General features: G+C 45.1%; 1 protein-coding gene and 1 long non-coding RNA gene across 2 annotated transcripts; both read left to right on the forward strand.

Annotated features, from left to right (window-relative positions):
- Nucleotides 1–8,899: 8,899 nt before the first annotated feature.
- Nucleotides 8,900–38,715, forward strand: TMEM154 (transmembrane protein 154). Its single transcript, XM_041738736.1, has 7 exons — nt 8,900–9,075; nt 15,853–15,906; nt 30,457–30,714; nt 30,804–30,842; nt 36,567–36,594; nt 37,820–37,871; nt 38,707–38,715. Exons 1-7 carry the CDS (start codon nt 8,988–8,990, stop codon nt 38,713–38,715), a joined length of 528 nt encoding a protein of 175 aa, XP_041594670.1. The 5' UTR covers nt 8,900–8,987.
- Nucleotides 38,716–58,137: 19,422 nt separating this feature from the next.
- On the forward strand, nt 58,138–71,440 carry LOC121481304. Its single transcript, XR_005985254.1, has 3 exons — nt 58,138–58,340; nt 58,865–59,187; nt 70,745–71,440. It is a non-coding gene; the product is annotated as an uncharacterized LOC121481304 (long non-coding RNA).
- The last annotated feature ends 148 nt before the right edge of the window (nt 71,441–71,588 follow it).

A 71,588-nucleotide genomic window follows, 5' to 3' on the forward strand; every position in this document is an offset into this window, starting at 1 on the left:
ACTGACTGGCTGTATTTGCAAGTGACTATATTCCTCTTACCACCACCAGAATTGAAATTCAGAACTGATATTATAATGGAAAAATGGAGTAACTTACTGTTTTTCCAGACCTGAGTTTGTGACTGTGCATTTGAACACCTACAGTCTGTTGGCAGGATACTAGTAGCTGCTGGTACTGGCAATGAAAGTAGGAGTAACCCTGTTAGCTAATATGTATGGAAAAAGATCTGCAACAATTTAAACATGGAATGATTTTGTTTTGCTTATATGCATTTAAACTTTTCCACAATAAACATTGTACTACTTTTGTAATAAGAAAAATATTTTATTTTATTTTTTTAAAGAAAAATATTTTAATTAAAAAACAAACACCTCCTGTCCTCCACTACTCATTCCTACCTGATACAAATCCTCTCCATTTTTACTTATTTTTGGCACTACCCACATACTTCGGCATGGGAGTTGCTTCTCTTTACATCTTTCTTATTCTAATTTGCAATTTCCCCCTGAAAGCTTTGCGCCTTTGTATTTTCTAGTTTCGTTGGTGTTGAGGATTTAGTTGGCCAGGCCATCAGCTGAATCTCAGAAGTCAAATTAAATAGAAAAATCAATAAAAGAAAAACCATTGAGAGCACTAATCTGCATTTATCATTCTGAAGTGGATTTTGGAACAGATACTATGGATTTAATAATGTTGTATGTCCTGCTTAAAAACTACTTGAAGACTTAGGGGAAAAAAAAGTTATCAAGATAAGATTTGATCAAAAACGAAACAGCAGTGGAAGAAAATTGAGTTTCTTTTAACATGCGTGGGAAGGCCCGATGAGTAAGAGGGGCAGTCAGATGGGGAAGACTTGCCGGTTCTCCTCTGCCCAGCTATGCGGGGGCGGAGATGAGGAAGGGCAAGAGGCAAGGGGAGGCTTCTGGGAGGGCTTCATGGTGGAGGTGTGTCTCGAACTAGGTCCTGAAAGATAAGTTGAATTAGGTGAGGAAAGAAATGTTCCTAGAAGTGGTAAGGGAACTGAGGCTAAGGAGAGGTATACAACCAAGCTTTACCCTTGGTCCCAGGCTTCCTGGAAAATAAGGCAAAAGGGGAAATATAATGTACTCCTTATCTCTTACTATTTGAGAGAACAGTACGAGAAATAGTAAGGGAAATAGTAAGAGAATAGTAAGGGAAATACCTTTCTAGGGGCTAAAAATGAAACTCCAGATCAGTGATTCTCAAGTGTTAGCACGAATAAAAATCCCCTGGAACATCATGAAACATGCAGATTTCTGGACCCCAGCTCCAGAGATTTTGACTCAGTAGTTCTGGGGTGGGGTTCAGGACTCTGAGATAAACAAGCTCACCCAAATGATTCCAACGTAGGTTCCTCTTTCCACCCACTTAAAAAAACACCATTATAAAGGCATTTAAAAAAAATCCACTTTGCATTCATTTGTTCATTCAAAAAAATATATATTAAGTGCTGTCCTCAGTGCTGGGGATAGAGCAGCAGAGAACAAGACAGAGTGGCCCTCTGCCCTCAGGGAGACTGGGGGGCAGAGGAGGGCCACAGGGTTTCTGGGCCAGCCAGCCTCTTCCCCTCATGCTCACCACAGGCCCCTCCAGCCAGACACTTGCACCTTATCCCGTGTGCTAATTGCAACTTCTGCCCCGACCACAATCTTTCTCACTTTCAGTTTTGGTGATGAGGCCGTCCACCAGGGCCCTGGAGACTCTGTCATGGAGGAGGTGCTCGTGGAAGCCCCCTAGATCCTTCAAATGCTGCAGCAGCTTCTTTGAGTGATCAGTTGAAGAGCGTGGCCCCGGAGTTGGCGGGGATGCAGAGGCAGAGACCACTGAGCGTCCGAACAAGTGCAGAGGGGCCCATTAGGATGGGCCTAGATGCATAGCTCCAGCTTCAAAGACGGTGTGCCGTAGACTGTCCCATTCCCCAATTCAGATGTTAGGGCCCTAACCCTCAGTATGAAGGTATTTGGAGATGGGGACCTTGGAAGGTGTTAGGGTTTGATGGGCTCCATAGGGCGAGGCCCTCGCAGTGAGAATCGTGCTCTTCTAAGATGAGACACCAAAGAGCTTGCTCTGTTCGGGCCCGGTGAGGACACAGCGGGAAGGCAGTGATCCATAAACCAGGAAGTTGCTCTCCTGAGAACATGAGCAGTGGACTTCCTGATCTTAGAATTCTAGTTTCCAGAACTGTAAGAAAATACAGTTGACCCTTTGACAACATGGGTTTGAATTGAGGAGTCCACATAGACACAGATTTTCTTTGATACAGTACAGTACGGTCAATGTATTCTCTCTTCCTTAGGATTTTTTTCTTGATTGATTTAAAAATTTTTTAATTTAAATTCAATTTAGTTAACATAAAATGTATTCTTAGTTTCAGGGGTAGAATTTAGTGATTCTTCAGTTGCACACAACACCCAGTGCTCATTCCAGCAAGTACCCTCCTTAATGCCCACACCCAATTGCCCCATCCTCCTGACCCCACCCCTCCAGCAACCCTCAGTTTGTTTCCTATAGTTAAGAGTTTCTATGGTTTGCCTTCCTCCCTGTTTTTATCTTATTTTCTTTTTCCTTCCCTTCCCCTATGTTCCTGTTTTGTTTCTTAAATTCCACATATATGTGAAACCATATGATGACTGTCTTTCTCTGACTGACTTATTTTGCTTAGCATAACACCCTCTAGTTCCGTCCATGTTGTTGCAAATGGCAAGATTTCATTCTTTTTTTGTGGCTGAGTAATATTCCATTATTTATCTATCAATCATCTATCTATCTATCTATCTATCTATCTATCTATCTATCTATCTCACATATTTTATCCATTCATCTGTTGACGGATATCTGGGCTTCTTAATAGTTTGGCTATTGGGGACATTGCTGCTATAAACTTTGGGGTGCATGTGCCTCTTGGAATCACTATGTTTGTATCCTTTGGATAAATACTTAGAAGTGCCATTGCTGGGCCATAGGGTAGTTTTTTGAGAAACTTTTGAGGAACCTCCATGCTGTTTCCCAGAGTGGCTGTACCAGCTTGCATTCTTACCACCAGTGTAAGGGGGTTCCCCTTTCTCCACATCCTTGCCAACATCCATTATTTCCTGACTTGTTAATTTTAGCCATTCTGACAGATGTGAGGTGATATCTCAATGTGGTTTCGAATTGTATCTCCCTGATGCCGAGTGATGTTGAGCATTTTTTCATGTGTCAGCTATTTATATGTCTCCTTTGGAGAAATGTCTGTTGATGTCTTCTGCCCATTTCTTGACTGGATTTTTTGTTTTCTGGCTATTGGCTTTGGTTAAATTCTTTTATCTGATGTGTCATTTGAAAATATCTACTCCTGTTCCGTAGGTTGCCTTTTAGTTTTATTAACTGTTTCTTTCCTGTGCAGAAGCTTTTTATCCAGGTGAAGTCTCAATAATTCATTTTTGCCTTTGTTTCCCTTGCCTTTGGAGGTGTGTCTAGGAAGAAGTTGCTGCCTGTGTTCTCCTCTAGGATTCTGATGGATTCCTGTTTCACATTTAGGTCTTTCATCCATTTTGAGTTTATTTTTGTGTATGGTGTAAGGAAGCGGTTCCGTTTTATTCTGCATGTGGCTGTCCAATTTTCCTAACACAATTTGTTGAAAAGACTGTCTTTTTTCCAGTGGATAGTCTTTTCTGCTTCGTCGAAGATTAGTTGACCATAGAGTTGAGGGTCCATTTCTGGGTTCTCTATTCTGTTCCATTGATCTCTGTGTCTGTTCTGGTGCCAGTACCACACTGTCTTGATGAGCACAGCTTTGTAATATAGTGTGAAGTCTGGAATTATGATGCCTCCCGCTTTGGTTTTCTTTTTCAGTATTACTTTGGCTATTCAGGGTCTTTTCTGGTTTCATACTTCCTCATGATTTTCTTAATAATATTTTTCTTTTCTCCAGCTTACTTTAGTGTAAGAATATGCTATATAGTATACATACAAAATTTATCTTAATGGATTATTTGTGTTATCCATAAGGCAGGCTATTAGTAGTCACTTTTGGGGGGAGCCAAAAATTATATATGGATTTTTGATTGGGGGAGTCGATGCCCCTAAGCCCTGCATTGCACAAAGGTCAACTGTAAAAGTCTGTTGTTTCAGCCACACAATCTAAGGCATTTTGTATGGCAGCCCGAGCTAACCAAGACACAGCAGGATTCCTGTTAGTCCCTCACCTGGTTGTAGTCTCTCTGCACATTCTGGGGTTCAGTTGAATCCTTTTGTCCCAGCCTTGCCCTGCCCACTTATCTATATGGGCACTCCTTTCAGAGCTTGGGACCTTAACCTTCTCCCTACACCCTCTCAATTAGCTTCAGAATGATGTACAGACCCCCTCCCATACCTCCCCCCCCCCCCTTGCTACTACCATGTCTGCGGGTTGGCCTTCTTATTAAGCAAGCACTGCAGACCATCAGCTACCACCACCTAGCATATGGACAAAGAAAGAAGCCCCAGAAAGTATGTGCATGTGTCTCAGTGTGGGTGGAGTTTTTGTGTGAGCATGCATGTGGGTGTGTGTTGAGAGACGATATATAAACAAAGGCCAGACCATATAGATAATAATAAAACTGTAACCCATGGTCTGTAGCAGACAACTCAGGAACTATGAGCCCTACTCTCATAACTGGTCCAGGAAGCCAAATAATCCCTGTGACAATGGCCCCTACTTTTATTCCTTTTTTACAAATTGAGAGAAGCCAAATACACACCCTCAACCAGTCACTAGAAGCAATAATTAGAACTTGCTTCTAGTTCCTCATGCCAACAGCCTCCTATCAGAGCATACTTGAAACCTTCTCTTTTTTTCCACTGTAAAGTTTTTCGCACTCCTCTGCTTGCCTTTGGGTCTCTGCCAAAATGCAAGTGATGGTGGTTGACTCCTTTGCTATAGAAAGCTTGGAACCGACAGTCTTTGCTTGTTCTCATTTGGATGATCTTCATGTATTTCCACACTGTGCAGGAGTGTAGAAGCATGTGTACCGGAGTATGTGCATGTGTGAGGGAGCTGTGTGTGTGTGTGTGTGTGTGTGTGTGTGTGTCTTGCATGTGTTGGGAATGAAAGGTCGTGGGGTAAGGGAAAGCCTGCACTCACTGTGAGATCTCATCACTTTTGGGTTGGTTCCCTTGATATCTCTCTTTCTTTAGGGCTGATACGAAGGAGGGTTGGGCAGGGAGGAAGCAGGAGGGGAGGGAGGAGGATTTGGATGAGAGTCACTTCTGTGATACAGATAGCTGATTATAAATGCCAGACTTTTGTGTGAAGTAACAGAGTCCCTAGAACCTGTAACCAGAGCGTCTCCCAGCCACCATACTTCATTACCTCCCTTTCCTCCTTTCATTGTTGAAAGCCAATGGCAGGCACCAGGACCAGGTTACACCCCCCACCCCCCTACTCCCCAACCCCCACCTCCCCACCCCCTGGCCTTTGTGCCTGCCTTTCCCTCCAGGGCCTCCCCTCCCTCCCCGGTGTCTCATGGTCTGTGACTGGCCGGTACAGGTGTATCAGGATTTAATCCGAGGCCAGGCAGCCACTTGCCAAAATTAATGGTTGGTAAAAGGAGAACAAACAGAGGTAAACAGCCCTTACCTAGCACAGAGTCTCCCTGTGAGTTTTCACTGCAGCAAAGAGACCAGTGAGGTGCTACACTTTTCTGATTACAGGACTCAAAAGAAAATTGCGTGGTCATGCAGGATTTCTCCAAGACCTCCGTTTAGGATGCACACCGTGCTAGCTGCTGTGGTGCTGTGCTGCTCGGGCCAAGGCGTGCACACCTGGGGAACCTGGGAGCCGCGGGGCTCCACCGAGGCCTGCAGAAGAGTGTGTGGTGGGCCACAGGTACCAGGTCCCCGACTCTGCAAAGCCCACCCCCCCAGCCCAGCTAGAGTTTTAAGATTGAAGAAACTGAGGCTGGCACCCCGCCCTCGCGAAACAGGCCCCTGGAGCCTGGCATCAGCCATAGTCCTATTGGGGTGCGAGTGGCAGCATGACAGCTCCCCAGGCTGGGCCTGGTCTCCCACATGCGGGGGTCCCAGCTGGGGTGCCCGCTAGGCGGGGAGGCCAGGGTCCCACCAGGCCGTCCCCCCGCTTCTCCTCGGGGACAGTTCTTTCCCTGCTGTTTTCAAATCCAGCAGCCAGTTTTGAGTTCATCTAGTTTCTTCAGCTGTTTGCTTTGTATTGTCACCTAAGCTGCAAAGCGTGTTTTATCAGTTGACTTAAGCTGGTTTAAAACATTAAAATGCATATTGCAGATCCATTATCAAACTGAACATTTCATGAATCACCAACCTGTTTCTTGTGCATAAGAACAGAGATAAACAATGACTAATGGGGGTGCTGGATGGCTCAGTGGTTGAGCGTCCGTCTTTGGCTCAGGTTGTGATCCCAGGGTCCTGGGATTGAGTCCCGCATGGGGCTGATTATAAATGCCAGACTTTTGTGTGAAGTAACAGAGTCCCGCATGGGGCTCCCTGCTCAGTGGGGAGCCTATTTCTCCCTCTGCCTATGTCTCTGCCTCTCTCTGTGTGTCTCTCATGAATGAGTAAATAAAATCTTTTAAAAAAGCAAAACTCAAAACATAAGAGACACCTAACTCTGGGAAACAAACATGGGGTAGTGGAAAGGGGAGTGTGCTTGGGGTTGGGGTGACTGGGTGATGGGCACTGAGGGGAGCACTTGACGGTATGAGCGCTGGGCGTTATGCTATATGTTGGCAAATTGAACTCCAATAAAAAAATTTAAAAAAAAAAAAGCAAAAAACAAAACAGTGACTAATGTCACTGAAAAGCAACAATGCACTAACTTCAAAACTGATGGCCGTGTCAGGGCTGAGGAATTCCAGTTGCCTCCAGTGTTCACACCAACCAGAGCACCAGAGATGAACTGACTGGAGGGGGTGACTCATTGTCCCTGCAGGCAGGGAGCTGGAGACAGGGTGGGTGTCTGATGCCTCTCTCTCTCTCTCTCTGCCTTTCTTGGCACTACCACAAACATGATTATGAAATGTTATCCTGTGGTGCTTAGGCCCTAGACCTGAACAAGAGGAAGGACTTTGACTAGAACACAAAACCTAACACACTTTACTCTCCCCTGCTTGCTGGTCTAAACAGACACCTCTTTCCTGCATTGTTTCCACTGGGCAGGACTTCCACCCCCAATCAAAACCAAGTCAGTCCTATTTTGTTAGTTAACAACCTCTGAGAAATGTATTCCTCTGTAAGAAGGAAGGAAAGTGAGATGCAGATCCCCCCACCCCGGGGACATATTCTACTTCAGAAATGGGCCCTTTAAAAGATCACCTCTCTCTTTACCATAGATCCAGCAATCAAGCCCTTTGGTATTTTCCCAAAGGAGTTGAACACTTATGTCTGCACAAATGCTTGCACGCAGATGTTTCTGGCAGCTTTATTTATAATTGCCAAAACTTGGAAGCAACCAAGACGTCTTTGAATTAATAACTGAGATACACTCAGACAATGGAATGTTATTTAGCACCAAAAAGAAATGAGCTACCGTGCCATGAAAAGACACTGAGGAATCTTAAATGCGCATTACTAAGTGAAGGAAGCCTACACAGTAATCTGAAAGACTCCACGCTGCATAATTCTAACTATATGCCATTTGGGGAAAGGTAAAACTAGGGAGGCAGTAAAAAGATCAGTGAGTGCCTGGAGTTAGGGTGGAAGGAGGGATGAATGGGTGGAGCATGCTGTATTTTTAGGGCCGAGATATTATTCAGGAGGATACTATCACGGTGGATTTATGTCATTATACATTTTCCAACTCATAGAATGTGCAACACATGAGAGAATCCTAATGTAAACTATGGACTTGGGTGATTACGATGTATCCGTGTGCATTCCTCCATTGTAACAGTTGTACCACTTTTGGAGGATGTTTTTTTTTTAATTTTTTAAAATTTATTTATGATAGTCACAGAGAGAGAGAGAGAGAGAGAGAGGCAGAGACACAGGCAGAGGGAGAAGCAGGCTCCATGCACCAGGAGCCCGAAGTGGGATTCCATCCCCGGGCCTCCAGGATCGCGCCCTGGGCCAAAGGCAGGCCCTAAACCGCTGCACCACCCAGGGATCCCTGGAGGATGTTAATGGGAGGCTGTGCATGTGTGGGGAGGGGGAGTATATGGGAACTCTGTGGACCTTCCTCTTATACTGTGAGCCTAAAACCGCTCTAAAAAAAACAAAGGCTTTATAAGGAAAAAATAAAAGTAAAAATAATAGAAATCATTTCTCTGTGGGGAAGCAAAGCACATTTGGGCATGTGTATAGCATGTCCCATACCTTCCCATGAGGGAGGTGGCATTTAGGGCCTGGGGACAGTGATGAGCCTGGCCGGGGAGAACTGGCCTGGCATTTTCTGATGGTACAGGTGCCCCTGCTCTCTAGGCCTCAGCTGTCCAACACAGCAGCTGCGAGCCACACGGGGCTATTTTAATTTACGTTAATAAAAATACAGCTACAAATTCATTTTGAACTGGTCTCCCTTCGAGGGCCCAGTGGCCTACGCAGCTAAGGGTATTGTACTGGACAGATTCCGGACATTTCCATCATCTCGGAAAGTTCTAGTGGAGAGCGCCGCTCTGGTCCCTGGGCAGCCCCAGAGACTCACCTGGGGTTGAGCAACATCACGAATGGAGGATGCCTGCGGTCCAGGATCCTCAGTCCCCTGGATCCCGGGTCCCGAAGCACAAGGGGGCCCTGGGCGCCGGTTCCAGGAGACAGTTTCCGCAGCAAAGGGCTGGAGAGACCTTGCTCCCTGCATCCGCGCTTGCAGAGCCACTTCTCTTTTGCAATCCTTGCTGGTCTGACAGGCTCCTGCAGAATTACATCACTTCCTAAAAAACAGGCAAACACTTCTCCTTCAAGTTAGCACCGACCCAAACAAGCAGGAAACAGGAAATGTTGGGGTTTCAGGGAGGCTGAAGCCCGGCGCCGCACGATGCCGGGGCGCGCGGAGCGGAGGGCTCGGGGGGCCGCCCTCGTGTGCGCGCTGCTGACCGCGCTGCTGCCCCGCAGCCCGGCCCAGGGTAAGCCGCGGCCCGGGGGGCGGGGGGGGCCGGGGGGCCGGGGAGGGGGACCAGGGGGGCGGAGGGCAGGGGCGGGATGCGCAGCTCGGCCGGGAGGGACACAGCCCGCGCCCGCACCCCCGGCCCTTCTGCAAAAGAAGGGGAGGAAATTGGAATTGCGGTGGGGGGTGCGGGGGGCGGGGGCGGGGGGCTGCCCCCAGCAGCTGTCACCCCCGTAACTCCCCGCAGTATCGCTCTCCCAGCAAGCTGGGGTCCCTGCAGCTGACCGGCTTTAGCAGGCGCCTTTAGAGAACCACAAACTTGTTGGCAGTCGGTGTAAAAAGAACATTTCAATCACAAGCGAGGAGTTTACGTTTAAGAATGCGGGCTGGGACATCAGCGAGTTCCAAAGCCTCCTGGAAAAACTGGGGTATGGAAATGTACTGCTGGAAAGTGTACTAAAAACTGTTAAAAAAAAAAAAAAAAAAACAACCCAGTAAACAGGAAATTATCGGAGGAGTTGCCCGGCATCCCTTCTAACTTATCAAGAGACGTCTTTCATCTGTTTTTCTTTGATCTTGTTACTTCGGGGCATATGTTCTTTGCATGGATTGTTGTTGCTAATGAACCTTTATTTCAGAAAGTGATGCGATTGTGGCAAATCAAAGGTATTGGGGAAGACAAAATATTAGATATCATGGTTTTGAGCTAAGAGCAGCAATTGACTTTTACCCCCCGGGCAGTTGCTACAAGCAGCACAATCACCCTCGAAGGCCTGATTGCCTCCTGTAGCCTTGTTGACATGCCCTTGGGTAAATAAACTCGTTGCCCATGATTTCGGGCAACAGTTTCTGCCTGCTTCTAGCCCAGGTCAGTATTTCAAGCAAAAGGAAAGTTCTCAAGCTACAGTTCTTTAAGGAGGACCAGGGAGGGGGGCTTGCGGGCACCCACACTGACCCAGCCACAGTGTGGCAATTTCCTGGAGATTCACTGTGAGTGCCCAACCCACATTGCCCCACCGATCTCTTGCCCTGGGTGCTCTCCACATGGCCTTGCCAGGCATCAGAGGTGGAAAATGAAAAGTGAAAGGCGAACCATTCCATCTGGAAGGATGTCTGATTGAAATGGGAGGTGGTGATGAAGACAAGCAGGGGGGTGGGGGGGGCAATGTGTAGTCTTAGGCACAGTTTGGGGCTGGGAGAGAGCATGAAGACGACGCAGCTCAAGCTGCCCTGTGGCACAGGTGTAGAAGCTGGGGCAGGGGGAGATCAGATGTCCAAGCCCCAGGACCGGTCAGCTGGCCTGCCTGGGACCCCGGGGTTCCCTCCTCTGCCCCAGTGAGAGGGCCACACTCCTTTCCCTGCAGGGTGTCCTTGGCATCTCAGGAAGCAGAGCCCAGCCATCCCACTTCCACCTCTTGTGAGTCTCAAGGCTACCACAGGTGCCTCAAACAGGTCCTGAAAGTAATGTGTGAGCTTGCCTGAGTATTTTCTTGAGCTTCTGACTATTTTCTTGACGTTTCTGAGTCGAAGTGTCTGCCATCTGGGAGATGCAAAAGGATCATCTGAAGACTCAGTAAAAATTTTCTTTATAATACCGATATCTGATCAGTGGCTCTTCCCCAATAAGACCTTTGGCTCTGCCTCATTTATGCCCCTTAGACTCTGGTCAACCTCCTTCCCATGGCATCTCCTCCATGTGCCCTCCCGCTCCCAGCCAGTCATACCGAATGGAGCGTGTGCTCCAGGCCTCTGTGGTTCTTGTCAAAAGTGAACAAGTTCTCTTTTTTAGAACCCTGAAGCCCCAGACCCCTACCTCCTTCTTGACGTCTCTTCTCATCTCTCCTTGGCTGGTCACTTTACCTGTGTCATATCCACATCAAACTAGGCTTCTGTAAACACAGCTGATCATGTTGAATCCTAATTGTGCGTGTCTCCCTGTCTCCCACCAGGCTGTAAGCGCTGCCAGGAAGGTTCCTCAGTAGCTCATCCTTGACTTCCCAAAACCCAGTTGGGATCAGCATAAATAAAGACCTCCATAATTCCTGATAAATGCTAAAATCATTCTAGAATGGATTTGAGGCCGATCGCTAAAAATCAATGAGCTCCTGAAAGCAGATAGTGCTAGAATGGCAGAGAAGTCAGAGATGAGAAGCTGGGTTTATCTAGACAATCCAGCACACTTATTGGGCCCTGTCTGGATTTCTAATGTCAGAAAGTGCTCCCCAAATGCCCATTCATAAAAAGCTATAGAATCAAAGCTAAGGGGTGATCTCTTATAAATGAAAGATTATGTATTTTTATTTTAAAAATAATTTTATTTATTTATTCATGAGAGACAGAGAGAGGCAGAGACACAGGCAGAGGGAGAAGCAGGCTCCCTGCGGGGACCCCGATGTGGGACTCGTTCCTGGGACTCCAGGATCACACTCTGAGCCGGCAGCAGACGCTCAACCACTGAGCCACCCAGGCGTCCCTGATTATATATTTTTAAATTAATTTAAAATTTAATTTAAATTAAAATTAATTTAAAATGAGCTAATGATGTCTAAGACTTCAGGATATGAGTTAGTTGATAGGTGTCAAACTCCTATTTCCTTGAATTTTTAAAAAAATATCTTGGAGATGTTTGGTAGTAGAATCCATCCTACTGACTGTATGAAAAAATGGAGGCACAGACTTACTCAGGTCACAGTGCTAACTAGTAGATCTAAGTAAGATTCAGCCGCAGGAATCCATGCTCCAGCATATACTATAATGCCTCTGGGTTTCTGGGCTCTGCTGAAATATGTGTCTAGTTTCAGGTTTAGAAAAATATGTCTCAGGCAGCCCCGGTGGCTCAGTGGTTTAGCGCCGCCTTCGGCCCAGGGCCTGATCCTGGAGTCCTGGGATCGAGTCCCACGTCGGGCTCCCTGCATGGAGCCTGCTTCTCCCTCTGCCTGTGTCTCTGCCTCTCTCTCTCTCTCTCTCTCTCTCTCTCATGAAGAAATAAATAAAATCTTAAAAAAAAAGAAAAGAAAAATATGTCTCTGGTACCCTTCCAACTATAGATGTATCCCATGCATTCTTAGTTGGGGTCTAAGGTCTAAGGTTATTGCATATTAATAAAGGAGCTGTATCTGGTCGGGTCAGAGACTGGCCTACAGGAAAAGGGTTGGAGAGAGCTGGGGTTAACTCTGGCCTTTAGGGGGAAAGGGAAGGGCTGCAAGGTGCAGAGTGAGCAACAGGGCATCTGGGGATTAGCACAGTTAAGACCAGAAGCAGGAAAAGCGGAATGATGAAGTCACAGGTAAGAGGCTTCAGGGTGTGGGAACCAGGGAGAGAAAGCACAGCCTTGTGTCATTCTTTATGGGAGAGTCCTGCGGAGAACTGACCCCAAGGACCAAATAGCCTTCAGAAACCAAACAACAACAACAACAAAAACAGGCAGAAAGGGATTTATTGGGGTTTAAAGTCCCTCCACGTCTGAAAGCCTGATCCAAGAAACCAGAAGACGGCTGGGTCTTGGCTGGGATGGGCCCAACTGGGCAAAGAAACAATACGACGTGCAATTTGCCTACCTGTGTATAGTTTGCACCGCCCTCAGATGTTGGCAAGGATGTGGAGAAACAGGAACTCTGCACCACTGGTGGGAGGGTTGGTGCAGTCCCTAGCCCATCCTGCTGCTTAACCCATTCATTGGGCTTTTAACTTCAGTCATATTTTTCACTCTAGAAAATTTTTTTCATTTCCAGAATAAAAAATGTAGTGTCTTGCTTTTATTTTTTCTTGTTAGTTATTCCTTCTTTTATGTTTTTCTTTTACACATAGTATTTTCTGATAACTTTGATCGGCCATGTAGGTAGATCTAATCTTGTTGCTCATTGTATCTGTTGATTCCCATTTGTGAAAGAAATCTTGGGGGCTCTGAGGACCCAATTTGGCACCCAGAAGGTGACTTCACTCCATTTGACCGAAACCCAGATTCTCTGATTACAGCACCAGGTTACTGTAAACACTTTCCAAATACGATCTAGTCCTGTAACCACAGAATAGTATTTGAAGATATGGAGGCAGGGATGGGCCAGGCTCGAGGAAAGCCAGTGCTTGGACCTCAGGCTTACAGCCCTGCCTTGGGATGGAGAGGGGACAGGCTGAGCAGGCCTCAGGGGTCAGACTGCAAGAGTTGTATAAGCAGGTGCCAAAACCTCATGAAAGGTACAAGCCAACAAAGCGGAGTCTGCTGTGGGGGCATCAGCACCAGCAGCAGGTCAACAAGAAAGCCAAAGTTATTGCCAAGGAGAAAGAAGTAGAGAAAATCAAGTTGAAAATCAGAAGGGGGGGCCAGGGTCCATGGCATCAGGATGCTGGTGAGATCAGCCTGGGGGTGGCACACCTGACTCTGACTAAAACTTTGCCAAAATCATTGCTCCCTCCTTTCCTTCCCCTCTTCCTTCCTTCTTCTTCCTCCTTTCTTCTTTTTTTTCTCTTCTTTTCTTTTCTTTCCTTCCTCTCTTTTCTTTTTTCTTTTCTTCTCTCTCTCTTCTTTCCTTCCTTCTTTTCTCCCTTCCTTCCTTCCTTCCTTCCTTCCTTCCTTCTCTTTCTCCCATGGCCTAGTGTTTTTTTTTTAAATTTATTTTTTACTGGTGTTCAATTTACCAACATATAGAATAACACCCAGTGCTCATCCCATCAAGTGCCCCCCTCAGTGCCCATCACCCAGTCACCCCTACCCCCCGCCCACCTCCCTTTCTACCACCCATAGTTCGTTTCCCAGAGTTGGAGTCTCTCATGTTCTGTCTCCCTTTCTGATATTTCCCATTCATTTTTTTTCCTTTCCCCTTTATTCCCTTTCACTATTTTTTATATTCCCCAAATGAATGAGACCATATAATGTTTGTCCTTCTCCGATTGACTTACTTCACTCCACGTAATACCCTCCAGTTCCATCCACATCGAAGCAAATGGTGGGTATTTGTCATTTCTAAAGGCTGAGTAATATTCCATTGTATACATAAACCACATCTTCTTTATCCATTCATCTTTTGATGGACACCGAGGCTCCTTCCACAGTTTGGCTATTGTGGACATTGCTGCTATAAACATTGGGGTGCAGGTGTCCCAGCGTTTCACTGCATCTGTGTCTTTGGGGTAAATCCCCAGCAGTGCAATTGCTGGGTCGTAGGGCAGGTCTATTTTTAACTCTTTGAGGAGCCTCCACACAGTTTTCCAGAGTGGCTGCACCAGTTCACATTCCCACCAACAGTGTAAGAGGGTTCCCCTTTCTCCGCATCCTCTCCAACATTTGTCGTTTCCTGCCTTGTTAATTTTCCCCATTCTCACTGGTGTGAGGTGGTATCTCATTGTGGTTTTGATTTGTATTTCCCTGATGGCAAGTGATGCGGAGCATTTTCTCACGTGCATGTTGGCCATGTCTAGGTCTTCCTCTGTGAGATTTCTCTTCATGTCTTTTGCCCATTTCATGATTGGATTGTTTGTTTCTTTGCTGTTGAGTTTAAGAAGTTCTTTATAGATCTTGGATACTAGTCCTTTATCTGATACGTCATTTGCAAATATCTTCTCCCATCCTGTAGGTTGTCCTTTAGTTTTGTTGACTGTATCCTTTGCTGTGCAGAAGCTTCTTATCTTGATGAAGTCCCAATAGTTCATTTTTGCTTTTGTTTCTCTTGCCTTCCCATGGCCTAGTGTTTTAGCTTTAACATTTAGCCTAAGAAAAAAAAAAAAACATTTAGCCTAAGAGATGGACAGGAGCCCCCTGAGAGCATTATATAGCCTCCTATGTCCCTACAGGCCCAAACCTCTGTTCTAGGAAATCCGCATAGGTAAATTTATCTCTGAGTTTAAATTTCTTGTACCATCTTTTTCTTTCCTTTCTTATTTATTTATTTATTTATTTATTTATTTATTTATTTATTTATTTTATGATAGTCACACAGAGAGAGAGAGAGAGAGGCAGAGACACAGGCAGAGGGAGAAGAAGGCTCCATGCACCGGGAGCCCGACGTGGGATTCCATCCCAGGTCTCCAGGATTGCGCCCCGGGCCAAAGGCAGGCACCAAACCGCTGCACCACCCAGGGATCCCTCTTCTTTTTTTAAATAAACATTTTCTGTCCTTGGGATTTCCTTGCTTTTTTGAGATTTCTTTATCAATGTAAAAAGTTGCCTCTTACACTTCATTCAGTAGCTCTAGGTGTTGCATATTGGGAGAATTTTTCAGGTTACCAACTATACCAGATTACTTGAAAAGGAAATTTTTCTATATAATCAGTCTGGAGAACAATTTGGAAATACTTAGTCAGCTGGATATGTTTATACCCTACAATCCCAATAATTTAATCCTAGGTATATACCCCAGATCAAAAACAAGTGTGCAGCAGAGTCATGGCCAAGGATGTTAATTTTAGCAGTGTTTGTAAAGATGGAAAAAATAGACGCAACTTAAATGAGCAGAAGAAAAATACATGAATTTTAACACAGTCCCAAGATGAGATATCATACAACAGGTAAAATTAAGGAACTAGATAGACCCAAATGTATGAAGATGACTCAATCTCAAATGTAGTGTTGGCCAAGAGAGCCAATTGAAGATTATCCACGGAATGATTGCATTTATTTGAAGTTTTTAAAAACATTCCAAATTATGCTTGTATTGCTTACGGATATAGGCGTATTTGAAAAGTTGCGACTGATACAAGTTAACTTTAGGATACCAGTTACCTTTAGAGAGGGAGGGAGGGGAATGAGACTGGGAGGAGTACAAGGAGGGCTTTAACTGCATCTGTGATGTGTTTCTTTCAGAAGAAAACATGCTGGTCCTGGAATCAACAAATGAAGACCTACTGGCCCAATTCTGTGAGTGTCTTTTTTTTTTTTTTTTTTCTGATCTGTGAGCTTGGAATGGTTTTTATATATATCAGTGGTTAAATAAATGCTTGTATAATAGCCTGTGTTTTGCCTTTTGGATCTAAAATATTTATTCTCTGCTCTTTAAGAAAAAGTTTACCAACCCATCTTCTGGCCAATATGGAAAAGTGTAAGATAATTGGTAGATATTCAGTTATCTGCTACGTTACTCTATTCTTTTAGGTATTAGACATTCATGATGAAAAATTATGAGAGTGCCTCTGAGTTCTCAAGCTTTCCTCCATATTTCCCTTCTATAATTCCCAATCTCTTTGAAAGACAGTCGAGATGCCTTCATCTCAACCCACTGAGATCAAGCACAGGACTCAAATGGCTCCATCCGGGCCACCAGTGCCTTCTAATAGCTAAGCCCAAGGGACCCATTTCTGTCTGTATGACATGTTTTCCTCTGCATTACTTAACATAATTAATCAATTATAGAAACACTTTTCTTCCTCGAGTCTTTTAGTGCCATTTCCTCGTTGATCTCCTACGACACCAATTATTCCCTTTCCGTCTTTGATGAGGAGTCTTTCTCTTCCACCTGCTCATTTCACAGTAACATCCATCTGTTATTTCTTATTCCTTGCACCATTCCTGGGCCATGGGATCCATGCTGATTCCCAAAAAACCACCTCCCTCCAGGCCCAGCTGCCCAGCTCTAGACCCGTATTCTCACCGCCAGCTCTCCTTGGCCATGCAGGAGGGGGCCTTAGGCTCAGCATGTCCAGGGGGGGAGCTCCTCAGCCCCCACGAGTGTAGGCCCTTGTTAGTTCTCACCTAGTTACTTCATTGACTTCTTGACCCATCTCCCTGCCTTTAGTCTCCTCTCCAACCCAATTTCATGTAACATCCAGAGCACTAGCCCTATAACCAAAAGTAATCATTTCCCCCTGCACTTCCCCCTTCAGTGGGATTTTATTTCCTTGAGGTAGATGGACAAACCCCTTGACATCATTACAAGGCCCCCTGTGAGGAGATGGTACAACCGCCTGAATGTGCCAAGCTCTGAGGCTTTCTATGTGCTTTGACTATAATGTCTTTCCCTGATACCTTTGCTTGATGAACTCCTGAGATTCAATTTAAAAATCTCCTCCTCTATGAAAATTTCCTGAATCTTCCACCCCCAGGTAAATGAATGCCTTCTTCTCCCATATCATGTCCTTGTACACAAACAAATGGCTCCTAGTAAACTCTATTATAGTTTCTGATTTATGTGCCATCGTCCCTACTTGCCAGTGTCTTCCCAGGGAGACATACACCTGGTCTCGTTCACCTGTATATCCCAGGAAAAAAAGACCAGAATAGTGCCTAGAATAGTGCCTGGTACATAATAAGCACACGACTCAATGACTGAAGAATGACATGAAATTTATCCAAGATTTACATGTATTTGTGACAAAATCATAATCATTCAAATAATAAAATGAAACTGTGGTAATACTTGGATAATATGATTTTTTTTAGTTAACGCTGTTTTATCTTATTCCAAAATGTTAACTATCTTGAATCTTTTTTATGTATAAATAGTTTATTTCTGTCTTCTGGAACTAAAACAGGCAACAGTTATTGCTTCCCTTCCTGTGGAGAATACTATGTAGCCACATCTATGAGTAGTATTGAGAAAGTATTCTTTTTTTTTTTTTAAGCTTTTCTTTATTTATTCATGAGAGACACTCAGAGAGAGACAGAGATATAGGCAGAGGGAGAAGCAGGCTTCCTGGGGGGAGCCTGATGCTCACATGATCCCAGGATCCCAGGATCATGACCTGGGCCAAAGGCAGACACTCAACCATTGAGCCACCCAGGTGCCCCACTGAGAAAGTATTCTTATCTATCTTCCTCTCAAACTAGGGATGGAGTTCAGACCCAGAAATTATGCATTGAGCAGCATGACAATTTGCAGAAAGTCCAGGTGGTCACAAACATTTTAGGGAGAATTTTGAAAGGAAGACAAAAGGAATACAAGTTCCATAGAAGATAAATTTCAAGCCAGTAAGAGCGCATTTGAAAACTCAAAAAAGAAATAAAATTTCTGTAACATGAAGTGAATAGAAAAATCTGCCTGGGGGGTGGGAGTGGGGAGGACAACACAGAAGCCTTTCCTGACTAATTAAAGATGGTTTGAAAGGAGAGTTATCTACTGGAGCAGGGTCCAGTTGGTGGTGGTGTTTTGGTTTCTTTTCCTTGAACAAAACCATCCAATCTAGTTTGTTTTTGAAATTTGAATTTTTCTTCTATGTGTCTTTGTTGTATATGAATAAAACCACCTTTATTGTTTCCTGCCTCCCTACTCCATTGTAGTTTTCAGAAATAGGAGCCCCAGTGGTTACTCGGGTTTCCTGACATATGTTTTTGTCTTCCAATGACAAAAATATTAATTTAAAAATTCATGTATTTTTTTAAGCATTATGTTTATTTCTGGTTAAGATGACTAGATTTAGCAGATAAAAATATCCAGTTAAATGTAAGTTTCAAACAAACACTTTTTTTTTTTTTTTTTAGTGTAAGTACCTCTCATACAATTCAATGTAAATAGAGGCCACACAAATATTGCATGGGACACATTTATACTAAAAAATTATTTGTTGTTTATCTGGTATTCAAATTTAACTGGGCATCCTGGATTTTAGTAACTGTGTGAATGTGATTATCTCTTATCAAGCAAAGATCATCCCTATGTTGGTGTATCACTAAGACCACAGGCATATTGGCTATGTAGCCAGTTAACAGATATTAGAAAAAAATTTAGGCTGAGTCCTAGACCAAACATTCAAATAACAAGGAAATAAATTGTGCTGGGGGAAAAAAAAAAAACACGAGATAAACAAAACAAAACCAAAAACACTCCAATGCTTACATAGATTGAAACCAGGTATCCAAGAGTGGATCAACTTTAGAGAATCTACTAATGTAATCCATCACGTTAAAAACTAGATAAGAAAAAAAGTGCAGGATTATATTAATAAGGGCAGAAGGGAGGTTGGCAAGAGGTTGGGACTGCCCAGGATCAGCAGCTCAAGCGGCAACACTCAATTCTCAGTGCCCGAACCCTGTTAGATTGTCCAGGATGGAGGGGGCAGGATTGAGTCTCTTTCAAGGTAAAATAAGATCAGGAGCAAGCAGGGCTTAGGAGACCTAGTAAGGGACTTTGCTGACCCCAGAAAATCCAACCCACAATTTGTTCCCCTCAGACACCACTTCAGAGACCTCAGGAGATTACCTCCTTCCTTGGCCTCCTGTCATAAGAACACTTCCCCAAAATAAAACAAATTCTTGCTCTCTGCTCCCCCATAGGCTGGTGATGGTAACTTCTGATTACACCCCCTCCCCCTTCCTCCTGCTGCTCACAGTGAAGGTACATTAGCCCCTGGGATACCAGCCCACATCTCCTTCCCCTGCTCTCTGCCCTCTAATTTATCACAAACATACATCTCCACTCATGTTTTGGCTTGTCCCTGTCTTTTTCAGGGGCCTTCTCTGGCAGCTCTGAGCCTGTGCTGACCTGAGGGCCCACATGCCCCGCACAAGAGCCCACCTTGTCTCCCTTCCCTACTCAGAGTGGGGCTGATAGCAGGCCAGGGAGAGGGCAAGGGTGTGGACTTTTGTTTTCAACTTACTCTCTGAAGTTAAATTTTTGAAACTGGCTATTCAAAAGTGAGATAGAAGTATAATAAAAACGGAAAAGGATTCAGATTAGTAATGACAATAACTATCATTTTAATAAAATCCTTTTTTTCCCCATTTGCAAGCACTCGTGTGTCTATTATCCCACTAATGGTAGAGTTGTGGGTTTTTTTTTTTAATTTTTTTTTTTTAATTTATTTATGATAGTCACACACACAGAGAGTGAGAGAGAGAGAGAGGCAGAGACACAGGCAGAGGGAGAAGCAGGCTCCATGCACCAGGAGCCCGACGTGGGATTCGATCCCGGGCTCCAGGATCGCGCCCTGGGCCAAAGGCAGGCGCCAAACCGCTGTGCCACCCAGGGATCCCAGAGTTGTGGTTTTTAAAATCTGATTCATTTACTTGAGAGAGAGTGTGTGTGCAAGTGGGGTGAGGGGCAGGGGGAGAAGCAGACTCCCCGCTGAGCAGGGAGCCCTACATAGAGCTTGATCCCCAGACCCTGGGATCATGACCTGAGCTGAAGGCAGATGCTTAACTGACTGAGCCTCCCAGGTGCCCAGTAGAGAGAGGTTTTTTTAAAATATTTTATTTATTTATTCATGAGAGACAGAGGCAGAGACACAGGTAGAGGGAGAAGCAGGCTCCATGCAGGGAGCCCGACGTGGGACTAGATCCCGGGACTCCAAGATCATGCCCTGGGCCAAGGGCAGGCGCTAAACCGCTGAGCCACCCAGGGATCTCGAGAGTTCTAAATGTCAAAAGTGTATATATATTGCGTCCCATAAAAATACACACATTCTTCTTAAGCCGCCAGGTGCCCGCAGGCCAGAATAGGTCTGCAGTGTGCAAAGCGGTAGTCAGGTGGTCAGAACCGCAGCTTCCCCAGGTGAGCAAATCGAGACGGCCTCAGGGTCTGGGCAAATCTGAATAAACAGGAGTAAACCTTCTCTTTAAAAGGCATCAAAAAAAAAAAAAAAGACATCAAAATAAAACGTTTAAAACGCAACAGACATCAGAGCGTCGCGGGCCCCTTTGTGGGCCACGTTTTCATCTGACAGTAAATTGCAGCCGCAGGTGCTTCTCAGGGCAACGGGGTAGAAACACGAACAAGCCTCACAAGCGAACTCCCGGACCGAGGCGTCTTACCGGGTGACCCGCCTCAAAACGAGCACAAGACACCTTGTCAACCTTCTTTCAACGTGAGGCCTTGTCACCTCCAGGCATCGGCTGGCTGCGGAGAAAGGTGCAGGGGCACAGGCAGCTCTAGCCCAAGGCCCCTAGAGTCAGGCCCTGCCCTTGCCCCTCGGGCCTTTGCCCCCCGCCGATGAGCCCACTTCTTCCCACCCCATCCTCTTCAGCTAAGCCGGCCCGGAAGATACACCGCACAGTCCACCCAGCATCGCAGACTACGTAGGGCAGCAGAGCTCACGATGGAAACGCCAACCGGGGGGCGCAGGGGGGCTCAGCTGCCTTCAGCTCGGGTCGTGACCCCAGGGTCCTGGGCTCCCTTCTCCCCGGGGAGCCTGCTTCCCCCTCTTCCCCTGCCTCTCCCTGGGCTTCTGCTTGCTCTTTCCTTCTCTTTCTCTCTGGCAAATAAATAAAATCTTTAAAAAACAACTGTCCATCCAGTTCCCTAGTCCTGCCTCCAGAGAATCAGGTCACCTGTGGGAAACTATGGGGAACCCCGGATTCCCCCCCCCCCGCCCCTACCCAAACAAACAAGAACCAGAAACATGAAATTTCATCACTCAGGATTCTTACTTGGCATTAAGCAGTTCCTCTCTTTCTCCAGTGTTTTCTTTACAACTCAGAGAACTGAGGAAACCACCTTAGGTCCCTATTTCTTTGTGACCAAGAATGGACTGTGTGTTTCCTTGGAGGGCGGACAGAGGGAGGAGGACAGGATGTGTGTATATATATATATATTTTTTTGAGATTGTGTTTATTTATTTACTTATTTATTTTTAAAGATTTTATTTTACTTATTCATGAGAGATGAGAGACAGAGACACAGGCAGAGAGAGAAGCAGGCTCCATGCAGGGAGCCCGATGAGGGACTTGATCCCGGGCCTCCAGCATCATGCCCTGGGCCGAAGGCAGGTGCTAAACTGCTGAGCCACCCAGGGATCCCCAAGATTGTATTTATTTATTAGAGAGAGAGAGAGCAAGCATGGAGGGGTGGAGGTGGGGGGAGAGAGAGAGCGACAGAGACAGAGACAGAGAGCAAGGACGAGCCAGAGGGAGAGGGAGAAGCAGGCTCCTTGCTCAGTGGGAAGCCCGACATGAGAATCGATCCCAGGACCCCAGGATCATGTCCTGGGCCGAAAGCAGACGCTTCACTATCTGAGCCACCCAGTCCTTCCTCCCCCAGCGATGTTCTTGATAAAAAGGTGAGAGATGCCCTAACATCGTCTCTCAGACAAGCCTGGCCTACTTCTATTTCCTGAACAACGCGTACCCAGTGGCTACTGAGCAGCAGACAGGGTTCCAGGTGCTAGGGGTAGATACAGGGCCAAACCGTGGAGGCATCGGGTGACAAACAGGCACCTGAATGAAATGCTCTCAGATAATGAACAATAAGTTCATACTGTCTTGAAACCAAGCAAACCAGAGAAAGGGCGGGACACTTCAGAAGCCCATGCATGGTCCATGCAGGTCGGTGTCCCAACCCCAAGGAGCCCGTGTCCATTTACTTGGTGTTGGCATCTCCCTGCATCAAACACAATTATACTCCCACAGACAGGCTGGGGCCTCATGAGTCTGCTAAGCCAGTGGTTCCCATTTTCCCCTGGCCCATCACAGCCAGATTTCACAGATGCTGAACAACTGCTTTTCAAAAGATACCAGAACTGAAGAGATAGACCATTTATCTGACAGATGCATACACCTGTTAATTTTGCTTTCAGAGGCTTCTTTCTGTGTAGGGTTCTCCAATCATCTTTAAAGCTAGTCAGGACTATCTTCATGAATAGCAACAAATTAAAATAAAGCCAACTGAATTACAGTCTAACTCAGTAACTCTTGGGTCGCCTGGGTGGCTCAGTGGTTGAGTATCTGCCTTTGGCTCAGGGTGTGATCTGGGGTTCCTGGGATCGAGTCCCACGTCGGGTTCCCTGCATGGAGCCTGCTTCTCCCTCTGCCTGTGTCTCTGCCTCTCTCTTTGTCTCTCATGAATAAATAAATAAAATTCTTAAAACAAAACAAAACAAAACAAAACAAGAAACCAGTTTAACTCAGTAACTCTCAACCCAGCATACTTACTAAGCTCACTGGGGGAGCTTTTAAAACATATTGTTGCCCACGTGCAGCCACAGATACCCTCACATAACTGCTTTGGGTGGAGCTTAAAACCCACTAGGTGATGTGGGTGCACAGTAAGTGTTGAGAACAAGAGGTGTTATTAATAATTAAGCACAACTAAATGAGGTTGTTTGTGCAACTTAAACCAATGGCTGTCAAAGTATGGCCTTCAGAGCAGCAGCAGCAGCAGCAGCAGCATTTTTTTTTTTTTTTTTTTTTTTTTTTTTAGAAATGAAGATTCTTAAAAAAAAAGAAAAGAAAAAAAAAAAAAAGAAATGAAGATTCTTGGAGCACCTGGCTGGCTCAGTCAGTAGAGCGTGTGGTTCTTGATTTTGGGGTTGTGGGTTTCAGCCCCATGTTGAGTGGAGAGAATACTTAAAAATAAAATTTATTTTTAAAAGCCTTAGGGACACCTGGGTGGCTCAGTGGTTGAGCGTCTGCCTTTGGCTCCGGGTGTGATCCCGGGGTCCTGGGATTACGTCCCACATCAGGCTCCCCTTGGGGAGCCTGCTTCTCCCTCTGCCTCTCTCTGTGTGTCTCTCATGAATAAATAAATAAAATATATTTTTTAAAAAGCCTTACAATTCTTGGCCTCATCCCAGACTTATTAAGCAGTAACTCTGGGAACAGGGGCCAGCACTCTGTGTTTGGGAAGCCCTCCAGGTGATTCCGATGCTAAAGTCTGAGGACCCGTGGTGTACCCCTCCCAGCTGTTCTATCAGCAGTGACCTTTGCTGGAGAAGAGGGTTTTACACTCCAGCACACCCTCTCGTAGTCAGACTTCCCCTGGAAGGCATGCATGCCTGTCACAGTTCTCTCTCAGCCTCGCCTGGCCAGAGTCTCCCAGGGGCTCCAGGCTTCAGTGATGATTTTTAAGCGGTTGCATTCTGGTGATCGAGTTGGCAGCTGCCGGGCAAGCCTTTGGCATCCAACTCCCTGACCTCTGATTCTTCTCCAGTTCACCAAGGAGAAGCAGCACAGGAGAGCAGAGTGCTGGGGTGGCCCAGGGCAAGACAGGAAGTGGGTAGGGTGGGGGCCTCGGATTCACCCTGAGAACTGCAAAAAATACTGAGGCCTCCGTTCACTGCAGATATTATGAGGTGAAGCTTTAGGCCTCAGGTGTACGAGAAGGTGCCCAGGTGATTCCTTTGTGCGGCCAAGGCTGAGCACCACTGCAGAGCTTCTTGGCTTGGTTTTGTCTCCCCCTTCGAACACTGGCTGGCTCTCTGCCGTGTGCGGACGTGCAGGGGGATGGGACGTAGGCAGACTTTGGTGCCTTGAATATCTTGAGATCCATATCCTCCAGGTACTCCTCAGAGCAGGGCTGAGTTTGAAGGCCTGACACCAGACTTGCGTCTTCTTTCGTTTCATTATCTGAATTATAAAATTGTTTAAAAAATCAGAAAATAAGCGGAAATAAAATAGTTGACACAGTTTGTGCCCGGGGTCGATGTAACAGGTGAAAGAACGGGTCCTCCGACTGAGGCCCGACATACCTGATGCGATCCTGAGCTTAGTGCCCTTCTCTCGGCCTTGCTCCCTTTTACGTTATAACAGCAGCGTGGCGTTCTTGCAGTTGGTAGGTGAGCCTTGTTGTTCTCTTTTTAACTTAAAAAACTGGAGCTTGCTTGCCTCTTCGTCCCATTTTCGGAAAAGAGGTTGGCTGGTTTGCTTTACCGGGAAGCAGAGTCATTTCCACTTAGTGATGGGGTTTGGAGCAGTGATGGGGCCACGTGTCCGCTCACCTGCTGGGGCTGCCAGGCTCACTGTAAGCATTTCCGCCAGTTTTCCACAGATGAGGATGTGCCCCCCAGAGTCCCTGCCACATGTGTGGAATGTGCATCCCAGATGTGTTTCATGGCTGTTGTCAATAATCATTTGTAAGTGACTCTGGGACTGTGCAGTTGATTATCTGACAATTTGGAGGATTTGAGGGTTAAAAGCCAAGTGAAGTACTGCAGCTTGGGGTCATCCTTCACGCGACCCCTCCCATTATCTGTTGGTAAGGCAGAGGGAGAGGGATGGTGGGAGTGAGAATGTGGTGGGAGGGGGCTGGCCTGCGCTGGGGCCACTTGGGAGGGAGACCAGGCTTTTGCCAGAGCAGCCACCTGCAGCCCTTGCTGCCGTGGTTCCTCGGGCAGGTCACTGCGGGCTCCAGGGCCACGCACCCGGTGGCCTTCACACGGCCTGTCTGCCTATCACGTGTTGTCCCTGCTCTTTCTTCTTTTCTGTACTTTTGCTGGCCAGTGCGGCTCCCTTTTCGCTCTTCTGCTTGATCCTCTTGGTTTCTGCAGCTTTTTCAGTTTTACCCCCAACCCCCGGGGCCATACATCTTTTACCCTGAAATATGTCCAAATTTGGGCCAGAAGACACAACAGGAAAAATGAAGACATTATACAAGCAGGTTAGTCCTCTGGGAGCAGCAGAGACCCTGGTGAGCCTAGGGGTGGGGGGAGGGGGGTGCACAAAGGAGGTGGCGAGTCTCCCAACACCTGGCATGAGTGGGTGCTCCACAGGCCACCTGGCAGCTCAGGCTCGTGACTCCCTTTGCTCTTCATACGAACACAGTGGGGTGGGCAGGACAAGGGCCTCCTTCTCTGGCCTCTAGGAAAGAGAGGAGTCAACTCCTGGGGGGCTTTCTTGGGCCCTGCTGGTGGGAGCCCACATCCTGCCCTCCACGATGCCGTGGAGATACCCGCAAATTCCATGAGCCGCACAGGACGTGCCTTGCACATTCTGTTCCACACACGTGCTCCAGGCCCACTCCCTGAGAGAGAGTTCTGGGTTCTCCCCTAGTAATGCTGGACCCAAGAAGGGTCTGTAGAATGTCGCTTTTACCCAAGAGTCCAAGATGGTTCCTGTGGGAAATTGCCATTGGCTGTTACAGGCATGAGCAAGTGTTGCTTGGAAAGGCTGGGGTTGGGCACCATGATGGCTCAGTGGTTGAGTGTCTGCCTTTGGCTCAGGTCATGGCCCTGGGGTCCTGGGGTCCTGGGGTCCTGGGATCAAGTCCCGTGTCAGGCCCCCCACAGGGAGCCTGCTTCTCCCTCTGCCTCTGTCTCTGCCTCTTAAGAGTAAATAATAAAATCTTAAAAAAAAAATAGAAAGAAATGGCTAGTATCTAAAGATGTGTCTGAGCTTGAGTGGTTTCAGGGGGCCCTGTGTCCATTGGGGTAAGAGTTGTTGTTACCCCACAGGCCACAGGAGGAACCTCCCCAGTGCTCTGGGGAAAAGTCCCTTGAGTTGCCCTCTGCACCCCCCTGTCTGCTCTTGTGACCCCCTGGCTCCCCTGCGGGGCCCACCTTGGGTTCATCCACCTCTGGTTTCTTTACCTGACGCTTACTCTGTCCCCATGCTTGGTTACTGATTCGATTCAATGGCCCACCCTGGTTTTCCAGCTTTCCTTTTGGTGATGTGTAATGCTCCTGGCACAAATTCTTGGGGCTGATCCCCACAATTTGTCAACTGCCCCCCTTCCCGTCCAGCACCCCCTACACACCCAGCACTTTCCTGACTTCGTTTCTGCCGGTTCTCGTTGTGTGAGGCCTGGACTGGAGCGATCTTGGACAAGTCGTGAGGACAGACCACCCAGAGAAGTTTGCTGCTGTCCCCTCTCCTCCTGCACCCAACACCCTCGCTCCTGCTCTCCCACACTTGAGACGAAATACAGACAGGACGTGCACGTGTGCCAGCTGAAGGGCGCGCAGGGGTGCTTATTGTAGCATCGTTCAATGCACAAGAAAAAACCTAAATCTCTATCAATAGGAAGAGGTTATGACACATCCTGGTAATAGGGGAAAAAACAACTCTCTGTGTATGGATATAAAGTAATCTTGAAGACCAATTTTTAAGTGCAAAAAGCAAGAGACAGAACATATAAATTTTGTTATCTTTTGTGTTAAAAAAAAAGCAAACAGGAAACGATATTTGTATATGCATGGAGTTTTTCTGGAAGGCAACAGAAACAGTGGCTGCCTCTGGGGAGGGAACGTGAGTGACTGGGGGAAGTGGTGATAGTGACATTTCCTTTCTGAGAGCTTAGTACCACGTGTCTAGTGCCAACTCAAAAATTCTAATTAGAAGCAAGATGAGCACCCGAATGTGTGGAAATGTGGAAATAGATGGGGTGCTGGGGATCACCGCTTAGTTGTGCAGATTAGGACATTAAGCCACAAGGGTAAATAATTTGTTCAAATTCCCAGGACGACGAAGCGACAAGAGCTGTGACTAGAACCTTCACTGTTATTTGGCATTTATGCTCTAGGGAGCGCAGCTTCCAGACCCTATGTAGCAGAACTTAGAAATGACAGGCTTGTACCCCAGGCCAAGACGTTGGAGAATCAGCTTCCTCATCTGTAAAATGTGTACAGTACAGTTGTTGTGAAGATGAAATTAAGTAGTGCCTGTGTCCTAGTTCCTAGCACATACCAAGCATCTGATAAATGCCAGTTACTGTTATTTATTATTTTTGGCTACGATAATGTTGGTTGGGGCAGAGAGGACTGGGAGGAAGGTTATCAGAGAAGTATCTGGAGATGAAGGTGTGTAGGGTGAAAAGAAAAATAAAACAGAGAAGGAAAGAGAGAGAGAGAGAGGCCACCCCCTTGGTTCTTATTTATGTAGATAGTCACTGGAGATTCTGAGGGAGTCAATGATGCAAAATGTATGTTAGGATGTATGTGAGAGGGATATTGGGGAGAGAAATCCCAGCCCATTTTACTGCAGATTGTCACTAAAGGCCACCTGTGATCAGCACTGCTCCTTATGCTAAAAATAAAAGTATAACCCAGGACCATCTGGTGTGCTTTCTTTCCGTTTCTCTTTTGTTCCTGACTACCCAAATGCCCTTGTTATTCCTGCCACCTTATTCCTTTTTCTATTTTCTCTTCTGGGGCCCTGGGTCAAGTGGTGATTCAAAGCCTTTCTTGGAGGGGCACCTGGTTGAACATCCAACTCCTGGTTTTGGCTCAGGTCATGATCGCAGGGTTGTGGGATCGAGCTCTGCTCTGGGCTCTGGGCTCAGGGCATGTCTGCTTGTGATTCTCTCTCCCCTTCTCTCTGCTCCTCCTCCCACGAGCTCTCTCTCTCAAATAAATAAATTAAAAACATAAAATAAATAAATCTTAAAAAAAAAAAAAAGCCTTCCTTGGAGAGGTGCTGAACACATCCTGCTGTTCTGGGCAGCTTTGCTTACAGCACATCTGGGCTGAGTCGCTTAGCAGGAGCCCTACAAAGCCAAGGTTTCTGGGACTCATCCCCCTGTCCTTCCCCTTTGTGCCAGGAAGCCACCTCCTTATAGGCAGAGGGGCAAGGACATGGGGTTCCATCTCTTGTTCACCCCGCGATGACTAGTAACCATTCTATTCCTGTCTTATTAGGAAGATACCATGTGAGTGAGGTTTAAAGCTCAGGTTCAGTGACTAGCTTTCGTGGGTTCAAATCCTCCTCCATGATTGATTGCTCTGTGACCTTAGGCCAGTTGTGTAACCTCTTTCCCCAGTTTCCATCTGGAAAAATGGTGAGGACAAAATGAGATATTCTGGGTAAAAGGCAGAGCACAAGACTTGGCTTAGTAAATTCTCTATAAAGGTTAGCCTGATACAGTGGCAGCAGCCTCAGCTGTAGTAGAAGCAAGCAAAAGAAATAAAAGGCAAGTCTGGGTATTTGAGGAAGGTCCATAAGCACTGACCTCAGGGAATGGGGTCAGGATCACCAAGTGCACCTGCACCTGTGCCACTCCCCCACTGACCCCTCCCCTGCCACCCCCGCCCATATATGTCCAGTTGTCACTGGCTGGATTATCAGTGAAGAATACTATTTGATCCCAGTATTTCTGCAAGAAGGGTGATGCTAAGGAGGAGATTGCTCTAGTGGACAAATATCTTTTCCTGGTTCAGGGTGATAAATGATGCATCGAAGCCTTTAACGTATGTGTCATTATTATTAATTTATTACCTTATTTCAAAGACATAAATATAAAATAAAGCCACTTAACCCAGACAGAGGTCAATAAATAGTAGATATTTTTTTAAAAAATCCTGCTTTTGGCAAAAACAGATGAAGAACACCAGTTTGTAATTGATTCTGGTGGTTTGGGGTGGCATTTACCAATGGGATTATCAAATGGATTCCCTGGTCTTGGAGGAAATGGAAATGTTCGTATGTATAACCAAAAAAAAATTAGACTGTGATCAAACAAGCAGTTTTATAAATTAAATCAGAGGGATCCATTGTCCTTTGGTCATGCAGGTTGATAAGGTTGAATTGGCTCTGCAGGGGCCAGTCTGTCATTGTGTGCAGGGTAGCCTAACCTCTGCTTGAAGCAGCTGACTTTTCTGTTTACATAGCAACTCACACTTTAGAAAGAACTTTCACATAAGTTATTTGATAAGTCTTCTGTGGCCTAAACTAATAGGCCCTTTGCCTCGGTGGGCCCCCTTTGAACCACAGGCAATGTTGTACCCCGGTACGACAGTAACCCCCAGCTTACTAACTGTGCTCACTACCTAGCCCAGGTAAGGAAAGATTTCTCAGGTAATCATCAGGCTAATGGTCCTTCCCTGCCCTGTGATGGTTTTCCAACACAATCTGACATTCAAACAGAATGAACTTGCTTAGGCTTCTATATAGGGAAAGTTCTAAAGATGCTTTTTTCTTAAATACATTTAAATATTGGTGCAGTTTCCTTAGTCTCTAAGGGAATCTCCTTCTTGAGAATTTTGCCTCACAAATGAGATGTGCACTGTGTTTTTATTTAGAATCCAGGAAGATTTCTGTCAGATAATCTCAGAGAGACTCAGTTCTCCGTAGAATGTGCGACCTGACACTGAGACCCCAGATCAGTCACCCCAGTTTCCAAGAAAGAATTCTTGGAAATAGCTAAACTTTTATTAAAAATTAGGACGGTGTGGGACACCTGGGTGGCTCAGTTAGTTAAGCTTCTGACTCTTGGACTCTTAGTTTCAGCTCAGGTCGTGATCGTAGGGTTGTGGGATCGAGCTTACTGTCAGGCTCTGCACTCAGCCAGAGTCTGCTCCAGATACTCTCCCTCTCCTCCTGCCCCTCTCTCTCTGCTCCTGCCCTTGCTCACACGAGCATACGTGCGCTCTCTCTAAAGCAAGTAAATAAATAAATAAAATTCTAGAAAAATTCAGGACAGTGTGCATTCCCTTCTACCCAAGTGTTACATGGCAAGTAGTTAACTGTTAGTAAATATGGATTTAGATTTATCCAGAAATGTTATTGAAATAGCCTGATACCCTATAGGAGATGTTCTGGAATATCACCCTTGACATAGTAAAGCTTCTCAATGCCACATACATTTATCTGGTCAAGGCTAAACTGCCTGCATTTGTGGAAGTTTATCTCTAGGCTCTGATTCCATGTTCAATATACTCTCAGCTTGAGCTCTATTTATGTTAAATCAATACTCTGTCACACAGAACGAGAAGACCAAATGCAGTGGATCAAGTTTACCACTTGATGCATGTAGGATATATTTAAAAATCATTGAAAACATAACATAGTAGCTTTGTCTCCATGGCAATCTCAATTTTGTGTGTGTCCCTACAGATTTACCTGAGGAACCAGAACAGTCAGGGGATATGCCCCTGGAAGTGGATGGCAGAGAAGATTTTAATACTAATGCTACGTTTCCCACGGTGACCACAGAAACATTACCTGCAAATACAAGTTTTATCGACTTTGACGATGATGCAGATCAGTTAGAATTTATATTAATGGTGTTGATCCCACTGATTTTATTTGCCCTCCTATTTTTATCAGTGATAATCCTTGTAACACGCTATAGGAGAAAAAGAGCCAAACAAGGTAACTATTTCATATGTTCCCATTTCCAGACAATTGCTTCATGTGTTAATGAACAATCAGTTAACAAAATACTTCTTGCTTCTACACAGAGCCGTATAGCCCAGGATCTCAGAGTGCCTTACAGACATGTGAGTATGATCCTGACGCCTATCTGGAGTTGGGGATGGGGAAGGAAAGAACCAAGAGTTTTTTAAGTTGAGCAACAAGGACTACATAATGTAGTAAGTGATGAATATTCCCTTATATTTCAAAAAGAGAATAGCTTCAACCTCAATTGAGATTTAAAACACACAGCTGCTGTCTCTGTACCTTATCCAGATGAGGGCCCTGTCTAATACCAGCCAACAGGTCCATGCAACATTCCATACGGTGTAGGAAACCAGGAAGATGGCAAAGCGGTGGGTCACATTGGGGCTGGGGGTGAGACCTGGGCTCATCTCCACCAGAAGAGCATTCTTCTGTGTATATTTCTGTCGAAGATATGGTTTTCTCCTCCATGCCACATCCCAATTTGATTGTGCAAAGGCTAGAGTAAAGCATTGTTCTTATTCTCATTAAAGCCACGCTAACTTTTGTATGAAATTCCCAATTGGCTGCAGATTACCATCAACAATCTGAAACCAATCCAATAGGGAGTTCCCTAGCTCCGAGATACCCCCGTGAGTATTCAGTTCTAAATCTAGGAGCAATGAACACTGGGTGTCAGGGTGCTTCTAAGTCCACAGTAGACTTGAGTAATTTTGGCTTGTTCTGCTAAAAGTGACTCCAATTAGATTTTTTAAATATATTTTATTTATTTATTTGAGAGAAAGAAAGAGAGAGAGAGAGAGAGAGAGCATGAACCAGGCTTAGATGCAGAGAGAGAAGCAGGCTCCCCGCTGAGCAGGGAGCTCGACGTGGGACTTGATCCCAGGACCATGAGATCATGACCTGAGCCAAAGGCAGATGCTCAACCAACTGAGCCATCCAGGTGTCCCTCCAATTAGATTTGTATAAGTTTTTTAAAAAAGTTGAAGCCTTTGGTTATTCCAAAAAATCACTTGGGGGCTGAGACCATCTCTAATAAGCTACGTATTGATACGTGCATACAAAACTCACTCAACATACCTCCCACTCGCTACTAAGGACCCCCTGGCTTCGAGATCATGCCCTTGGCCTGCAGGCCCGGCTCACTGTCCTTGCACCAGGAGAGCCTTTAAGTTCTCAGCAGGAGCTATCAATGATCATTTTCCATTAGGCCAGCAGGTATGGTAAGTAGGAGCTAGGGAAGAAGCACCGATGTGCATTACCTTTCTTGGCAGGAACCAATATAATAGATTCCAAGGGAGCACAAAATATACACGCCTCTCCACTGCTTGAAATTTCAGGGTCACATGGGCGCTCCTTTGTAAGCTAAAGAAAAAGATAAAGCAAACAGGGCTGTCTGTACCCCTATTTTTTTAACCTCAGGGAAAGTAAGAATTTCCTGCTTAAACCATAACCTGAGCCAGTTTTACCTAATGATGTCACAGGACTTGGGGGGGGAGGATGGGGCTGCCCATTCAAATGTGTGTGCTTTTAGACTCTAAATCCAGGAAAGGATTTTTCATTGACTTTCATTGTGAGAATCTCAAAGTTCAAAAGCCATTCATAATCAAGAACTGGCCTCATTCTCAGATGGCTCGTGCATCGTACACTGGAGCCACACTCGAAGTATTTGCTGTTCCCGGAGCCAGGCTTACACATTCATGATGCTTTCAGGCCTGGTTGACACTATTCTTCTGTTTGGGGTTTCCTTCTTGTCTGCTTGGCAAACTGCCACCCTGTTCCTCAATGCCCAGTTCTGAAGTTTTTATGAAGCCTTGAGTAATCACTCCCCGGGCAAAATTAATCACCGCCTCTTCTGTGCTTTTACAGACGATGTTGACACTTACCATGCACTGTATTTATGTATTTATGTTGGGATAAATTGGTGACTTTTCTTTCTTTCTTTCTTTCTTTCTTCTTTCTTCTTTTTTTTTTTTATCTCTCTTACTACAGTATGTTCTCTTTACGGTCCAAGAGAACCAAGAGCTTGTCTTATTTATCTTGTTTAACAGTGTGGTGTGGAGGTTAGAGTACAAGTTCTGGAACCACACTGCCTGGTCGACTTTTTCCCAGCTATGAATCTGAGACTCTGTTTCTTTATTCTGTGAAATGGGTAAATCCAACACTTGGCTTACAGAGCTGTTGTGACAATTAAGTGGATTCATCTGAGTACGCCACTGAGGAAAAAGAGTAGCTGGCATATTGTTAGCTGCTGCTTCTTATTATTACTGACCCTTGGCCTAACATCGTGTCTAGCCCTACACATATATTAGCTGCTCAGTAAATGCCGTTGAATGAATGAGTTAATCAAACAGTGTTAGAACTTTTTTTTTAAGAACACCTCCCTATTCTCAGAGGAAAAAACAAATTTGCAACTCATTTTTAATACAAATTTGCACATTCTGTTTGGTTTGAATATGCCTCACTTTAAGAGAACACAACACAGAAATCTTAAAATTTCAAAACAATTCCTTATCGCAAGTTTGGAGAGAGAGAGCTTTATCTGAATATTTTCTTTAAGATAAACACAGCTGGTTAATTGCTTAACACACAGATATCTCTTCAGACTAAATGCTGAAAAGTTAACAACTACTGTCTGCTAAAGTCCACCCGTTTATATTTTACATTATAATACAAGTCAGTAAAAGGAGTGGAACACCTGGGTGGCTCAGTCTGTTAAGCATCTGACTCTTGATTTCAGCTCAGATCATGATCTCAGGGTTGTGAGATGGAGCCCCAGGGCCAGGCTCCATGCTCAGCAGGGAGTCTGCTTAGGATTCTCTCTCTCCTTCTCCCTCTGCCTCTACCTCCACTTTGCCCAGCTCACTCTCTAAGAAAACAAACAAACAAACAAACAAATCTTCAAAAATAAATAAAAGGAGAATATTCCAATTAACAAAATTTGATTTAAATATTATTTCCAGGAAAAAATAAAACAGTCACACTGGGTCAGACCAGCATTTTTCTTGGAAAGACTCCAAAACAATGTTTTGTGGGAGGGCATGGATGATGTCCGCCCAGAGAGTTAGAATTAGACATATTCGTTCCCCCCACATGAGCAGAGCCTGGTGTGCTCTTCTGCCCCAGGAGGTGAGCCTGTACCTTTGATGACTAGGGAGGGCCTGGCCCACACATTCAGAAAGAACCCTTCTTCCGACTGGCAATCACGTTTTTCCTTTGGGCCTGTCCGTTTCAAATCCAGGAAAAAGGGAGGTGCTGGACAGTAATGCCAAGTTCCATTGCCCCTCTTCCTAGGCCTCCAAGCGGTAGAGCATTTGCAGTTGTTATTATTTAACATTTATTAAGGGTCTTGGTGTGCCCAGTCCTTCTGAGAGCTGCAGGGAGAAGAGCTGGCAATAAGCCATTGCTCTAAATAGGCTGTGGCTACATGACACCTGGCTCAGCTCAGGACATCTCCAGAAAGAGACTCTCTCTCTTGCTCAGTGTTCTGCCTGGAAAGAGAGAGAAGCGAGCCCATCCCCTGCGGGGCTCCTGCTCCCATTGCCTGCCCAGCAAGCGCCCCGCCGGAGGGGCACAGGGGAGAGTAGCTGACGGTGGGGGCGGCGGCAGGCTAAGGGGGTGTAACTGGGAACTGCAGGCAGAGGACTAAGTGGGTCAGATAGTAGGAAATGGAGGGACTGTGGGAGGGGAGGTGGAATCAAGCGCAGGTGGGGGCTGCGGGGGAGCTACATTTGCCCTCTGGTTGCAGAGGGAGTAGATGGCTTTTAATAAAGAGATCCAGGCCAGGTGGAGTGGAGAGGGCAGGGCCTGATTGCTGGGGACACGTAATTGGTCTCCCTCCTGGTTTAATGCTCTGCTCTAGTGAGCTCTCCCAGATGTTTTCCTGTTGCCATGGTGGCTGGGGCAGGGCTAATGGTCTCGGAGCGGGGAGACGAGGCCACAGAAGGCTTTTTGCTCTGTTTGAATACTGATTACAGGAGCTTCGCATTTGGTGCATCTGGAGCACTTTTGTAATGGGTTTTTAAACTTTTCCATCATCTGCATGCAGGGTTAGGTTTTGCTCACCACAAAGCCTGCAGGCACTCAAATAATACAGATAAATCCATACCCTCGTCAGTGGGGCTGTGGGGCCACTTGTTCTCTGAGAAATTAGAGTGTGTATGTGTGTGTGTGTGTGTGTGTGTGTGTGTGTGTGTTGGGAGGAGGTTACTAAGCAGGAAAAGAAGGGAAGGGAAAGGCAAAACAGGGGGATCTTTAGGGGTCACATCTAGGGGAGGTTCAATTGTGCAGGGACTTTATTTATAGTAAAATCCCTTAAGGAAATAGCATATCAATTTTAGATTAAAAGTATTAATATAGAAATATAAGATGAACGTACACCCGTTTCCCCAGTCCAAGTGTCTGAGGATCAGGTGCCTGCAGGGAGCTTCAGGTTCCTACCAGGGGCAGAAAGACATAGCCCAGAGCCCCTGGAAGGTGAGTGGTGATGGCACAAGGCTTCCCTCTGTGCCCAGCTGTCCTGGATCAGCGATGCCGTGAGAGCTTGCCAACCCACAGGAAATTACGGTGGCTCTCGGCTGCCAGGAGCTCAGTTCCAGGTGCCTGCTGGTTCTGTTTCCTCGATGGGGACCTGCATTTCTGCAGGCCTGGCGAAAAGAGACCTCTAATTGCCAAGGATCAGGAACATCTGGCTCTTGGGCCGGCCTCTATGAAGTGGTTCGCTTCTCAATGCCTCTCCGGTCACAAGAGGTGCTGTGGGCCGATGCTATGCACTTACTTGACATCGCTGCCTCATTTCTCTGGAGGCAAAACAAAACAGAGCTTGAGCTGGGGCACTGGGCTCTTGACTCCTGCCACACATTCATCTGGAGTCTGATGGGCATTTGACAAACAGTTAGCTGGTTCTCACCTCAACTGCAGCAACAAACAGTGGGTTTGCTCAAAGCTTCACTTTTATGATATGACTAAGTCCAAAACATTGGGCATGAATTTAACCCGTGTTGGACCATCCAGATCAAGACCTGCTCATTTATTCAATACATGTTTACTGGATGTTTGCCAGGTACTGTGCCAGCTAGATGGGAAGTGAGGGGACATCAGGACAGACAAGACAGGCATGATCTCTGTCCTTTTGGAACTATGTTTTAGTGGGTGGGACAGACAAAATTAAGCAGGTGGATTGACCAATGGCAAATTGTGCCAAGGGCACAATTGAGTAAAGGAGTAAGCAAGGTGCTGAGCTGGGAAACAACTGGAAGGGTGAGCCCTGCTTCAGCTAGAGGGTGCTCCTTGAGTATAAACCGAGACCAGAAGGGCATGAGAGCAGAGTTCCAAGGAGAGACCTTGATGGAATACACCACAGCCTGCCCCGGGACAAAGAGACAGTCACAGTGTTGGGCTTGTTGGGTCACAAGGAGATACAGTAGTGATATTTCGAACTGGGACATTTTGGGGTAGGGAACCAAGGAACAGTCCTTCTTGTCTGACTCTTCCTTGCTTTCTCTCACCATGAAGCTTTTCTCCTTCATATGGATTAAAAATAAATAAATAAAAAGGAATAAACATCTGATTTGAGGTAATAAACACTCTCAGAGGGCCATCATATCTTGAAAAAAAACAAACAAACAAGCAGATTCCATATGGATTAGGACCTCATTTCAAAACGGCACATGTTTGACTCAGAGGCTAATTGTTGCTCCCTTAAAAATGCTATTGACTTAAAGTCCCCTCTTGTCTCTGTAGAGATTTCAGCTGTTGGTGAAATAAAAAGTTGTTATAAGACAATGAAAGCTAACATAACTTTTATATATTTTTTTTCTCTTTAGATGAACTGGGAAGTGAAAACATCAAAGTGTAAGTCTCCACTGCCTCCAACCCAGCTCAGTGTAGACAAGGGTATCAGAGAGAGGGGCAGAGTAGAGAGCCACCTGCTTTTTTAAGAATCATTGTTCTGATACCCTTGAGGGGCCTCTTGGCTTCCTGGGCCCCAAGAGAGGGCCCTCAGCAGGCTGCAGGGGGGGTGGTGCACTCTAGTCCCCCAACCTCCATTTAGTGGGGGATCTGGGTGTTGAACAGGGTCCTCTTCCAAAAACCATCTTGTCTGACTGCTATCAGTTCCAAATGCATTGTAGTTAAATATTCCGACCCTGGGTGTATTTGACAGACATCGGTTTGTTTATTCTGATTAAAAATTTTATCACCAGGAAAGCTAATGTTCACTGGTATTAAAGCAGGAGAGCCTTGGTAGAAGCATAAAGTTCATGCAGCAGAGCCACATTAGGGTGGGAGAAAGAAGAGGAATGGAGGGGGATAGGAAGGAAAGAAGGAGAGAGAGAGGAAAAGAGGGAAAGAGAAAACAAGATTCCACCAGAAGAGTGCTCTGGGGCAATGTCACCACCTCCTCCCCCACTATCTCCCCGGCAACTTTGCCTGTTTAGACACTTTGCTCACTTCCTCTGCACAGGGTCACGCCCATGCTGTGGTTCAGAGTGGGTGGTCCTCCACCCCAGCCCCATTTACATTAACCAGGGGCTTCTTTCCCATGACCGTGTGCTCTGAGCCCCGGTAAGGGAAGGCAGTGGGTTTCTGAAAGCAATGGTTCCATGTCTCCACCATGGAAAAGCCTGGGAGTTGACAGGAGAGGTGATCAAAGTAGCCTGTTCTCAGTGGCCACTTGACCTGGGGCACAGGTCAGAAACCTCAAGAAAAGGGAAGTGAAATTAAGCAAGGCCCCAATGCTATACAGGGCAGCTCCCCTGAGGATGGTCGTGGTGGAAGCCTGGCAGCTCAACTTTGTACCTTCTGGGAGGCAGAGTCTCCTGGGCTCCCTTTCAGCCTGAGAGCTGGACTGTGTGGCCTCCGTCTTTGGATCAGTGATGGATGAAGGCCTATCTGAGTTCTAGCCTTTCCTTCTTTGAGAATTTGGGACATGCGAATGGGGCAAATCCCCAGTCTGCCCTGGAGTGTCACACGAGAAACCAGGTTCATCTTTCTCCCATTCAACAGTCCAGGCTCTTCCCAAATGAACTGGGCACACCAGTGGATTTTTGTTTCAACACTGTTTTTGCTCTTCCTCTAGGCCCATTTTTGAGGAAGACACACCCTCTGTTATGGAAATCGAAGATCCTGGGGTCCTGGGATCAAGCCATAGAGGCGCTCTGCTTAGCAGGGAGCCTGCTTCTCCCTCTCCCTCTGCTGCTCCTCCCACTTGTGCTCTCTCTATCTCTCTTTGTCAAATAAATACATTTAAAAAAAATCCTTAAAAAAATGATGGTACCTATGTTTTCTCTTTTTAAAATTCCTTTAAAAGGTCAATAAATTATTTTTAATGCTCAGATTAAATTAACAAACTCCACCATTTTTATTGTCATATAATTTGTATTTTTTAACATTCATCTTTTAAAAATACCCTGGGGGTTGGTCAGATTCAGCAATAACGAAGTCCAAATCCAGAGACCTGTTATCAGAATTATTGCGCCAGAGGCTTATCAACATAAGCTTTCCAGAAGATTAGAACCATTCAATTAACTCGTACAATTTTGAACAGAACAGTTTTTTTAAAAGATTTTATTTACTTATTCATGAGAGACACAGAGAGAGGCAGAGACATAGGCAGAGGGAGAAGCGGGTTCCCTGCAGGGAGCCCAATGCGGGACTCGATTCCAGGACCTTGGGATTACAACCCGAGCAGATGCTCAACCACTGAGCCACCCAGGCATCCCAACAGAACAGTTTTTCATAGCCCATTACTGAGGAAAGAATGACTCCATAAAGCATTGAAGGTTAGGGGCAGGCCACTGAGATAATCCTTAAGGTAGTTTCATTTTGTTGTTTTTAGTTTATAAAATATACATAACATAATTTTGAAAATGCAAAAAAAAAAAAAAAAGTAGAAAGAAGAAAAACATCACACCACCCAGAGATAACCTCTTTGAATAATTTGACATAGTTCCTTTTGTGCCTAAGATAACGTAATACAAAATCAGGACCCTGTTACACTCATTAAATCAGAAACTCGGAACAAGGCCTTTCTATCTAACGACTACAGCAGAGAGTTATTTTGACACATTAGTGATGGAGCCGATGGATTTTGTTTTTCCTTAAAAATCACTGGCCCTAATAGGAGAGAACTCAGACAGCTTTAAGAAGGTTAGTTATTCCTCACTTTCCCTGCTGCTTTTGGAGTGTGCGTCCTGCCTGAAGTCATGCTGCAGGCATGTCAGGACCTCCGGTAAAGCTATTTTATTCCAGTGTTTAACCTGAAACATGCAGATTCTAGCTTTTGGAGCAACAGTGGGGTTCTTCAGGGACTGAATAACCAAGCAGTGATGAATTGTGCCCTTTCCAACAGGGGCAGAGGCATGTTGAAGTCTTGTATCTGTGCTTCTAATGCTTTTTCCATTTCAAGAGCCTTGCCATCATTAATCTTTTAACCTCTGGAACTCCCTAGTGAGGCCATTTCTGCACAAGTAACTGGACAGATCAGGGACAGGCGATGCTCAAATATAGGGGTTTTGTGGATAGAAAAATAAAATTTGGGATCCGTGGGTGGCGCAGCGGTTTGGCGCCTGCCTTTGGCCCAGGGCGCGATCCTGGAGACCCGGGATCAAGTCCCACATCGGGCTCCCAGTGCATGGAGCCTGCTTCTCCCTCCGCCTGTGTCTCTGCCTCTCTCTCTCTCTCTCTGTGACTACCATAAATAAATAAAAAAAATAAAAATAAAAATAAAAATAAAAAAAAGAAAAAGAAAATTTTGGTGACTAACCATAAGTTTGCTTTTTTTCCATCCTAGCGGACTGTGAATGTTTACCTACTTTAAAGGAAGAGAAGGAATCAAACCACAACCCAAGGTACTTCTAATTTCTACCATTGATTATATGTATGTAGGGGAGGGAATTGGAGACCAGGGTAGAGCACTTTTGCTTACCGTCTCTGTGCCTGTACATTTTATGTGACAATTCACATATGTGCGTAGTGTGGGGAAAAGAAAGCATGGCAAATAGAAAAATATAAAGTAAATATCCTTGTTATATATAGATACAGTCTTTAGAAGTAAATTAGGACTGGCATTTTCTTGCCCTTCTAAAGAGACACCGTTCAAGTGGCTTCTGTTTTAGTCGTAAAACTTGACGATTATATCAAACTATAGTTTTGTTTCGCTTGGGTGAATAGATGTTTGGTCAGGAAAACAGATGGGAAGTGGCAGTCTTAAGGGGGATAATTGTGAATAAGAGCGGACAAAATGAACATCTAAAAACCAAAACAAAAGAAAACCCCACCTGGCTTGGATTGTTACAGGAGAGAAATTAAATGAGAATTTACTAAGCACATTCCATTCCACCACTAGGTGGCTCTGCCTGATAGAAAATTTTAGTGTCTAGGGCTTGGGTGTTTTTCAGCACACCATGATCTTGTTTAAATTTTGTTATCTTTTATGAGGATAAAAATGTGCATGTTTGGGGTGGTTTTGATTGGAGAATTATTTGGTCAGGACATGGGAAGTGTCATAGGAGAAAGGATTGGTGATTCAGCATTCGAGAGACCTGTTCCACACAACAGTACTGTGATTTGGGGGGCACCAAGTTGTTGGTAGGGGTGACTCAGAGGTGATCAGTGAGCAGAGAACTTGACTGAGCCTGTGACTGACACTTTATAATAAACTGGGCGCCTGGGTGGCTCAGTCAGTTGAGCATCTGCCTTCGGCTCAGGTCACGATCTCAGGGTCCTGGGATCGAGGCCCACATTGGAGTCCCTGCTCCGTGGTGGCGGAGCCTGCTTCTCCTCTCCCTTTGTCCCACCCCTGCCCCTGCTCTCTCTCTTTCACTTGCTCTCACTCAAATAAACAAATAAAAATTTTAAAAAATTAGAATAAACTTTCAGAGCAGGATACTATCTTCTCTCCCTCCATGTTAACCAAAGGCTGTGCCAGTCATCTTAAATGCTTCCAGAGTGCAGTCACTGGTCACTGGGCAGTCCCAAGGCTGGAGCGTCCCAGGGGAAGATTGAGAGTAGAATGTGGTTGGGGCAGTCACATGTTTGTCTTCTGGACTCTTCTTCTGCACCTTCCCCGAAACCTTATCGGAGAGATGGTCACCCCACATCTCACACATCAGGCCCTCACAGTCTTTTTTTTTTCTTTTCTTAAGATTTTATTTATTTATTCATGAGAGACACAGAGAGAGAGGGAGGCAGAGACACAGGCAGAGGGAGAAGCAGGCTCCATGCAGGAAGCCTGACGTGGAACTCCATCCTGGGACTCCAGGGCCGAAGGCAGGTGCTAAACCACTGAGCCACCCAGGGATCCCAGGCCCTCACAGTCCTAATGAGCCAAGCCTAGGCTCTGACGTCGAAGTCCACTTTGTATTGAAGATATCAGGCATTATTAGTTAAAATAATGTTTCTCTTAAAGTCGCATCACTGGCTCAGGAAAGATTCTATCCTATTTAAGTGAGATACCAGATATTAACAAGCAGATGAAAGAGAAAAATTCTAGGGGGAGTATCACAAAGGAAATCACAGAGCAGTATTTTCTCTGCAGTTTAGTCTTACCTAAAGATGAGTCACTGTGTATTTCTGGGTAGGGTTCACTCACATCACCACCAAAACCCTATAAATATCTTATTACCATATCTCTGACGGGTACCCTCCAATGATGCGAAACATAGGGGGTTTTATACACCTGCCTCCTGATCTCTGATATTATTGGCAACATGGAAGAGACCTAATGTTAGAGAATTACATGGTTATGACAGCATCTTAGAAATCACGTTTCTGAAATACTGAAAGGTTGGTCTTTGAAATGAGCTGTAGCTCATTTCTGCCTATAAGACAAAAAGCCTTAACCGATTTGGGGGGCTGCTTTATGCTAAACTATTATTTTTTCAGGTGAATGTCCACATTCTTCTCTTGGTCCAGAACTATCTGGCTTTGATTCAGAGGACACTGGTCAGGCCTTACCCGCTCAGCGATGTCAGAACCAGGGCTATGCAACCAGCAGTGGCAAGTCCCAGGGCCTTGGTGCTATAAGGACTTTCTGATTACTCAAAGAGCAGTACAATACTATAAAGCAAATCTAATTTTTAGTCACCAAAAACTCTGAAAGATACAAAGCACTTAGAACAAAGCCTGCCACAAAGCAAACTCTCAATAAATATTGATATTATTATTAAAATTCATAGACATAAATTCACTGCCCTTTGGGCTAATAAGCCTGTGTCCAAAGGCCCAGGCACATCCATGTTAGTGGTTGGGGCATTTTTTTTTAAAGCTTTCTATTTTAGTTTTAGGTGTACAGCAAAATGAGCAGAAATGACAGGTCCCATATGCTCCCTACCCCCATACACACACAGCCTCCCTGACTATTGGTGTTCCACGCCAGAGTGGTACATTTGTCGCAATAGGTTAACCTACTTTGACACATCAGTTCTCCCAAAGTTCCCCATTGGCTTTAATGTCTGAGACTCATCCTTCCTCTGCCATTTAAGCAGTGAACAGGTGACTGTACTGGTTTAGAAAGTATGTAACAGTCACTATAGATTGAACTTAGTAGAAAACATACTTCTCCATCCTCTTGCTAAATTAAGACTTCCAGAATGCATTTAAAGAATTCAATTCATCTTGATGCTAGAAAGACACCTTGACACAGAACCTCTGTTATATGTAAAGTCTTTGTACTTCTGGAAAAAGGAGTCAATCTGGTCACCACCCTACACTTAATGCACCATGTGGGGTGTAAAGACTTTTCTCATCAGGATCCATAGTCTCGAGTCTTTTAGAACTCTTCCCACATATCCCATTGACCAGCCATTGTTCATTACTTTGCCCTGTCCTCATTGAATGGACATTTTCTTTTATGTTGTGGAATCTAAAGTTTAGCACAGGATTTTATTAAGGGCCAGAGACACACAAAGCACTATGGGAAGTTTATACTATGGTTTTCATGTCTTTAGAAAATCAATAAGAAGAGACAACAAAGGAATTGTGTACAAGGGGGAGTTTTATATTCATATTTCCTACCTTAGCATTTCTCCCATAATTCATATCTGTTATGTGTGAGACATTGTAAGTGGAATGCTGTTTAAGGGTTGCGGCAGGGCAGTGGGAGAGGTCTGCCCTAGAGTCGAAGAGAATTTCATCACTGGCATTGTTAAGCTTTGCCAGCACTCTGTGATAACAGAGAGCAGATCTATTGAGTTGGTTATATTATTGTTTAAATTCTCTGTAAAGAATGCACTGCCTTATTGTCTGCCCCTCCCAGCACCTTCCTGAATGCCGCTAGATAGTAGTAACCACAAAGATAGACTCCCTTTCATCATAGTGCTTACGGTCTAGCCAGCCTGTCCCTTCTTCCCGAGGCCTTTATAGTTAGACAATTTCCTGCAAGCGTAGTGTTTCTGTCTCTGCAAGCTTAGGTGACGAACCACAGAAAAGGAATGGCAAATATTAGCCGAGTGTCCATCTTCTTTCCCTTATGCCAGTTGGCCACAGTGATGAGTTTATATTGAGTAATAGCATTGGGAAAGACTAGGGAAAAAATTGATTTGGTTCCATCCAAGTGGATTTATAATTTTGAAAGCACATTAATAACAAAAAATAATAAGACATTTATATAGCATTTTATACATACCGGATGCCTGGGTACTATCACGTAGGAAGTTGAGTAGTCAGAGAGGGTAAATAACAGCATACCTGTTCTGGTTTTGTGATAATTCTATTGTTTATTTTATGATTCACGTCTGAGCTCAATGACATAAAAATGGATCACTTCAGTATTTCTCGGGAAAATCTAGGTTAGTTTAATAAAGAATTTCGTGAATTTCTTCCTGTCTCTGCTCTTTGTCTTTTTAAAATTTTTTTAGAAAAGTATGATGATGTAATTTTACAAAATATATTTACTGAACAACCTAATATGTGCCTGGCATTGTCTACATCACATCAGTTCAACCAGCTAAAAATGAAATAAACTGTATGAGTAAACCTGGAGCTCGGAGCAGTTCAATAATTTGTCTAATTTACACAGCAGGTTTATGATAAAACTCAATGTTTCTTTTAAAACTACATTTTCGAGATGCCTGGGTGGCTCTGTGGTTGAGCGTCTACCTTTGGCCCAAGGCGTGATCCTGGAGTCTCGGGATTCCCCTGTGGGGAGCCTGCTTCTCCTTCTGCCTGTGTTTCTGCCTCTCTCTCTGTGTCTCTCATGAATAAATAAACAAAATCTTTATAAAAAAAAAAAACACCAAAAACTACATTTTCATTTTCTTTTATTAATTAGTTAAGAGATATTCCACAAATTAGAGATCAAAAAAAAAATAGAAGGAACACTCAACATCAAGAAAGGCAACCACCATGAGGCTAATGCATGAAAGTATTTGGTGAATGATGTATCCATCACCTCATGTATTCATGGATGAGACTGAACCATTAATTGCAAGAAAACAGCAGTTTTGGTGAACTGTGTTGGCCTCTCGGCTCAAGTAAATCTCTGTGGCCCCTTCCAGTTATTTTCTCTATAAGTTTCTTTCCTCTTTTCCTTTCTAGTTTCTCAAAAGTCCTTTTAAAACTCAGTAAGTATTAAATAAGAAGCACATAAATAAATAAATAAATAAATAAATAAATAAGAAGTATATTGAGTGCCAACTGGTTTCCCTCAAATCTGAGCTCTGTATTTTGAGGGATACGAAATAACTGCTTATAAAAAAAAAAAAAAAAGGAACCGCTTATAATCCTGCAGGATGATACCTTCAAATAACATTGTTAAAATGCAGGTGTGTATGTGTATGTGCACGTGCGTGTGCATGTGGTGGTGAGGGAAGATGTATTAAATTTAATAAACCACAGCATTGCTTGAATAGTGGCCCAGATTATGTCTGCTGTGGGCATGATCTATGTGTGTTGGATGAATGTTAGGCCTGGGCGTGATGTTAGCCAGATGTGTGACCTCTATAACTCTCTCCCTACCCATCCCACCTCCCTCCCACCCCCTCCCTGCCCCAGGGCCAGGGCCAGGGCCAGGGCTACTTCGGGAAGGAGAAGGGATGTTATATTGCTGAAGAGAAAGGAAACATGATCTAATTGTGAGGTGACTTTGTGCTGGGCTGAGCTCTGTACTCCCCCCAAACCAAGTTAGGAAGCATCATCACACAACAAAGGTTTAATGCAGGTTTATTGCCATCTTTGGAGCGAGGAAACATTAGCTGTGGTCATGAAGAGGAAGTGTGAGAAGATAAACTGGTCAGGAGAACAAAGATGGCTGCGCCCGGGGGCACTCGGGAAAGAGGCCTTCGGAGCTGTCCTCATGTCACTGTTAGCTTCCCAATTTAATGCTTTCTTAAAAATCATAAGATGACGCTTTGTCATCAGTTCAATTTGTTTTTACAGTTTGTGGGCCTGTTACTATAAAGGCTTATGCGAAAGCTGTCCCACATTCTTAAAATATCTACATGACACTCAGAAAACTTACTCTCTGATGCCGCTGTCGTAGACAAGACGCTAACACTGCCCGAGTTAGCACGGAGGCAAGCCATAGAAGTCTGAGGCAGGATCACTATGTTATTTGGTGCAGTTGTGTGGCAGTGGGCCAAGATATTTTTAACAGGGAACCCTAGGATTTGCCAGAGTCGAGAACGCCTGGGCTTACTTGATCATTTCACAGAGATGATAAATAGCCACAGAGACAGCAGGGAGCACGTCTACCTAGACAGAGGAATGAGCGAGCAGCGAGAATGCCTCCAGGCGCAGGCCGTGGGCCGGAGCCCAGGTTGCTGACTTTCACACGGGCCTGACGGCCACTGCGCCACCTCCAGTGAAAATTTGCGTGTGAGAGTTGCAACACTAGGAATGACCTGATGTCCCCACGGCTGAGGCAATTGGTATCCACTTTGGGACAGTCTTGTGTGGCAGGGCCTGTCACCCTGCTCGCAGTCCACAGAGCCGAGCAGAGAGGGCCAGGTGTGAGCTCTGGGCTCCTTGGTGCTTGAAGTAAACAAGTTCTGGTTGGTGACGGTGCCACCCGCCAAGCCCTCAAAATGCTTGTAGGGCGTTTTAAACAAACCACATTGAAGTACATTCTCCTCAGAAATGGAAAGTTTGGAGGCGCCAAACTTTGGCTCGGTCTGTTAAGCATCTGCTTTCAGCCCAGGTCATGATCCCAGGGTCCTGGGATTGAGCCCCACATCGGGCTCCCTGCTCAGAGGGGAGCCTGCTTCTCCCTCTGCCTCTGCTGTTCCCCACCCCCCATGTATTCTCTCTCTCTCTCTGTTTCAAATAAATAAATAAAATCTTAAAAAAAAAAAAAAAGAAATGGAAAGTTCGTTTTGGAAGATTCTTTCTTAAAGACTTTGCATTATGAAGCAGTGTTCAAGCTTGTGTTTAACCAAAAAACATTTGCTAGCATAGAATCTGCAAAATAAGAATAACATACATTCGTGTGTTTGTGTGTCTGGCCGCTAGTATAGTGCCTTACGGAGATTTGCTCACCTATCCTTTACAACAACCCTGTAAGATACATGGTATTATTATGTGTGTTTTGCAGATGAGATAAACACAGAAAACTGAGCCTAAAAAAAGGTCAATTTGCCCAAGTTCACACGGCCAGGAAGTGGCTGAGCCTTGATTCAAGCTCTGGCTGTCTGACCCTGTGCTCTTATCTACTATGCTGAAAGAGCCACTGTTAGCACATACTAACCTTAGTACTGCCATAAAAACAACACGAGGTGTGAAATACCTAGGCATACACTTAACCAAAAAATGCATGGCATAATATAAAAAGAAATGGTTCAATTTTATTGAGGGACATAAAAAATTTTTTAAAATAGAGAGACACATACTGTGCTCCTGAAAGACTCCACAATGCAATAAAAATTAAAATTTAGAGCTCTGTCTCATGCCATAGATTAAAATAGACGCCAAATAAGATTAAATGTTAAAAAAAGAAAAAAGTACAGAAAAAATATAAATATTATTATAACTTTGAGGTAGGGACTAGTTGAAAGCATGACACATGAATCAAAAACCATATCAGAAAAGCATAGATTTAGGGGTGCCTGGGTGGCACAGTCCGTTGAGCATCCAACTCTTGGTTTTGGCTCAGGTCATGATCTCAGGGTTCTGGGATCCAGGCTCACATGGGACTATACGCTCAGCAGGGAGTCTGCTTGGGATTCTCTCCCTCTCCGTCTGCCCTCCCCCCTGCTCTCTCTCTCTCTATTAAATAAATAAATATTTTTTCAAAAGAAAGAAAATCATAGATTTAAACTACATTAAAAGCTCCAAATTTCTTTACTTCAAAAAACACAACAAATAGAATGAGGAGGAAAAGGAAAACTGGGGAAAAGTATTGGCAATATATGTATAATGAACAAAAATTATTAATACACAAACCAATAAAAAGATAGTCCCATTCTATTTATTGATTTATTTTTAAAGATTTTATTTATTCATGACAGACACACAGAGAGAGAGAGGCAGAGACACAGGCAGAGAGAGAAGCAGGCTCCATGCAGGGAGCCCGACGCGGGACTTGATCCTGGTCTCCAGGACCCTACCCCGGGCTGAAGGCGGTGCTAAACCGCTGGGCCACTGGGCCTGTCCAGTAGTCTCATTTTAAATGAGTAAAAATTATCAATATTAGCAATTTAGCAAAAGAAAAAAATCAAAATTACCAATAGACCTTTAAAAAATGTTTATTTTTCTTAGAAATCATAAAAAGTAAAGGTAAATATGACGATATTTTCACCTATTGGATCAATAAAAAATGGGAATAATAATATCCAGGATTGGAAAGGAAATCTCCCTAAAGAGAATGTGGGGAGGAAAAAATCTAGGGAAGGGGTAATTTGACAAAGGGCTGTTTAAGCTTTAATATGAGATACATTTTAGCCTGGCAATTTCTCTTCTAGGTATGTTTATGCAAAGGTAGCAACTGGGAGTGTGCAAAGATTTTTTTATACTAAATAAAAACTAAAAATCAGAAGTAGTCTACATGTTTAACAATAAGGATGTAGTTTAAAAAATGGTTTTTGGTCTGATGAGACACTAGAATGCTCTGTAGCCACTAAAAAGATACTGTATTTTTATTAGCAAGGAATGATGTCTGTATGTGAATGACAGTGAGAAAAGCAGATCACAGCGTGATATGCATGATATGATTCCATTTTTGTACCAGAGAATGTATATCATGATCAGAGGAAGGAAGTTTGGAAGAGTACAGACCAAAATGTTAACTCTGGTAAGATTGTTAGTATTTTTCGTTTTGCTTATTCGTATTCATTTTTTCAACAAAGAGTATGGATTGGTGTTTGTTTGGTTTTTGTTTTTTAGATTTTGTTTTATTTATTTGTTCATGAGAGACACACAGAGAGAGGCAGAGACACAGGCAGAGAGGGAGAAGCAGGCTCCCTGCAGGGAGCCTGTTGCAGGACTCGATCCCAGGACCCCAAGATCACGACCTGAGCCAAAGGCAGATGCTCAACCACTGAGCCACCCAGGAATCCCAGTTAAAAAGTTTCTTAATCTTCCATCAGCTTTCCATTTCAAATAAGTTTTGCTACAGAAGTTGTCTTTTGCTCACAACTGCCCGCCTCCTCCTTTCCCATCGATGGTCCGACCTTATCACAGCTTCTTCACAACACAGACACCAACACATAACCATACACACATTATCTCCCTCTCCTTCCATGGATAGATCTATTTATCTATCAAATTGCTTCAGTCTTTTTAGAAACACATGCTGGTTCCCTGAGCAGGAGAGCTCTGAAGCAGGTGTCAGGAGAACCTAGCTGTTGCAGACTGTACACACCTGTGAGCTAAGGAGTTGTGAGGTTCTGTTGATTATTATCATCCAGGCACTTTCTTGGAGACAAAGGTCACTTCAAGTAGGGATGTTCTGGAATTGGAGCGAAGGGACACAAAACTGAAGAAAGAAGTGGGAGGAGAGGTAGAGTGGCCTGCTTTCCAGGAGATGGGGGTGGAGGCATGGTCTCAGTGGGAAAAGCTGCAGAGCCAGATATGTGGCCAAGATAGCCAAGTCAGAAACAAAAGCACAAATGAGCCAGCACAGTCATGTCCGAATACCACGTCCCTAATTTATGTCGACTCACACCCCAAGATGCATTAGGCATCATTAGGATTGAATTCTAAATGACACCGAGAAGGCATCTCTAGATCCTTTGTGGATGTGAGCAAAATGGACTTTTGAAAACACGCCAGGACCACGAACTCCTGAGAAAAAACAATGCATGGAAATTTTTTAAAAAAGGAAGTTGGGGGTGGGGAGCAATTTGGCATGTATTCATAGGAGAACGGGATTAGATCTAATTAAAGGGGGGGACCCCCAACTCCATCTGGTTCTCTCCACATCAGCACAAGGGAGGGATCTTAGAGCAAGAGCTAGGGATTATTTCCTGGCCTTCATGGATTTCCTCCTCAGGGATCAAATATAAAATCCAAACCAACCTTTGTTTCAGAAATTGTAAGCTGGACCCTGTTGGCTTCCTGATCGTGTGCGTTCTCTTGAGTCCCCTCCATAGTGGAGGGACCAGCTCTCGGTAGCTTCTTGGAAATATACCATGGTTCTGTTTTTTTACAGTGACAGTGAATCCTGAGCCTGGATGGTGCTAATGTTTTCCAAGAGAAGCAGCCCCGGAGGGAGCCTGCCGAGCCTGCCAACAGAGGGTGAAGAGGATGCGAATTTAATTAATTTCAAATCAACAAAGACACAAGAACCTTTGGCTGTTTCCCCCAACGCCCACTCTTCCTAATGATGGCATCACCTGTACTTGGAAGAATGCACGACTGAGATTGAGAAGCGCGAGGGAAGAGGCTTGGCTGCCGTCCTGGGCCTCTGAGGGAGGAGGACCCAAGCGGGCTCTCAGCCCTCGGGAGCGCCTCTTCTCTCCTCCAGGCCTACCTCTGGCTGCCCGGTCCTCTGGGCCAGGCTCTCTAGGTCTTTGTTACCTTTCTGCTCATTCCTCAAAGTTTAAATCAGGAAGCTGTTTTATATATGGCTTCCTTCTGGGTCACCTTATTACCTAATTAGCGCTGGATAATTTCCTCTGATTAGTCAAGTCCTCTGATAGGTCATGTGCATTCGGCAGCAGCTTTCCTCAAGGCGAGTTACATCATGGAAAAGACAGAAAACAAAGCGAGTGTTTCACTGTGTACATCATCCCAGGGGCTTGGTAAGCTCATCTGCCTGCCAAGAAGATGTAGTGGGAGAGTCCGCCGTCCGGAGGAGACGCTCTTTGGGGCCTTGGGGACTCCGAGTTGGCCAGAGCCCTTGGGACCTTCTTGGAGGAAAAGGGATCTTCAGTGACAGAGCAAAGTGATTTCCTTCTCAGCTAAAATCACCGGCTTGTTCACATTTCCCCAAAGCTCGTTCTGACTCTCACCACACCTCCCCCGCCTGTGGTCTGTGACTAGGACATGGGCACAGGGTGGGTCATCTGTCAGCCTCCTATGTTTTCAAGATCTTTAAGGTCATTTGAGACAAACAGAATAGGAATAGGAAATACCTGTGCCTGTGGCAGATATCACTCGTCGCACTCTCCTGTCAGGCTGGGACAAGCCTGGTGTCCTCCTCGACACGGCTCTCTGGGAGGCCACTATCAGCCCATCAGAGATGACATTCAACGCGGTCTCTGTTGACACCCTCGCACGAGTAGCAGCAGTGCACCGTGCAGGAGGGCCTGCTTATCATTCCCACTCACGTAAAATCAATCTTCCTTCAATCCTTAATTTTCTAATTCTGACCTTTAAAGCAATCTAGCAAATCGGAGTCCTCAGGTCTTCTACAACACTTGGTATTTTATTCCAGGGGAGAAGAATGAAACCTTTATTTATTTTACTGTCCACATATCAACTGAAGGGAGATGAGGCTCACCAAACTCTTGCTGTTGAACGGGGGGCTTGTGTCTGGAAGGCCGCCTTGAGGCATAGCAGAAACGGGCCTTCTCCACCCTCTAGCTGGCATCCGCCTTCTGACCTGGGCTCCTCGTTCTGAAGGCAGGGTTCCAAGCCAGGGAAATCTTTGCACACAATAAAAGAAAACTATCTGCTTGTGTTTAACCACTGCTCTTATGCTAGCTTGAGACTTCGCAGGGCCTTGGCGAAGGACAGTCTTCGCGGTATATAATTTCAACAGATTGATCTGTCATATTCTCGTTAGCACATCCTAATATGGCATTTTTGTTTTCACCCCTGTTCTGCATATTCATACTCAACCTGCAGTCCACTGTGACTCTCAGATATTTCTGCCAAAATTGCCATTTTCTGAATCATCGTATCTATTTTGTTGCTTTGTTTCTTCTCAACATTTTGGCTCTCAGAAGAGTCTCAGATCGCTTCTTTCTCTCTCTAGGTATCCAAGATTTTTGATGAACTCTGAGGCCTGTACATTTTATCCAAGTCTATCAAATAATGGAGACTTGAGAAGTTCAGAGAACTATAAGGGGCCTTGGAATCTCGTTTTGATGAAGCAATATTTTATGATACGATAAAGATGTTATCGTTCAGTATTTAAAATCACTTCAAATTCCAGCAAGAGAAACTTCAGCAACACGCCATTCAATTTATGTCTGAAAAATGTACCGGTGTCTATAAGTGCACAGTACACAAGGCATTTGTTTTAAAGGCAGTTTATTCTTGGCAAGGTGTATTAACCAAAGCTGTGAAGGGTCAATCCTAGCACCCTCTTTTTATTACTTTCAGTTAATAGGTATCATATATTGAGGATGATTTCAAGAATTGATTTAAAAAAAAAAAAGAATTGCTTTTAAACCCAAAGTTAATTTTATGTTTCAGATTATTGTTAGTAAAAATTTAACTAATCGGCCTTAATTGCATAGCCGATCAGAACAAAATCTGGCTTCAGAATTTTTTAAAGATATGTAAGTTTCACTGCATTTTTGTACATTTTAAGCAAACTAGGTTAGCAATATTGTCAAGTCGAACTCCTCAGGAAACTTATTTAAATAAATGTGTAAGAATATCAATCTGTTACTCTTAACTCAGTGATGTGACTCCTCTTTCTGAGGAGCTCGTTGTTACCCAAACACATACAGCACGGATCCAACTTCTTATCCATGGGGGGAACAAATGCTTCTATCAATGTAAATGGATGCTTTAAAAAATGCTTTTGTCTATTTTTAAATTTTATCAATTTGTACGGTCTCCGGAAGAAGGCCCCTATGATGAGTAAACATAAAATATAGACTTTAGTTCCAATATCTGTCAGAATTAACACAAATTCGGAATGTAGTGGAGTGATAAGACACCGTTTTATACTAAGAAGACACTGCTGAAATTCTCACTGTGGGGAAAACATTGAAATTTTATACTGAATTAAATTTACACATGCTATGTTTTCACTCTCAGGAGATACTCAAGGTAAATCCTGGGGTTCCATTTAATATGTACAACAGGCAGACCAGGGTAGCTTCACTCATAGATTACATTTCCTCAATCTTAAAGTAACCAGAAGAGTCACTGTATAACAGTGTGGAGTGAAATTATTCAAATTGGTTATTAATAATTGCATAATCCAAACAATGAATTGCCTAGATTTGTTTATTTGTTTGCGCAGCTCTGTGACATTACCTTGGTACTGTCCCATCTGGTACTAAAATTTTATTTTCCTCCTAGTCCTTTTGGGGGTGGCTATTTGTAGATACTTGGTGGGGTTTTTTTGGTTTGTTTTTTGCCCTGTTACCTTTTCTAAATAACATGTTATATTCATGAGATACCAATCCATGCAAATATATATGAAACTAAAACTTTTCAAAATCAATTCTATAGATGCTCTAAGCTCTTCTTGAAATACTTTAAAAAGTTAAATTTATAAACCAAAGTACATCCAATAATGTGAAGACTTTAATTCCAGTGCCATACAAGTTTAGAAATACAACACTGAAGTATTTAAGACAACCAAAGGTGAATAGATTCGCTTCCATTAGACTTCAGGTGTAGAGGGCTCAGGTAATCATACTCCTCATTTCCCATCACAGTATCATCACTGGCCTTTGGTGCTTTATAAATAAGGAATTGGACCTTTTACAGAAAGCATATTCTTCACATTTTTCACCTCTTTGGTCTGCATGTCAAGAATTCAATGAAAGATACGTAGAAACTACAAATAGTAAGCAACATTTTTCTAGTGTAAAGATCAATGGAGAGTGATCACTAGATTACTCTGACTTAGGTGAAACCCCTGAAATTATAAATAACATCAAGAACACGGGAAAACTCTGCATGTTTAATAAATGTCAGACTTCAGAAAGGGCAGAGATTGTAGTTTTCCAACAAGTTAAAAAATAATCTGCTGGATCATTAGTAACTTAGCATGTATACATCTTGTTTTTAAAAGTAAGTGAAAAGAGTGTAAAAAATGTATTAGACTCTCTCATTTTTCAAGCAGTAAAGTACTTCCTCAGAAGGTCACTGAGATCATCAGACGTTGTATTTACCACTTGGCTTCAATGTATAAATCCTACCTTGTAAGCCCCGTGTAAGAAATGGTCCCATCACTATTGGTTAGAACTGATTTGCAAAACTCCTAAAGTTGTTTGTTTGTTTAGGAGAGGGAGGAGGTTAGGGACAGAGGGACTGGGAGAGATCGAATCCCAGTGCAGAGCCCAGCACAGGGTTTGATCTCACAACCCTGAGATCATGACCTGAACTGAAATCAAGAGTCAGACGCTTAACCAACTGAGCCACCCAAGTGCCCCCAAACTATTCTAGTTTTAAGACTGATGAAAGGTTTTAGGGTTTTTTTTCTCCTGCCTTGTATGCTGGGAATAATATATGTAATAATATTTTTCCTTTACAGCTTATGGCTTTAGATTTGTCAGATATACATGTATATATGTATAAACTGCTCTCTTCTCAGCTGCATGACTTTTTTTTTAGAAAAAATGAATAAATCCGTACATGCTTGTATGCTAACTTATTTACTCCACAGTGATAGAATTAAAAGCATTTCTAAATTTAACTGAAAAATAAAACACTCTAAGATAGGAGTAAAGAATATTTTTGACATTAGTTTCTATGTAATTAACGTATATCAAGATTTAAAGTAAATGTTTATTTGAAGGTGAGGGATTTGTTTACTAAAATGTTGCTAAGGGTAGAGGAGTGACTTAAATATCTTTTTAAAGGAAATTCCTTTAATTTAACTTCTGTGACTTTGAAAAAGAAGGATTGTTACCTTTGATAATTATGCTCTCTTGATCTGTATACCCCTTTAAATAAATGAAACAATACCAATTTTAAAAGTTCTTGTAGAATTGAAACTGCCTTATACAAAATTATCTACCCTAAAAATTAATTAGATTTTCTACATATCTAAAAGATATTATAACACATTCTTGTCTTTTTTCTTTGCAAAATATTTTTAAATTGAGAAATGCGATTTTAATTGTCAATGGAATGTAATTTTTAAAATTATTTTTAATAAAAATAGAAACAGCTCAGAGCTAAAGCCTTCTCTTTTGCCTGATTTCTCACTTTCCTTCATGCCTTTGATTCTAATTTCATTTTCTACACGTTGGCATTATGATAGCTAGAGCAGGACTGACGAGCAAGTTCATAACACATAGGCCATACGAAGACGTCTTTGAATGAGGATGCATTCTTGCAGGCCAGAAAAACTAGTCAGCACATTGACAGAGAGCAGAAGGATAAAAGGCCCCAGCAAAAATAAAACCTGGTCAGTGATGGCAGCATTGTACCCCTAGAATCTGTGGCAGGGTGTGCTTCCTTCCTCTCCTAAGCAGAACAACTAAGGGACCGAATGTGGGACAGACCGGCCTGGAGATGGCTTGGACCCAAAGAGCGACAGTCCTCTGGCATTAGAGAAATGATGCTAAGAGAAAACAATAATGTTAACTGTAACTAGCATTTATTGTGTGTATCAGTTCAGGAATTAAGTTTAGCTTCTAAGAGTAGACACACAGAACACAATTGTTTTAAGCAAGATCTTTTCTTCTCACGCATCAAAGAGTACAGAGGTAAGCTGTGGTGGTAACTGCATGGTCACCTGGGTTCCTTCTAATTCTCCCCCCTCCATCAGTGTGGAGCTCCCATCCTCAGGGTGGCTGTATGATGCATATGCTCTAGCATATGGTGGACTAGGGGACCCATTTATTTCCCACCTCCATGAATCTGTACAGAAATTCCTCCATCTTGTCCCATGTGGTGACTCCTGACTTTCGCCTCATGTGAATGTGCCTCTCTGTTTATAACCTGTCCCTGTTCCATTCTGGGTGGACCTCCATTTTTCCTCTTTGCTTATACTGCCCAACACTCTGCCTTCAGAGACCTGGAATAGATATATCTGGAGAAGGAGCCCAGTGAATTCATGTCAGGAGTTGTGTTCTGAGTGGGGCTGGAGAAGGGAGTGAGGAGTATGTGAGAAAAAGCTCTTGGGGGGTTCTCTGGTTCAACAGATGAAACCAAGATTGGTTGTGAAGACCAAAGGGGCAGGATAGGAATCAAAACCTGGGACACAAGTCTGAGGCAGGAGGTAGACAGAAGCAGACCAGAAAGTGTTGGCAGTGAGGAGGGTGTGGAGGTGATTTCCACAATGGAGCTGAGTTGTCCAGTCTGTTTTCATTGGCCACTGGATGCACAGGGAATGGTGGTCAGCCTGCCTTGCTGGTGGAAGGGCAGAAAGGACACTAGGTAATAATACCTTCTCTATGGCAGAGCTGCCCCTCCTCCCTGTTAATTTGAGAAACTCAGTTCTAGAGAAACAGCATGAATATTAAACTCTGGGCTAGGATTTGTGCTCCCACAGCACTGGGACCCGTACCCTGACTCCTATCAGAGCTGTGAGAGTGGTGGGAGCCAACTGGATTGTCTGAGAAGGGCAGACCACCTACATCTCTGGTCCAGGCAGGCAACACAAGGTGTGAATAAATTTCTTTTGAATAAATACTTTCTTTTGAATAGATTCTTAAAATTTATCCTAAATAAATATACTTTTCCTAATTTTCTGCCCTTATGTGTAATGTTAGTGTGTTTGTTTAAACAAGACTCTTAATTCCATGAGAAAATTTCCAAGTCAAACTACCTCAGACCAAAAGAAACTTAAGAGGGGGCACCTGGGTGGTTCAGTGGTTGAGCATCTGGCTTCAGCTCAGGTCATGATCCCTGGTCCTGGGATCAAGTCCCGGATCTGGCTCTCTGCAGGGAGCTTGCTTTTCTCTCTGCTTGTGCCTCTCTGTGTGTCTCTCATGAATAAAATCTTAAAAAAAAAAAAAAAAAAAAGAAAGAAGAAAGAAAGAAACAAACAAACAAACTTAGGGGCTCAGGTAACCAAGTTGGGCAAAGGCAAGAAGTTGCTGCTTTCAGAAACAAACAGAAGCAGATTAGGCTACAAGAAAGGGCAGCCAGACTAGGTTCTCAAACACAAGGCTCCTTCGTATTTTTATCTTTCCTTCATTGTCTGAAAACTTTTTCCACGGGGCCATAACTATTGCAGGTAGTAGCTTCAGGGAGCTTATCTTTCTGACCTTACCACCAAAGTAGAAGGGAATCTCTTTCCTTTACCCAATGAAGAAAAGTCCCCAAAGGACTTCCATGCCTAACCCTGTGAAATGGTATTGGGACTGACTGGGGTTGACATTTCCCTGTACAACCACAGGTTGAAGTGTGTGTGCATGTGTGGGTGTGGGTGTGGGTGTATCTGGTACACACATTGGTTGGTTGATGGGGTGGGTGGGTGATTAGTTCATTGGTTGGTTGGTTGGTTGAAGAGGATTCATGAGGAAGCAGTTTTTAAAGGGAATCAGAGTGCTATGACCAGATGTTAGGGCATTTAGGACCAGCCAAGCACATGCATATCCACCACATGTGCTCTTCTATCCCATTCCACTTACCCACATTCAGAGTCAGAAGTCCAGAGCAGGCCAGGCTTTCAAGACGGCAGATCTACTGGTGCTTTTCATTTCTTTGTGCCATTTTTAGTAATTTCTAAATGCTCTACAGTAAATATGTATTATCTTTGTAATTATGTTATAAAAAATAGACTGGGTAAGTTTTGATTAAGGAAGATAAACATATTAAAAACTCAAACAGGAAAATCCAATATGGATTATGATTCGATATGGATTATATGTATTTATTTATGCCTAAGAATGTCTTTTGAAACTGATTGCAAAGCTAATGAATATATTTAGGTTTATACGACCAGGACCACTCTTTGTAGGAAAGAAGAGGGGTTCTGAACAGAGGTTAATAAGAAGCCCTGGGGATCTCTGGGTGGCACAGCAGTTTGGCGCCTGCCTTTGGCCCAGGGCGCGATCCTGGAGACCTGAGATCGAATCCCACATCGGGCTCCCGGTGCATGGAGCCTGCTTCTCCCTCTGCCTGTGTCTCTGCCTCTCTCTCTCTCTCTCTCTGTGACTATCATAAATAAATAAATTGAAAAAAATTAAAAAAAAAATAAGAAGCCCTGAAAGCCTTGCTCTGGAGTGTGGAATGTATTGGGTTTTTTCTACATGCATTCCTGTATCCCAGGCTGAAAGTGGACACACTTTGTGCATTTCTCTTCAGGGCCTATGGGAGAATCAGGGCAGTTTGTGAGACTCTGCATTTATCTTGTGGATCATGTCACTATTTAGGACAGGAGCAGAAGGTATTAAAGCAGTTGTCAAGATCCTAAGAAGATGAATGAGAACAAGCCAGCATTAGAAAGATTTTCTTTCCCCATAACGCATAATGTCTAATCACTTGGGCTCTTTTCATATTTTTTTTTACTATAAGGATCATTAAATATTAAAGAATATTTTGAATAAAGAACAAAAAATCCTCCATTTAAAATTTTCTCCCTTGTATATTTCTACAGTTGCCACAGTTTCTACAATTAATATATACACTTTTCATAGAGTAAAAAAAAAATATCAAAAATAAAGTCCAATTAACCGCCCCCGCCCCCCCAAAATCATTCTTAATTCCACCAGCCTAGCAAGGCAATCTGTATTCTTAGGAGTGATATGGAGTCTCCACCAACTGTTTCTAAGAAAGGGAATGTGAGAAGAAGGCTGGGAGTGAACCGTGATGAGGGTGACATGGGGTCACTTCCTCAAGCAGCCTGGAGGGAGCACGCTTTCCTGAGAAGAGTGGGAGCACTTCCCAGCTGCTGTTCTGGGTTTCAAGGGGTCCATAGGAAAAGGGAGCCAGTCAGAAACCCCAAAGAGAGAAAATACTAGAAGGCTTCCCTGAAGATGTCACTGGGATCCATTCATTTTGCAAACATTTATTACAAGCCTACTCTGTGCTGGGCCAAAGGGTACAGAGGGGAGGTGGGATGGTGTGGGAAAGGCCGTAGGCTCTGGAGCCTGACTGGCTGGGGTTAAATGCTGGCCCCATGCTTCTGGCCAGGTTACCCAACCCCTCTGTGCCCTACTTGCCTCATATGACTTTTGGAAAAAACCACATGAGTCAATCCATGCGAGCGCTGTGAACAGGGAGTGTGTGGAAAGGATTGTATAGTGCTGGCTGTTGCTGTTGTCATCTCTGCCCTTAAGGAGATCACAGTCCAGAGGCTGCCATGACACAAACTGGAAGTCTATGGAACAAGATGAAAGACCTACCAGACTCCTTTGGTAAGATGCAGAGTTGCTGGGAGGCTCCCTGGTTGAACGGCTTGTAGGAAATCACGCTGCCCAGGACTCTGTCCCCAGGCACCATTTTGTAGGTAATTGGGTCACAGAAGGCACTGTCACCCAGTGAGCGCCATTCCAACTGGGAATGACAGTATGATGATGAAGACTTTTCTGGAGCACACACTCTGTGACAGACACTCTTCTGTGTGTTCATGTGAACTAAGTCGCTAAGGACTCTGGCCTGCCATCCTAGTGCTTGTGACTCCCTCTATTCCACCCCTAACCCCCTCCCCCATGGTGTGTATATTCTTTACAAGTCCTCCACTAGAGCAGCTGTGTTGGCTGGGGGGAAGGGAGGCTCTCTCCCTTAGGAAGTGTGGAGGGAAGGGAGCGCCGTTGTGTTTTTTGTTTTGTCTCAGTTGGGCAGGCATGGGATAGAGGGGGAGGGGCTCATCCACTCTCTCCAATACTCTCTTCCCCCAACTCCTCAAATTGTCTACCTAGTCCTCCCCTGTCTTCCACAGAGGGGAAGGAGCCACTGAAGATGTCCCAGCTCTAAGCCCACCTGGGAGCAATAGACGTCTGTTCCCCAGCTGACATAAAAGGTCTTCATCTCCAATATCCCTTCCATCCCCTTCCTCATAGAAGGGAGGGGGGAAGCAGCCAGGATCCTCAGCTCTCTTTCACAGTTGGACACATGGAGGCTTTGGACCCGGGTGAGGCCAGGAGTAGGGTCCCATGGATCTGGGCCCAGCTCTGTGGCTTCACTGCCTTTTTCTGTGGCCAGTTCCAGAAGTGTTAGCACCACCTTTCTCCCCATTCTTCCTTCTGGATTCTTAGTCCCCAGGTAAGTATATCATAATTACCCTCAATTTATTTATTTATTTATTTATTTATTTATTTATTTATTTATTGAGAGGGCTGGGGGAAGGGCAGAGGGAAAGGGAGAGAGAATTTCAAATAGACTCTGTACTGAGTATGGAGCCAGATGTGGGGCACCTCATGACCCTGAGATCGTAACATGAGCCAGAACCAAGAGTTGGACGCTTAACCAGCTGAGCCATCCAGGTGCCCCCATGACACCCATTAATAGGGAGACGAGGCTGCTGGCTTATGGCCCACAGGTAGCGTGTGGTAGAGCTGGGGTCTGAACCCAACTAGTCTGTTTCCAAAAGTGGTCTGCTTGTTACCAGGCTCTCCGTGCAGGTATACCACGTTCATCGACCGGGAAGGACTTGTGTGAAGGGTGACCCTGGATGGCATTCTGTCCCCTTATTTGAGTTTCATTCATTTGTTCCTTCAGTTAACATCTTCTGAGCCCCTTGCTCTAAGTAGAGCACAGTGGGTGCAGAAAAGAAGCCAGGATCCTCCCATCAAGCTGTTGCAAGAGATAAGGCCTCTGCCCCAATGCAGAGTGACAAGTTCACGGGGAGGAGTCGATGTAGGGCTCAGAGACACAGAGGAGGAAGGGTGATGGGCTGGGGACAGCAGGCAGGACCTGACGGAGAAAACTGAATTGGAACAAGGTCTTGAGGGACAGAGGGTTGTGACAAATGGTCGTTTAAGAGAATGGCACTCTGGTTGCTAGGGGAGAGTATGAGGAAAGGCACGGAACCGGGAGCGCCGTACAGCATGGTTTGGCTAGAGCACGCCAGGCATGTGAGAGAGAGTGGCAGGTGAGGAGGGAGGGAAGCCAGGGCCTTGACCTCTGGCTTGGAGGTTGCATGTCGCTTAGCAGGAATAAGGAGCTCTTGAAGACCTTTGGGAAGGAGCACAAATGCTCGGCACTGGGGTTTGGAAGAGTGATCCTCACAGGTGGAGGGTGAGTTTCAGGGAGAGATGCGAGTAACAGGAAATGGGTGCAGCAGCGGAGGGAATTCGGAAAGGAGGAGAAAAGAAAGAGGAAGGACGCAGCAAATATGATCAGGTCACGGCCCCCACTCCGTTAGCTGCTTAAAAACCTTGAGGTGGCTTCCCACTGATGTTCAAATGGGCTCAAAGTCCTTAATACGGCCTGAACACCACCTTTGCCTCTTGCATACCTCATGTCTCCTAGTGCTTTAGCCAACAGCCTTCTCTTAACTCATGGACTATACCCTGCCCCTTCCTTCCTGGGACTTTCTCACGTGCTCTTTCCTCTGCCTGAAATGCACCCCACCACCTCGTACCCCGCCCCATCCTTTGCCACAGTAGCTCCATCCAACCTTCAGATTTTAGCTTAGTCAAAGCCTTCCCTGGCCCCCACTGTGTGTTCTCAGTACCTTTCCTTTGTGGCACATGTGCCACCGTTGCAATTTTACATTTGTTTGCATTATTAGTCAACTAATGGCTGTCTTGGTCATAAGCTTTGTGAGAACAGATAAATCCCTGCCCTTGACTGCAAGCATCATGAGAAGCAATAAATATCTATTGACTTATTCTCATACCCCCAGCACCAATCATCTCTTGAGCTAATATACACTCGAAATGTTAGATCAATGAATGGAGAATCTACAGGATTTGGTAACTGACTATTCAGAGGAATACAAACTAACACCAGGCTTTGAACACCAGTGGCAAGAAACGTGGTATTGCCATTTGCTGCAACAGGGAACACACGAGGAACCATTTTACAGGTTATGTTTTCCAGATTATGAACCCAGCATCGAACAAATTGATTTGGAGGTGCCATCAGGTCGTCAATTTGTCTGGTAGGCCACAGCAAATTTAACAGTACAATTTAAGGGAAATATCACAGCTAGAGAAAGAAAGAGGGACAAGTTTGGGGGTATATTAGTGAGAATTAGTTGCCTACATGTAGCAGAAAATCCGAAAGAAAAGAGGCGTTAAATTTGTAAGGATTTATTGTTGCCTCACCGAAAAGAAGCTTGGAGGTAGGAAGCCCAGGACTGGTATGGTAGGTCTGTGGTGGTCTGAGACCACGCTCTAGCTTTCTATGCCACTGTTCGTGGTACGTGGATGCTATCTCAAAGCTGCCTTTGGCCCCAGATAGCTGCTGGAGCTCTGGTCATCCAGCCTGTCTCGCTGGCAGGAGGGAAAAAGAGCGAGGTGACACGTGCTCCCCTAAAAGGCTGATGCACTTACATCTCATTGGGCCAAACCCCTAGAAAAGCAGGGCATCTAGCTTTAAGTAAAGCTGAGAATGTACCCCTTTAGGTGGGTGCTATCTTGAAGAAACTCAGGGGTTCTACTAGGAATAATGTATATTCGATGGGCAATGGCTTCCCACAGGAAGCCACAGCCTAGATGAGATGTTGGAGGTCATGCGAGAAGTGTGCAGTTTCATAAATGTTCATCCAGCTGAGCGGAATGAGTGTCCCGTGACAGGTCCGTGGGATTTTAGAGGAGCAAGGAATTTCCGTAATCACTTAATGCAATCCCTGCATTTTGCGGACGAAGACCTGACCCATAGAGACAGAGAGCTTTGGCCAATGTCACAGCACATTGGGGCCAGAACCAGGTTCCCCACATCTAAGACTGTGCGGAGAGTTTGTAGCAGCCCCAGCTCATGTGCGAGTAAGGGCTCCCTTCATGGAGCATTGGAGCGACTCGAAGGAGGGGCGGGCATGGAACAGTCTTGGGTTTAAATCCCAGCTGTGTGAGCCTGGGCAAGTTACCCAGCTTCTCGGAGCCTCAGCTCCTCTTCCATGTAATGGGGCGATGGCACGGGATAGGCACTTTATCACTGGTAGTCATTATTATCGTTGTTATTAAAAAGAAATGTCTTTAGAATAACTCAGTGAATCAGTGAACAAACCAAACGTGACAACAGACAGCTATCCGTCGTCGCCACTTTCGTTGTTTGTTGGCTGAGAGCTTTAGAGCTGGATAGCTCGTGTCTTCTATGCCCTTGTATGTTATTCTATTGCTCTGGCTTTCTGCGTGTGCCCTACTGGCATCTGTGCTTCCTTGGACTCACGCAGGCCTGCCTGCCAGCCCATGCCATTCCCCCCCCCACCCCGTGACACCAGTGCCACTTCTAAACACACTGACTCCATGGAAGATGAGCTAGACACAGACTTCCTCCACTCCTTGATTTCAGTTTCCTTCTCCCACCTTCACATATCCCCTCTCACGATTTCACCTGCCCCCCAACTCCCCTCCCATCCAACAGGCAGCACATTTTGAGTGTTGACACAAGACTGAGCTTAGTGCTTCAGGACAGTAAAAAGAAGACAATAGTCGTAGACTCTGGCCTTGAATTGTTTTCAGTATGATGACAAATGCGTGAGCCATAATGACATTTTCTAAGGCATCATTACTTTGAGGTATGATGCAGACAGCTGTGCCGGAGCCGTGTTTTCCCCACCTTCCCCCTTTATTGCTGACATTTCCCCAACGCTGTCATTATCGACTCTTTGATACTTTACATAGTTTTGGGTTATTAATTCGTGTGGAATTTTAAGGGCTGGGAAATAGTTATATTTATGATCTCTTCTTTCCTATCTTAAAAAAAAAATACTTCATCAATTCAGTATCAACGCTCAAGGTAAAATAGCATTAAGTTACCAAATGAAATATGTGAAATCTGTAAACACTATGTGAGATTCTCGTTAAAATTAATTTATTCTCTTTGGGCAGATACCGGGTTCTAGTTTGATTTGGAAATGCAGAATTTATGTCTGTTGTAAAATATGGCAATAAGTCCCATATTGCTGTGGCCAGGACGAGATGCCAGCTGGAGAGGAAACAGTTCAGAATTTGCCTGTCTGGGAGGGCTTCACATCCAGAGAGCCTGAATCCCTCTCTGCAGTCAGAACACTCCTGAATTTCCTCTCCTACCATGAACTAGCTGGGTGATTTGGGAAAGCTGCTTCGCTTCCCTGGGACTCAGTTTCCCCATCTGCAAAACAAAGCAGCTAGATTAAATCATTTCAAGTCAACAGTTCTCACACCAAAGTGTGCACAAAAAGCATCTCTCTGAGCAGCTTCTTAAAAAATTGAAGTCCTGGGTCACCAGGCCAAAGGGGGTTTGGCCCATGAACCAGCAGTTTTAAAGAGCATGTCAGATCATTCAGAAGCAGGGAACCTGTGGACCTCACAGAAATCTGCCACAAGCCCTTATTCAGCCCCCGTATGCTGTATCTTCCTCTGAAATATATTGCAAGTAAATTCTCAAAGAAGAAGGGGCACCTGGGTGGCTCAGCGGTTGAGCATCTGCCTTTGGCTCAGGTCATGATCCTGGGGTCGCGGGATCAAGTCCCATGCCGGGCTGCCTGCATGGGGCCTGCTTCTCCCTCTGCCTGTGTCTCTGCCTCTCTTTCTGTGTCTTTTGTGAATAAATAACTAAAATCTTAAAAAGAATTCTCAAAGAAGTAGAAGATGGAGAAGGAGGAAGAAAAAGAATAATCAAGAACCCTATTATTATCCCTGGGGGCAGAGGTTTGAAGGCCAAGCCCCGTGGTCCTCAGGGCCGAGCTGCTGGCCCTGGCCCCTCTCTGCCCTGAGCTCCTGAGCCCTTGCAGCTCCCCGTGCACGGGAAGGTCCAGCAGGGCTGCCTTTCCCACTAGCTTACTGCTCCCTGGGAATGAATGTCTCATCTGTTTCCAAGTTCAAGACCTCTGGCAGCGGGGTCTGCTTTGACTTACTGGGCATTTTTAGCAGCCCCTCCTCAGTGTCAAGTGAGAGCCCCCCAAGACTCAATGAGATAGCAACACAAGGGAGGCCTACCTAGCTTTGAGCTCTGTAAGAGCAGGTCTGTCGCGGTTTTCAACCCGTGGGGAAGTTCGAGCACGGCCCTCTCAGCACCCAGGTGCAGTACTTTCAAAGACCAGCTGCCTGACATATGGCTCTGAGAGGGAGGGGAGGAGGGGCTTCATTTTCCCTGACGAGGTCTTCCTATTGCTAGTGTAGGGTGATGGGCACAACTGGGCACTTTTTGACATTTATTTTTATTTTTTTAAAGATTTTATTTATTTATTCATGAGAGACACACAGAGAGAGGCAGAGACACAGGCAGAGGGAGAAGCAGGCTCCCTTTGGGGGAGCCCGATGTGGGACTCGATCCCAGGACCCCGGGATCATTCCTTGAGCCAAAGGCAGACACTCAACTACTGAGCCACCCAGGTGCCCCACTTTTTGGCATTTAGATTAGGGACTGCTTAGTACAGGAAGTTGAAACACTGACGACAGTGGCTAAAATTTACTCTGTGCTAGGCAACATCCTAAGTAAGCACCTGTACTAACTCAGTTAAACCCCTCCACAAACCTGCGAGAGGGGTGTCGTGAATGTATTCAGTTTCCAGAAACCGAGGCGTGAAGAGGTTGGATAACTTGCTGAGGGCCACCATCTAGGAAGCAGGAGACCCAGGATTCCGGGCAGGGCAGCCTGACTCCGCAGCTCAACTGCCTCCCTTATGTTCTGGGGAGTCTCAGCTCTCCCTCAGCTGTGGCCTGCGACCACAAAGAGCTCCCTACCCATTCCTTTCCTATTTTTTCCGTTTACATCATCGGTGTGCAGGCGGGCTGTGTGGAGAGGGGGCCGGGCAGAGAGGGATAATGCTCTTGGGATAACGGAAGGCAGCCTCGATGCCTTCCTTCACAGTAAACACCCAGAAATCTGGGAAAAGCTGATAGCTTTGGTAAGCAGAGAACATACTGGAACTGCTCAGCAGCGATGATCAGACCCTTTGGGACCCTGCTACAAACAGACCTGCAAATGCAAGTGAGAAGCTGGAGCAGCTGTAAGCCCCTCTCCACGCGCTCCAATAACTTTCAAGGCAAAGGTCCAGTGCATCTTCCTTTGAGGGTTGTCCTTTTTTTTCTTTATGCCCGAGTAAGCATGCTCCTCTTAGTCTTCAGGTGATTAGATAGAAAGATAAAATGCCTTGCACATATACAGCTTCCTCCTGCAGGAAGTGAGCGGATGGGAGAGATTCACTGTAATGATGAGTCACCACCTGGATTTGAAACAAACACACCTACCAAGAGACGCAGGGTGTAGACTCAGTAAATAACCAGCCGACTGGCACTTCTGAAACCCATTGCTGCCACGGATTCGTTTTCCTAATTTTTTTTTTTTTCTCTTCATTATTCACTGCTTGGGGGCCGTCCTAGGCAGCAGCCTGTTCATTGTCTCCATTAAAATGCAGAGCTATCCTTCGTCCTCTACCTTCAGAGTCCTGGGAGCCAGGTTCAGTAGGAGGGGAGAAATGAGGGCAGGGCTAAAGAGGAACATATAAAAAATAAATGAGCCATTCATAAAAATGAATATTATTACCAAAAGGAGCCGTCTGCCAACATCTCCATATATATATTCGCTCGGCTGCTGGGCTCTGGAACGGCGCGGAATGAAGCCAATGCATCATCTTTTTAGTGGTTGCTCAGTTGATCTACTATTAACTTTAAACAACCAATTGTGAAATGAGCACTTCACTATGCCGTGATGAGGATGGGCCTTGCCCGGCACTATTTTTTTTTTTTATCATGTAAGCTTGAAAATTGGTAAAATAAATTCAGCTCTGCTTAGCACAGTCTCGGAGCCCTACAGAACCAGATTTTCAGGTGTGTGTGTGTGGGGGGGGAACTGCTCCACTCCACCGGCTTCGTGAAGTCATTTTTTTTTTGAAGATTTTATTTATTTATTCATGGGAGACACATACAGAGAGAAAGAGAGAGAGAGAGAGAGAGAGAGGAAGAGACACAGGCAGAGGGAGAAGCAGGCTCCACGCAGGGAGCGGGACGTCGGACTCAATCCCGGGTCTCCAGGGTCAGGCCCTGGGCCAAAGGCAGCACTGAACCACCCAGGGATCCCCCCTCTGTGAAGTCATTTGCACAAATTCTAGAAACTGCCTTTATTTTTCTCCGCCTTAGCATCTCTTTCCCTGAAAATCCCAAATGCCAAGATGTTGGGCTTTTTGCTGTCTCCACGAGCGATTGCAGACGGCTTCCCTTTCTCCCCACGGACACACTTGCACGTGGGATGCCGGTCCTTCCCCCTGAGGCCCGGTGGGTCCGGTGACCTTTGGGCACCCCCCCCCCCCCCAGCCTGTGCTGACGGTGCAGCCCCGGGACCGACGGCACCTGCTGCTCCACGAGCACCTGCTGCTCGGCCCGCTGGCGCTCCGCTGGGTCGCCTGAGGCTTTCTGTCCTTTGCTTCTGGGGGTTGTCGTGCCGGGCCCGGCTGTGGGCTGTGACCCTGCGGAACAGCCCCGGTGCCCCCGGGCTGTGGCCCAGCATCGCTACCTGGCGGCCGCAGCACCTCCGAGGCCCCAGGCTGCAGCCGCGCGGGCCGCGCTCGAGGACAGTCCCCGCGAGCACCACGCGCCCCGCAGGCCGGGGATGGCCACCCCCGACCGCCCACCGCGGGGAGGGCAGCGCAAACAGGCGGATATGGTTGGTTGGGTTTTTTCTTTTTCTTAAGATTTTATCTATTTATTCACGAGAGACACAGAGAGAGAGAAGCAGATACACAGGCAGAGGGAGAAGCAGGCTCCACGCAGGGAGCCCGAGGCGGGACTCCATCCCGGGACCTGGGATCACAACCTGGGCCAAAGGCAGACGCTCAACCACAAGCCACCAGCGCCCCGCGGATATGGGTCTTCTGCAGCCCCCTCCCTCCAGCGGTTGCCCCAGGGCTAGTCCATGCAAAGCCTAATCCTGCCATAGACTTAGCACCCTGCGTCAGGGTGCAGGGGTGGGGTGAGGGCGGCTCTGCAGGTCCCCATTCGCAGCTGGACACTCTGCGGGGGTCATCGAGCTCATCTTGAACCTTGACTGCTGCCTTCACATGGAATCAATCCTGACCACCCCTCAATTTGGGACGTCAGGCCTCCTGTGAGGAGATGCGTTTTTCTTTCATGCCACTCCATGTGGTGATGTGTTAGGGCAGCTCTAGGCAACGAATTCAGTGGGGTACCAGTGCACCCCAGGCGGCTGAGAAGACACCAGGTGAAGGCCAAACAGTCCCCTTAGGACTAAGAGCTCATTAGCTCCTTTGTGAAGTTTTGACACCAAATATCCTTAGAGTTGGTGCTTGAGGTCGCTGTATTGTGAAATACAGAAAGTTTTTATTTCATGGGGCGGGGGGAGTTGAATCCACTCTTGTTGTTACCATCAAAGGAGTCCTGAGTCCAAGCTGAAAGCTCACCTCTGTCCTTTCCCCACGGGGCGGAAACAAGGACACTGTGACAGCTTCCCCTGGAGGTGACAGTTCAGGGTGTCCTTTGTAACTATTTCACAGTCATCTCCATGTGGTAGCCACGTCATCCTTCTCTCTGATCTTCTTCCCATCCTTCCTTGGCCTTGCCTCATGCAGCTGCATACCCATTTTGTGGGTATGATCCTAAGAATTCTGATGGAAGGAAATCCAACAGTATCCTTTTTTTTTTTTTAGATTTCATTTATTTATTCATGAGACACAGAGAGAGAGAGAGAGGCAGAGACACAGGCAGGGGGAGAAGCAGGCTCCATGCAGGGAGCCCGACGTGGGACTCGATCCCGGGACTCCAGGATCGCGCCCTGGGCTGAAGGCAGACCCTTGACCACTGCACCACCCAGGGGTCCCTCCAACTGTATCTTTAACCTAAAAATGAAAGGGGACACTTAGGTAGCATTTACGCATTTAGGAACTTATTTAATTCTCACAACCAGCTTGCTACTATCCTTCTTTTACAGACAATAAAATTGAGGCCCAGAGAGGCGAACTTGCCCAAAGTCAACAACCACTAAGTAACAGGACTGAGACAGGAACCCACAAAGTCTGGCTCAAGAGCCCTAACATGTAACTGCAGTGCAAACTGCTTCCAAGGTTAGCCACAGACAAAAAGGCCCTACTGGGGCTGGCAGCCGCATGCCATCTTCTGCTTCCCAGCGTTCGCCTTCCGTTTGGGACTAACCCACTTGTGACTGAAGCTCCCCCAGAGAACACACCGATCCAGGCAAAGACTCACAGCTCCACCTGTAATTCCTCAGCATCCCCACCACTGAGCTGAAATGGTCAAAGCAAGCCTCGACCGTAACACAGAGGGCAGCATGCCCCAGCTCCTGGCCCTCAGGATGCGCCTTGCCACCTTGCTCCCAGGCTTGCTCTACCATGGAGGCCCTCTTATTCTCTTCCCCAGAGGTGAGGTTGGAAAATTATGTCTACATTCAGGCCCAAAGGCAGGGAGAGGCTGTCAGGAGAAGGGGTTGCTCTTCCGGCCTCCTGCTCCTGGCTCTCTGCTAAGGTCCAGCCCCTTCCCTGGGAATGACCACACACATATCCTACTGGGAAAATCCCCCCCTTTATCCGAGTGGTTGTGGTCCTCTCCCCTCATCTCAACAGGACTTCTACATCCTAATACAACACAATAAATCTGGGATCACACCCTGAGGCCTGCAGTTCCAGGAGCAAGGGGAGGGAACATCCATTATATCCTCTGCGCTGGAGAGGACAGTCTCTGGTCAGAATAGTCATCCCATCCCCCCTATAACTTGTCGACAGACTCATTCTTAGCTCTCTTAGCCATTTCCTCACTGCTCTAATCAAAAAGACATTCCATTAAAGAAGTGAATAAGAAAAAAGGAACTGAATTTAGTGAGTGTAAGAAACATTTGTTTCTTTTCTTTCACACAGTCATTGCAATGTGAAGGCGATGTGACCACAGCTGACTCACAGTGTTAATCAATTAGCCCGCAACACGTAGAAGACAAATGTGACAATGACACAGCAGTAGAAGTTCGCACCTGGCTTCCAGGAAGCTGTCCTGAGCCTACAAGCTTTGTTTTATCTGCTCCCCGCTGCCCCAAACATTAGGGCTTTGCAGGCACTGACTTCTGATTCTGTCCCTACAGAGGCTCCAACAGTTAGCTCAAAGCTAGGGCGTGGTGAGTTAGAAAACCGGCTCAAATTTATGGACATTTCAGGCCTGAGCAAAGGCTGCATACAGCGTGGAAGCAGAAGGATGGTTTTTGCTTTTGGGACAATCTGCAGCAGGCTTTCTTAAACCGCTGCCTGATGAGAAGGAGACGGACCCCCCACCCCACCCCCAGGAGAACCCCATTTCTGATTTTGAAGTAAACACAAGTTGTACATTATGTGCTGACAATGAAGTCATCTATGCAAAAAAGAAAACATTTCTGATTCAAAACAGCAACTTACTATAGTGATTATGACAGCGGTTTAGGGTCAAGTTCTTCAAAAGATAAATAAGATCATCTCAAATGTAATTACGTCGAAATATTAAACATTCAAAGCTCAACTTACCAACAGTTCATAGTCTGGGCTATTATGAAAGCACTTGAGTCAACCATAGAGTAGCTTCCAGCAGAATCTAGAAAGATGCTTAGAAAATAAAGATTATTGATTTTTTTTCTTTAGTTAAGCAGCAGGAAGAAACCAGTGATTTAGCTTCTTATCTTAAAGATGAGAGGGGAAAGGACGTTTGTAACTAAGTTTGAACGAATTTATCAGCCCCAGAAGGGAGGCTTTTTAGCCTGGTGAAGGGCTCACATCTGGCATCTGAGTGGCCTGTGCTGTGCACAGAGCTGCGGGGTATTTCTAGTGGCTGACCTGAGCTGAAAGCCACCATGAACCAGACAAGGGCCTTGTCGTCATTTTTAACACCTCCCTTGTGCTTAGCTCCTGGCCAGCTCACTGAAGGTTGGGATATTTCACTTTTTTTTTTTTGCAAAATTTTTTCTCTTTTTTAACATCAGGGCTGACTGGTTGCATTAACTGTGGTGACCACACTCCTTGTTTTGTTTTGTTTTAAAGATTTTATTTATTTGTTCATGAGAGATACACAGAGAGAGGCAGAAGGAGAAGCAGGCTCCCTGCGGGGATCCCAATGTGGGACTCGATCACAGGACCCTGGGATCACGACCTGACCTGAAGGCAGACTCTCAACCACTGAGCCTCCCAGGTGCCCCAGTGAACACACTCCTGCTCAGTCTCCCCAGTGGTGGGGAAAGTCTGGTGCTTGTAGCAGCAGCTCTTATTTGTGTGCTTTCTCTCTCTTTTTGGTTTTTGTTTATTTTATTGCTAACGAAATTCCTCCTAATGTTCGGACTGGCTGTGTTTTGGCTAATCTACCAAGCTAAGACCCAGGAGGCCTGGGGTGAAACTTAATCCCCCTCTTATGTAGTCTGCTGGATTTAGGCCCATCCTTTAATGTCCTCTGTACCTCACTTCCTCATTTGTAATGTAGAATTGATGAACCAATCTTGAATTTGATGAGATCTTAGATGCCTTTTAATATAGCAGAAATAGGGACACCTGGGTGGCTCAGTGGTTAAGCGTTTGCCTTGGGCTCAGGCTGTGATCCCGGGGTCCGGGATCAAGTCCCACATCGGGTTCCCTGCATGGAGCCTGCTTCTCCCTCTGCCTATGTGTCTGCCTCTCTGTCTCTCATGAATAAATAAATCTTAAAAAAAAAATTTTTTTTAAAGTATAGCAAAAATATTTTCTTTCTCTTTTTTTCAGATGAAGACATGGAAGATTAGGGAAGCTTAATGAATTGCCTAAAACTACTACCCCATAGGATTGAGAATAAAAATAAAGTAATAAGCAAAGGATATAGTAACTTACTGAATACTCCAAATTCATAGTTGTCTTTGGCAAAATATTGAGGAAGATAAAGACTGTTTTCTTGCCTTTCAGCTCCCTACGTCTCTCTGGGTACCAATCTTTGGAGCCATTGTCTGCCAAGAGGGACTGGTAATGCAATCATAGCCCGTCTACTGTAGGTTTTGGTATTACACTTAAGGAAATGTATACCTCAGAAAATAGACTACAAAAAGTACTGGTAATTAAGTAAGCTTTAGAAATATGAAGGTAGCACGCTAGTAGCTTCTCAGTGTTAGCCTTTTGCTACTACTACAGAATCTTGAACATAAAAAATTAGTGCACAATGGAGGAAGATGGACAAGATGGTGGCAGTTTAGAAGACAATCTCTGAGGTGAACATCATTCTCTGTTCTTCCTTCCTAAACTTGATCATTTGGAAGGTCACCCAATAGGAAACAAAGTTAACTTAGTGAATAAAATGTGATTACTTTTTAGATACCTTCATTTCAATATATTTTGGCTATTTTAATTCAAAAATGTTGACCTAAATTCTTTTTTTGTTGTTGTTTTTCTTTTTTGTGTTAATAGGTAATGCCTCTGCTTATCTATTTATTTATTTTAAGTAATATCTATGCCCAATGTGGGGCTCAAACTCACAACCCAAAGATCAAACATCATGCACTCCACTCTGAGCCAGCCAGACACCCCAAAAAATGTTCAACTAAATTCTTCTTCTTCTTTTTTTTTAAGATTTTATTTG

This window comes from Vulpes lagopus, chromosome 23 (genome assembly GCF_018345385.1).
Source record: "Vulpes lagopus strain Blue_001 chromosome 23, ASM1834538v1, whole genome shotgun sequence".
Taxonomy (NCBI): Eukaryota; Metazoa; Chordata; class Mammalia; order Carnivora; family Canidae; genus Vulpes; species Vulpes lagopus.

Bases quoted from the DNA above. Each gene is read 5' to 3' on its own strand.
- TMEM154 (XM_041738736.1), top strand. From the start codon at position 8,988: ATGCCGGGGCGCGCGGAGCGGAGGGCTCGGGGGGCCGCCCTCGTGTGC. The intron at 30,843-36,566 runs GTGAGTATGATC...TTTTCTCTTTAG, and splicing joins TCAGAGTGCCTTACAGACAT to ATGAACTGGGAAGTGAAAAC. The intron at 36,595-37,819 runs GTAAGTCTCCAC...CTCTTCCTCTAG, and splicing joins GGAAGTGAAAACATCAAAGT to GCCCATTTTTGAGGAAGACA.